Source organism: Cibotium barometz, chromosome 19 (assembly GCF_041138505.1).
Source record: "Cibotium barometz isolate CiBa-2024 chromosome 19, ASM4113850v1, whole genome shotgun sequence".
NCBI classification, from domain to species: domain Eukaryota; kingdom Viridiplantae; phylum Streptophyta; class Polypodiopsida; order Cyatheales; family Cibotiaceae; genus Cibotium; species Cibotium barometz.
Genome location: NC_141064.1, coordinates 39,795,588 through 39,867,676, shown reverse-complemented (window position 1 = coordinate 39,867,676; position 72,089 = coordinate 39,795,588). Strand labels below are relative to the sequence as shown.

The window sequence follows — 72,089 nt, the reverse complement described above, 5'->3', positions numbered from 1 at the left end:
TGGTGTTCTACCGCCGCATGGACGGTGGCGCGCTCTTCTTCAGCCATTTCCAAGGTCGGTTCTTCATTGATAATACAGGCGGTCCTAGTAGCAACTGCTCCTCCGCGGCCTCTGCCACGTCCACTGCCTCTTGCACCTTGGTGGATAGGGGCTCCAAGGCCTTGATTTCCTCTGCCACCTTGGGGAAATGATGTTGCTAGCTTGGGACAGTTGGCCCTAAAGTGTCCCGGCTCATTGCATTCAAAACACAGAGGGCCTTCTCTTGAAGAAGTAGCATATGAGTGGGGGACAAAAGAGTTGCTTTGCCACTCTTTATTGTAGTAGGGGAAATTCTGTTGGGGTTTCTTGTAGGGCTGATCTTTAGGATTTGCCTCAGGGTAAGATCTCTTTTGAGGCTTAGCTTTGTCAGTCCTCATTTCTTTCACAAGGGGCTTTGCTCATATGAGAGCATCCTGTAACGTGCTTGGCCTCATTGCTTCAAGGCAGGAATCTAAGGGTTCATTTAACCCTTGGAAAAAACGAGCCACTTGCTCTGCTGGGAAGTAGTCTCGTAACTGGGGCATACTTCTGAAGAGTGATAAATTTGGAATAGTAGTCCTCAAGAGTTAAGCTGCGCTGCCTAAGACAAAAAAACTCATTCATCTTTATGGATTCATGGGATGGGGGAAGATATCTTTCCTTCACGGCTTGCTTGATATCTTCCCCCATTTGAGAATGCTCGGTGACTCCCTTGTCACGGCACCACTATTTCCACCAGAGTTTAGCATCTCTAATGAGGCAAAACCATGCAAGCATAGACTAATTTGCTGCTCTAGTACCGACAGCAGAAAATAATCATCCATTACTTCAATCCAGACTTCAGCATCCTTCTCAATCTTTGAACCTTCTCCTTTAAAAAGGAGGGAGGTTGCATTTGCTTAAGTAGGAGCTTCTTCTCCTAGATATCAATGTAAAGCATATTGGGAAGTGGTGGCTGATCATCCTGGGTTGCCACCATTGTAAAAACAATTTTAAGATTACAAGATTCATACTTTCACAATGCTTAAGCTTAAGCTTTTTTTTTAGAGTAAAACAATTTTAAGATTACAAGATTCATACTTTCACAACGCTTAAGCTTTCTTTTTAGAGTAAAACATTGAAATCATTTTATTTCCAAATATTTTCAAGGATAAATTTTATTACAAAGATCTAAGACTAATATAATTAGTCTTATTTGTCATCAAGGGAAATTCCTAAGCTTGACTATGACATAAGTGTAGAGCGGTCCACATAGTTGAAGTATGGGGGTTCCGCTGTAGTTTCTAAGACTCAAAAAACTGATGGTAAGGGTGGTAGACTCTGGATCGGGGTAGGTCCCAACACAGCTAGTCTGTCGGCAGCTAGTCTGTCGACAGGTAAGATTTGCATCACTCGGTCATACACCCAGCGATCTTGAGGTATGCGAATCCCATCTATAGTCACAGAGGTGTCAGGCCTGGGAGTATCGACAAACCAAAATAAATGGACCATCTTCAACTTTTCAATCCAACGAATCCGCTTTAGGTCAGTGGTAAGGTTCCCAATTCGATCCGCTCTCGGATGAAGAAATATCTTGGCCCGCAACTCCAAAAATCTCTACCCCATCCTCTTTCGATACGAGAGAAATGGGGGAGGGACATAACTACAGTTTGACCCGATTTGGATAAGTTTTGGACCAGTTTGGCTCACTTTTTGATCCAGTTTGCAAGAGGAGAGATGAAATATCTCAAATTTTTTGAATTAAAAATGCAAGGTAATGATGTGAAATAGACGCCTCCTTCATGATCCCTCTCCCTCCTTACTGAGGTGTCAAAAATTTATTTTTTTACTAATAAACATCATTGTTTCACTAATAAACCCAGTACTTGGTCAACTCTTCATCTTATGTGAGCATTTACTCATGTTTGGGAGATTTTCTTATATTCTTTGCATATTTCTTATTGAAACACTTGGATTAATCCTATTGGCCCTTTAGAACCTTATTTGGACCTTAATCAAAAATTTCTAAAAATGTGGACCCTTAGGCTGTCTCTAATTCACATATTATTCAATTAATTTCTAATGTATCTGCACCATGGTGTCACGGAAGTTGAAATTTGAGGAGTGACTAGCAATCTCAAAGATGCATTGGAAAACTAGAAACTTCGAGTAGGCATCTGCCTCTTCCTACAATCATACCAACATCAATTCAACTTGTTTTTAGTATGGTGTTTTTATTAATTAACATTATGTTAGGTAAAACATACATTGCAAAATAGTCCTTAAATGGTAAGTCCTAGGAGCTAAGATCGACTCTAATACCAATTGTCAGGTTCCCCCCTTCCAAAATAGGGAAAACACTTAAGATAGTCCACTAAGTCTTAACTTGAAGAAAATTTCCTACTCATCGACACCTTGACTATGCAGAGATTCAAGGATACGATTCATAGGTAAGACCTAGTCCTATCCCGCAGGGGGAGCGTGATCTTCTAAAAATCAAATCACCCATAGGGTAATTGATCATAATTTGGGCAACTACTAGTCTTGATTCCTAGAGACAATGCTTTTTTCCTCATCCATGCAAGGCATAGCCCCGCTGGCCTAGTCTTCTAGAATAGAATTTCCTGAGACCCTATTTATCTAGTGTAGGGCTTTCACTTAATCTAATGGAAAGCTACCTGACTAATTGGGTCTACCCATTCGTAGGATGGTGCTGTCGGGGCATTCCATCCTCCCAGTTTCCACCCTACTCACACGTCAATTTTGTTTTCTAATTAATCCTATCACACTGTTTGACATAAATAAACATGTTCTTTAATTAAGACCTTTTTCACAAGGTTTGTTAAAACAACCTTTTTCCATAGTACAATAATGCCAAAGACAAGATTTATTTAAAAAAAAATTATACATGAATCAATTCCATACAAGCCAAACTGGCTCTCTTATTCTTTTTCTTTATAGTGCCGATGATCTAGAATTTGGCCTTCCAACCTCTACATGGTGTGCAAAACCCTACGGGACCATACACCTTGTCGTCGGCCGCCGCCGTTGGCGAGGACTCAAGCTGGCCTGTCGCCCTCTCAAGCTTCGTCGCTCGATTCCCCCACCCCTCAGAGGGATGTCTACGCACTAGGGTGGGCTTATTCACCGCACTAGCCTGGGCCCTCATAACTAGATAGCATCACAATCTCTCGCCTCAATTGGCGAACCTTATTCTCCCAATTGTATGAGGAATACCTTGGGCCAATCCCGGGCTTTGCTAACGATGCCGCCCGACTACACAAGCACGGAACAACGGAGTTAGCGTCAAAGCCAAAAAAAAAAACTTGCACTCTTTCTCTTAAAGATAACAATTTCAATACAAATCATTGAATACAGCATCACTTCAAATCATTGAATACAGCATCACTTCAAATCGTAGCTTCATACATTTTTTTCAAAGGAAAAGATACACATCTTCTTTCTTCATTTATTAACATTAATATTAAAGAAAAACTCTTTTTAAAAGATAACCAAGCTAACTTGGCCACCATTTCCTTGAGGAGCTTGTAAGGGGGGATTGTAGCCGCATTAGGAGTATCTTCTCCAATCTCATTTGCGTGCTCCTCCTCCTGAGGTAATATTTTAGCATTTCTAGGATGGGGCCATCTTGGACGTCACCTTGTAGAGCTCGCTGTTGCGATTGTAATGCTTCAGTCAGATCTTGATTCCGAGATCGTTTGCTCACTATATGAGCAAAAAACCACAACACACGAACCCTCTCTAAGGTAAAAAAACCTCTTGCTAAAGTCCATGCAAATGGGGGGGGATTTGTGAGATGTCCTTAAGGAGAAGGCAAAAACGTTTTGTTGAGGGGAGAGGGGTGCTGCTGTAAGTCCCTTAACATGGGGAGGCGGGGGGGGGAGGGGAGGAGTCCTATCTGAAAATTGGCAGATGGGGAGGCGGGGGGGGGGAGGGGAGGAGTCCTATCTGAAAATTGGCAGATGGGGAGGCGGGGGGGGGGGAGAGGAGGAGTCCTATCTGAAAATTGGCAGATGAGGGGGTGTTGAGAGGGGGCGGTAGCAAGGGACGGCTATAAATACTACAGCAAGTACGGTGTATAGGGAGAGAAGGGCGGTACAGACAGTGACACGACCTTATGCAGAGTATAAGCTACACAGGAATACGTACTGGCCATGGAGCACCCCGATGGTTTATGTAGCTGTGGAGAACGGGTGCGGGTGTTGCGCAAAGTATGGTGGAAAGGACGGTGTACCGTCTCAAAGGATGTGGATCAGTGGCCTACATGGGCCTGGGGGGAAAGGTACGGTGGCGCGGTTAACAGGGAAAGAAGTGGTACGCATGTACCTTATTTGGTTAGAGCCAGCATGGGTGTCCACGTAGCAGTGTATAGACCACACAGTGACCTTTGGTTCTTGTGCAGCCATTGTATGGGCACCGTGGTGACTGTGTACGGTCCTTTTTTGGGCAAAGGTCCCCAAATTTGGAGCATCGACCTCGATTTGCGTGTTGGACCGTCCAGGGGATGATTTTTTTTTTGTCCGGGATGTTCCCCTGGTCATTGGGGTGCATACCGTTTGTCAATCAGATGCCCGGTTGTGCATTTAATAAGGTTTAAAGGTCATCGTTTTTTAACTAAAAATAACCAAAATTCGCGTATAAGCTTAATCCGGTGTCCGTTTTGGATGCTGTAAAATCCTATATTGGGTAAAATCTCACGCAAATTCCAAATTTGGGCTTAGAATTTGAAGACCATAAAAACTCATAAATTCTTCTATTCATGGACATTTCTTTATTAATGAAGATGGGTATGTTACAGACGTAGGGCTAGTTCATGAGGAAACTAATCACATATTACATACTCAAGGGTAAATAATTAGTCCTTAAAAATATATCTTAAAATAGAGAAGACTCATCCCCTAGATCGATGCATTCTAGCTAAATCAATCTAACACATCTATCATCCATACTAGTTTGTTCAACATTTTTAAATGTTATAACAAGTTGTTGGTGGTAGTGAATATGAGAAGAACCACGACTATAAGCCTCTCTCAGAGCCTCATAACTCTTATGATTAGATTCATGTCATGGTAACCATGAACATTATTCCATAGAATCTTGGATAAGGTCTGCAAGACTAGATGGGACAGAAATAGCCTCCATGAAAATATATAATAATATTATATTAATATGATTATATATAAACACATTCACACACACATATGTACACGTACACATAATCCCACACGTGTGGAGGGTATATGTGTGTGTGTGTGTGTGAGAGAGAGAGTTTCTATGTGTTGGAGAGTGTGTGCAAGAAGGGAGAGGGAGTGTGTGTGTGTAAGAGAGAGAGAGAGAGAGAGAGAGAGAGACAGACAGAGACAGAGAAAAAGACTAAGAATTTCTATGTGTGAGAGTGTATGGGGAGAGAGAGTGTGCATTTGCATTAGTGCATGTATGCATGTACATGTGTGTGTGTGTGTGTGTGTGTGTGTGTGTGTGTGTGTGTGTGAGAGAGAGAGAGAGAGAGAGAGATTACATCTATTTATTTGAGAGTGAGCACACCTTACCACACATCCCCACCCATTAAATTTAATTTAATTGAAATTATATGTCTGTGCATGTGTATATAATTTTACATATACTTCTAAATACACATATATATGTATAGGTAAATGTATCTAAATATAATAAACATAATATTATATATAATATTTATTTACATGTGTGTGTGTGTGTGTGTGTGTGTGTGTGTGTGTATGTGTGTGTGTGTGTGTGAGAGAGAGAGAGAGAGAGAGAGAGAGAGAGCGTATGCATGCATGTGTGTAAGAGAGAGAGAGGAAGTTTCAATGTGCAGAAGATTGTGTGTGAGAAGAGAGAGGGAGTGTGTGTGTATGCATGCATGTGTGTAAGAGAGAGAGGGAGTTTCTATGTGTGGGAGAGTGTGAGAAGAGAGAGAGTGTGTGGGGGGAGAGGAAGTGTGTTTGCATTAGTGCATGTGTGTGTGTGTGTGTGTGTGTGAGAGAGAGAGAGAGAGAGAGAGAGAGAGACAAAGAGAGAGACAAAGGGTGCATGTGCATGTGTGTGTGTGTGTGTGTTGCTAGTTTAAAACATATAAAATATCCATAGATGAATAGACAAAACTATTTATGAAGCCATACCATCTTGATTTAAAGAAATGTTATACACGAAACAAGTTCAACTATGAGTCATGTACATTTTAGGGTCAGACAAGTTGCATCTAATGGAAACAAAATTAAAATAGCAAGGGAATCTTGTTTGAAATTAATCGCAAGAGAAGAGAAGGTAGGTCCTGTTACCTGCATCCATACAAACAGATGAAACAATTTGTTAGCATGAATGCGTATTACAAGTGTCACTAGACCTATCCACATGTTATAGATGTCACCATGTCTCCATAAGTTAAAAACAAAAAAGCCTAACAATCACCATTAAATTTATGTTGAAAGAACCTCCATTTTACAAGGTCATTAATATCTTACAAATCTTATGAATTTTTTATGATCCAACCTATGTATCAATCTTGAAATCTTGCTACAGACATAGAAGGAGGACCTGAATAGAACCAAATCAAATAGCTAAAAGGGGAGTGTACTTCCTCTCAGTAAGAGTAGACCAAGTGAGCTAAAGATAGCAAAGTATTCATTGCTATGTAACTAGCAATCCTACATACAATTTCTAAGGACAAACACCCCTAGAGCTAAACCTGTAGGTTTCAATAAGATGTTACTATTTGAAACAGACTCTCAAAACTCAATAAGACTGTAAAAACACTAGTGAGTGAAGATCAGAAGTATGTTAAGTCAGGTTTAAGTCAGATAGCATTAACTAAGAGTCCTTAGTGTCTGCCAGAGTCATGCGAGTATCAAAACCAGTCACCAGCAGGGTGTGGAAGAATAGAGTTAGTTTTTTTGGGTTGAGAGGAAGATATTTTGGGACTAGTTTGACAGTTAGAAGTCAGTCTAAGTCAATCAAACAATTTTGTGGGTGAAGGATATCTAACAGAGGTAGCTGGAAGATAGCTGATGTTAGCAATTACATTTGGGCAAAGGTTTTTATATGTACAAACCTTGGGAGATTTCATATGGTTAATAATATGTAAAGTAAATCAGCTGAACCAAATAGGACTCAGGCAGTCATCGTTGCTGAAGGTAAGTGAGGTAAGAGCTTGTAGTGTTCAATCTTTGTAGGATCTGAAGTGTTTGAAGGTATGTGAGTGTCAAAGGACACATAGGTAAGGAGATCTGAATCAACTTAGTTAGACCTGAGTTGAATAAGAGTCAGTAAAGGATAACTGACATATTCAGTAGGCTCCTAGAGCTATTTGACGATTAAAGATTGCTGGTTATGGAGGAAAATATGAGGGTCTAGAGAACAAGAATCTGACAGAGATCAATAGCAGTTAGCTGAATTAGATTACAGTTAGGTAGTGGTCAACTGAGAGTCATTTGGGGTCAGTTTAGGTCAACATGTTGTCAGAGAAGGTCAGCTGAGGAGATAGGGTTGAAGATTAGGTTGTTCAAAGTCATATCTGACCTAAGAAGACATTTTAGAGGATCGGCTGATTCAAGTTGAGGAGGGTAAGGTGTTGGACTGTATCATGCAGAGATTTAGGGGATAGTTATAAATCTAATGTGTCTGTTAGGCTGGGCAACTCATAACCATCTGTAACGTATCTTTAGTATGAGCTGTAGTCTAAACATAGTGGTGATCATGGCCAGAATGAACCCATGTGTATTCATAGTTCAAAGCAACACTCTTTCATTTTTCTCAAATACTTACCATGTAGAACAATTAAAACAAAGCATTGATCCAGCAATATTTAGAGCTAAACCACATAATGATTCCCATGAATATAGTTCCATAGATTAGTTTAATTACTTGCAAAATCCTAGCTTATTGAGGTATGAAAAAACAGTGTTTTTCTTAAGTACTTGTGTACCTGGGCAGAATGATTTCCTGTAGAGACAAGGGTGAGACATCATGTAATGCTCAATAAGAAGGCAGACATGCTAAGTGAGTTAAAGAAACCACCTCTATTCTAATATATGGGTCATGGCTGAGATAGAATGGAGGAGTCTTCCATCTTCATCATAACAGGAGGTGCCACAAGAACATTACTACCCACCACCACCATCCCTTATAGGGTAATGATGAACATTCATGTATAGAGGCATGGTAGTTGCAACAACCCATAGGTCCAATGTGAAAGAGTTGCAGAAGTAAAGAACCCAGTAAAGAAGGCTATCATGCAATTTGTGCCATTACACGTGTCATATGAGCACAAATGGAGTAAGTGTGTGTGTGTGTGTGTGTGTGTGTGTGAGAGAGAGAGAGAGAGAGAGAGAGAGAGAGAGAGACATTACATGTAAGATGCATTTATTTGAGAGTGAGCACAGCTTACCACGCATCTCCACCCATTAAAATTTAATCTAAATCAAAATTTAATTAATGAAAATTACGTGTGTGTATATATGAATTTATTTATATTTATGAATATATATGTATGTATGTATGTATGTATATGTATATGTGTCTAAATATTATAAAACATAATATTATATATACTATATATTTGCATGTGTGTGTGTGTGTCTATGAGAGAGAGAGAGAGAGAGAGAGAGAGAGTGTGTGTGTGTGTATGTGCATGTGTATAATGTAGAGAGAGAGAGAGAGAGAGAGAGTGTGTGTGTGTGTGTATGTGCATGTGTATAATGTATCTATCTATACTATTTATGTGTATAATGTAGAGAGAGAGAGAGAGAGAGAGTGTGTGTGTGTGTGTGTGTGTATGTGCATGTGTATAATGTATCTATCTATACTATTTATGTATGTGCATGTGTATAATGTAGAGAGAGAGAGAGAGAGAGTGTGTGTGTGTGTGTGTATGTGCATGTGTATAATGTATCTATCTATACTATTTATTATGCGTGTGTATAATGTATCTATCTATACTATCTATTATGCGTTTTTGGGAGGGGAGGGGACATGTGGTAGGGGTTGGGGAAAGAGAGAAGGGGGTGTGATGGGGGAGGATCCACATGTTGGGATAGAGGTGAGAGAGAGAGTGAGAGAGTGTGTATGTGCGTGTGTATAATATATCTATCTATACTATTTATTATGCAAAAGTTTTTGGGAGGGGAGGGGACATGTGGTAGGGGTTGGGGAAAGAGAGAAGGGGGTGTGATGGGGGAGGAGCCACATGTTGGGATAGAGAGAGAGAGAGAGAGAGAGAGAGAGAGAGAGAGAGAGAGAGAGAGAGAGAGAGAGAGAGAGAGGACTGGGGGGAGAGAGAAATAATATATTACAAAATATATAAGATACATAATAAATAAACATACAAATATATAAATATATATAATAATAATAATATGTTAACATATAATGAGTAAGGATATTAAATAATTATATATATGAAATCTATACTAATATATTATAATATAATGCTATTTATATATGTATATATATATATAATACATAAGTATAAATAAGAACATTAAAGACATATATATAGTAATTATATAATAATACATTATAAATATGATAATTTAATATCAATATACATAATAATATAATAAAATATATATAATTAATATATAAAATAGGAAAATTAAATAAATGTATAGTATATATGCAATAATATAATATAATAATGATATATAAATTCATATACATATAGTAAATATATAATAATATTATATTAATATGATTATATATAAACACATTCACACACACATATGTACACGTACACATAATCCCACACATGTGTGGAGGGTATGTGTGTGTGTGTGTGTGTGAGGGAAAGAGAGAGAGAGAGAGAGAGTTTCTGTGTGAGAGAGTGTGTTTGTAACAAGGTTGTGAGAAGAGAGAGAGAGAGAGAGAGAGAGAGAGAGAGAGTGCACGTGCACGTGTATGTGTATGTGTATGTGTGTAAGAGAGGATTGTGTTTGTGCGCATGGTAGAGACATCGAGAGAATGCATGTGAGAGAGACACACATAGTTATGCATCTATGTGAGGAGAGAGTCACGCATAGATGCATGCACACACATGCACACATGTATACACACACGTGTACACAAATACACACATGTATATACAAATAGACACAACATGCACACACACGTACATATGCATAGATGCATACACACATGCACATAATCGCACACTTACACATGCACATACATATGTATGCATATATGCATACAAGAAAAAACTTCATGCTATAGCAATGGGTGGGTCACCTACTTGTATTTCTTTAAGGAACCAAGCTTTCCTTCACGTACCCTAAGAAAAGCGGATGTCTATCTCTCCTCATCACCTTTTCCTCATGTCTAAATCAAGCTTTCCTCATGTATTTCTTTAAGGAACCAAGCTTTCCTTCATGTACCCTAAGAAAAGTGGATGTCTATCTCTCCTCATCATCTTTTCCTCATGTCTAAATCACATCTAGATATATATATCTTGCTTTTTACCACAAGTAACCAAAGTTATTTTCATTACTATGAATAGGTAATTGCAAGATTTTACCACAAGTAACCAAAGTTCTTTAAGAGATCTTGCAATTACCTATTCATAACACTACTATTCATTACTATGAATAGTAGTGTGATCACGCCATCACATCCCCTTCATATCTTAGAATACATCAATGTGGTAATATGGAGCTTTACAAACATCCCCCCTTTTAAACCCCCTTTAGATGGTGGTCCTCAAGCCATAGATAATTTCAATCCAATTACCCTTATTATGATCATCTTCTACTTCATGGAAAGCTCACCTTGCTAGATGAATGCCATTAATAAAGCCCATCTTCTTCTTTGTGGAAAGGTCATCTTGCTAGTGTTACATTTGTCCTTCTTCATGGAAAGTTCACCTTGCTAGTGTTGTATTCGGTTAGAAACATGGTTTGATACCACTTATGAGGCTCCAAATTACCATGTTCACATTTACAAATTATAACCAAGCACATGTATACATCACAATATAACCACCTCTTTGAAGCCTCATAATCTCATTACATCAAATCACACAAGAAGCAATCAATCCTCAAGTAATAATCCAGAATCCACAAGCCATATTACTCTGAAAAGTCAGTTGCAACTTGATTATTGTAGACAAAATAGTGTACATATGTCAGCTAGCACTCACAGGAAGCTCGATCCACCCAATCACCCTCGAGCAAATCTCACTCACATAATCTCCCCTCTGTAGAAATTGGATCACATTCACAATCACAATCTCCCCTCCGAATGAAATTACACATCCTGTAACTCAATCATGGATCCTATTCTCATTCACAATCATAGTCTCCCCTTCATAGAGGTTCAATAACTGTATAACTAAAGATAAAAATTTGTATCTTACTCTCATATCACAAGTTTATCTCAAGAAAGGTCTTAAAACTAGATCTCAAAATCATCATTGAGATTCATCGGCATTGTTAGCTCTTGTTGAGAAGTTTGATTCTCCTCTTCATTTCCAAGTCCATTTCATAAGAATGTTAATGGCATGACCTCCTCTTCACTTCCAAACCCATCTCGTAAGAGTTAGAGAATGTTTTGATGGCACAACCTCCTCTTCACTTGCAAATCCATCTCATAAGAGTTAGAGAATACTGATGGCATAATCAAATCTTCTCACTCCCTTCACATTTGTACTTTGGGTGAATCTTGTGCTTAGGTGTCCCATTCCATGTAAAGTGTAAGAACATATTATCTAGATTGTAGAAAATTATTATTGCACATCTTGTATCTAATCCAAAGTCTAGATTCAACAATATTTATCATCACATTCCCTTAATACATGTTATCCATCATTAAACTTCTCACTTATATCCAAACCATGATTAAGTGTAAGACATGTTTATATAAAAGAATAATATGCGCATACAATTTCATTCATGCACCCACATGTTTTAGATTTATACAATCTTCAGATTCACAATACTATGATGATTCCTGCTTTTTTACATCAAGCTTTTCTTATTACCCCGAATATCTCTCTCTGCACTCCTAACATAGTATAGTTTTCCCAAACATCAACTGAGTATGCATGGAAAGGGCTTACATCAAACTTTAAGATCACAAGATCCAAACTTGTATCCTAGGTGAACTTATTTTATAAATATTGCATACTTTGAGACAATATCTCTTACTCAGCCTTATGTAGTTGGTTGCTCTCATTATGAACTTCTATAGCTTTTGAGCCATAGGCTTTATTTCCTGCTGTAAGGCCAATTGGGCCACCTTCGTGGGCTTCAGAAGACTCGTATGACATTCGCCTTCTTATTGTCCACTTGAGCTTGTAGAAAAAAATGCCCAGCATGGCCTTCGGAACTGCTAGCTCTAATCGTCCTTTCAATATTTGTATTTGTAGGTAACATTGCGTTAGCCCATATGTGGATCAAACAATTAGTTCTCCCTCAATTCTATCTACATGCGCTTGTGATGCACCCATGGCTCTGCCGCATTCCTCCATGATCTCCTAAGCATTCATCATGGTTGGAAATTGGCCACATTGTATACACCACATCATGGATATTTCCTTTGGAATTATTAAGTGTATAAATATTTATAATCAAGAGAGAAAATTGTTCCATATGCAATCTCTCTTTTGAGGTGAACATCTTTGCTATATGTTAAGAGCTACCCACATCGAATAAATCTTTCATGTAGCACTCAATGATATTTCAATGGATAGATGGTATAAATCATTGCATGTTCAAGTACACATCCTTGAAAACGATGTAACACAATAGAAGCTTCACTCATGTCATCCAAATAGTGCACTTGTACCTTCCAATTGCATTTCTTAGAGCTCCTTAATCTCTTGATTGTTTGTTCCCTTATCAATCTCTACTAGTTGGGAACTCGTGCTTCGCACGTCTTTTGAGGCTTTCACTCTCCTGAAAACCTTGAGCCAAAGGGAGTTGGACATTCCATGCTACGATGACCATATCCTTGGCAGTTAAAGCATCTATTTCCTTTCAATCATTAATTCATCTCGTTGAGCTCTGGTCAAGGGTGGAACTTCTAAAGTTGAGTTCCATGGGATTGCTCTTTCTCCCTCTCTTAACACTCCCACGCCCTGGGACTGGTTGGAGTTAGATCCATGGTTTCTCTTTGGTGGAGGGGGGAGTCAGAATTTTGGTTTCTTTTGGAAGCAGAGCGTACAAACTTCTGCGGAGTTTGGACTATGAAGGCTTTGGCAAAATCTTCTACCCAAACCTTTCCAAACCTCCTCCTCTCCTTCCCAAACCTCCAAATTCTTGCCACGTGGTAGCTTTGTGAAACTCTTAAGATAATATAGAGATGGCACCTATAATCATAACTATCTTGGATGAAGCATGGTTTTTGCTTGAATGAACCTTTACTAGCCTTGTACTCAACCATTGTCTCCATCAACATGAGACTTGCCCATAATTCTTTTACTCATTATTTATAAACTTTTCTTGGTCATTATAAAAAAATAAAGCACTACGATCAACTTGTTTGGTTCTCTTACAAACACAAGCATTCATGAAATCTTGCTTAATGTCCATACACCATCTCGACTTGATTATGCCATGTGTGTCATGTACTCATCTATGATATCCGGTCTTGACATTATGACATGTTTTAATAATGCTCTCCCAATCCTCAATTCATGAATTTTTCAAGTTTTGGTGTGGTCTTTAAGGTAAAGGGACCCATTTACTCTATCTCTAAGCTAAGGTTTTCTTTCATCATGCTCCACTTCTTCAAATTAAGCATTTCTAGTGTCATGAGCTTTTAGAGTTTCCAATGTAATTAAGACATGCCCTTGAGTTGAAAATTTCATGGTCATAGCTTTTCCTATAAAAAAGAGAACTATGTAGGAGATACATGGAGAAATGGATCAAGTGAAGCAACAAAACTCTATTTAAAGCAAACTACGACATCATACAGTAAGACAATTGAATGTACACATATAGCAAATATATGGAATATGAGAATGAGAGAGAGAGAGAGAGCTTACCAATATGCCTTAAAAAGAATACTTAAATTCTCTTTGAATGATTCGCCTTCTCGATGAGGTGTTATGAAATTGAATGTGTGTTGCGTGTGAGTGCACACACGTGTTTTTCTGTTTGTGTGTGTGTGTGTGTGTGTGTGTTTGAGAGAGAGAGAGAGAGAGAGAGAGAGAGAGAGAGAGAGAGAGAGAGATCACACGAATAATTTAAAAAAAAAGACAAAATGTTATCTTTGTAGCCTCTTAGTTTACATGACTCCTAGTTTACTTTTAACCGAACTTTACATTTATCTCTCGTTTACTATTATCTTCTCATTTTACATATAGTGTTTTTGTTTTAGGCTACTTGCAACCCTAGTTTTTTGTCGATCCAACACCGCGAAAATGGCAGCCGTTAGTTGTCGATCCTAGTTTACTATCTTTCCCGTAAGATTCGATGCACCAAAAACGGTGGTGGATTGTGCTGCCATTGACCCCATTTGAGACCCCGTGCCATATAGTGTTAGCTGGGAAAATAAATTATGACCCCTTCAGTTTGTTAGCCGGTGTCTTGTCAGATGCAATGTTTTTCCAACGAGTAAAAAAAGGGACTATTGAAAAAATACATAGGTTATTTTTTCAATAGTCCCTTTTTTTTGCTCGTCTCAGAAAGACACTGCATCGAACATTGAAAAAAAACATGGGTTTTGCCAATGGAGACATAACCCAGTGGTAAGGTGTTGAAGTCCCGTGCACGAGGTGCTAGGTTCAAAACCTGCTGGCTGTTGCCTGGCGGCATGAAAAAGCACACACACACAAAAAGAAAAAAGAAAAATACGTAGGTTAAGTGGTTTTATAACTAAAATTTTCAAACTTTTCGAGGCTAAGCAAAATTAGAACCCGTTTTTCTCAATTTGAATTTGAACCGTGAAAATCTATACAAGATTAACCACAACCCCACCTTCCTCCACATGGGCAAAGGAGGTGGGGCTAATTCAAAATAACCACTCCTCCTGCAAGCGTGAGGAGGAGCCAAATCTCACATCTACCAATGCAATCTTGAATTTGAATCTTGAATTTGAATCTAAGAAGATCTCATCTCACATCTTTCAATGAAATTTTTGTATACATGCTTTCTCACATCTTTCAATGAAATTTTTGTATACATGCTTACATACCTATAGATACACACACTTATATATATTATGTATGTATGTGTATCTATAGGTATGTAAGCATGTATATATAAATAGATTTATATGTATGTCGACGCACACACATGTATGTTCATGCACACACACACACACACACACACACACAACACACAGACACCAGCACATGATACGTGCACACACGCATACAAACACATAACATATATATTATGTGTATGTGTAAGAGAGAGAATATACATACACACACACGTATATATATTATGTATGTATGTGTATCTATAGGTATGTAAGCATGTATATATAAATAGATTTATATTTATATCGACGCACACACATGTATGTTCATGCATACACACACATACACATAATACACAGACACAAGCACATGATACGTGCACATACGCATACAAACACACATACAGACACTCGCACACATGGACACACATGCAACATATAGAGATATGCACACTTGCACACATACTCAAGCTTGCACATACACACATGTGTATGCATGCACACAAGCACATAAATACACTCACATACACAAGTACATGTGCACACACATGGACATGCACACACTCACACACACACATATGCACCTACACATGCACACACATAGATGTACACACGAGTATATTCACATGCTCACACACACGTACATGCAGACACTCACTCTATGGATACACATATATAAAAACATACACACCATGTACACACACCATGTACACACACACACCATGTACACACATATATAAAAACATACACACCATGTACACACACACACACAACAAATACACACTAACACATACACACAATCAAGACACTTGCACAATACATGCACGCGTGAAGACATTACACAATCACACATACGTGTGTATGTGCACACACAATCACATACATATGTATGCAAAAGAGAAAACAAAAGACATTGTATATAAGATACACTTATTTAAGAGTGAACACACCTCATCATGCATCCCCACATGTTAAAATTTAATATTAATTAAAAATATATGTGTATATGTGTTTATTTATTTTATAAATGCACATGTATATATAGGTATACGTCTCTAAATATAATAAAACATAATATTATAGATAATATATATTTACATGTGGGTGTGTGTGTGTGTGTGTGTGTGTGTGAGAGAGAGAGAGAGAGAGAGAGAGAGAGAGTGTGCACATGTGCACATGAGAAAGAAGTGTGTTTGTGTGTGTGCATGAATGTGTGTGTGTGAGAGAGAGAGAGAGAGAGAGAGAGAGAGAGAGAGAGAGAGAGAGAGAGTTTCTATATGTGGGAGAGTGTGTGTGAGAAGAGAGATACGTGTGTGTGTGTGGAGGGGAAAGAGAGAGAGAGAGAGAGAAACACAGAGAGAGAGACAGAGACATAGAAGTCTATGTGTGAGAGTGTGTAGGGGGAAAGAGTGTGTGTTTGCATTAGTACATGTGCATGTGTGTACATGTGTGTGTGTGTAAGAGAGAGAGAGAGAGAGAGAGAGAGAGAGAGAGAGAGAGAGAGTTTCGACATTTGAGAGTGTGTGCATGTGTATGTGAGAGAAAGAGGGTGTGCATGTGCATGTGCATGTGAGAGAGAGAGAGAGAGAGATTACATGTAAGATGCATTTATTTGAGAGTGAGCACACCTCACCACTCATCCCTACCATTAAAATTTAATCTAAAATTTAATTAATTAAAATTATATATATGTGTGTAAATCTATTTAAGTGTGTGTGTGTGTGTGTGTGAGAGAGAGAGAGAGAGAGAGAGAGAGAGAGAGAGAGAGCTTGAGAATTTCTATGTAGGAGATAGTTTGTGTGGGAGGAGATAGTGTGTGTTTTCATTAGTGTACGTGTGTGAGAGTGTGTAGGGGGAAAGAGTGTGTGTTTGCATTAGTACATGTGCATGTGTGTACATGTGTGTGTATGTGTGTGTGTGTGGAGGGGGGAGAGAGAGAGAGAGAGAGAGAGAGAAACACGCAGAGACAGAGACATGGAAGTCTGTGTGTGAGAGTGTGTAGGGGGAAAGAGTGTGTTTGCATTAGTACATGTGCATGTGTGTAATTGTGTGTGCGTGTGTGTAAGAGAGAGAGAGAGAGAGAGAGAGAGAGAGAGAGAGAGAGAGTTTCAACATTTGAGAGTGTGTGCATGTGTATGTGAGAGAAAGAGGGTGTGCATGTGCATGCATGTGTGTGTGTGTGTGTGAGAGAGAGAGAGAGAGAGAGAGAGAGAGAGAGAGATTACATATAAGATGCATTTATTTGAGAGTGAGCACACCTCACTACTCATCCCTACCATTAAAATTTAATTAATTAAAATTATATATATGTGTATAAATCTATTTAAGTGTGTGTGTGTGTGTGAGAGAGAGAGAGAGAGGGAGAGAGAGAGAGAGTTTCTATGTGAGAGAGTGTGTGTGTGTGCATGAGAGAGAGAGAGAGGCTGAGAATTTCTATGTAGGAGATAGTTTGTGTGGGAGGAGACAGTGTGTGTTTTCATTAGTGTATGTGCAGTGTGTACATGTGTGTGTGTGCGTGTGTGTGTGTGACACAGAGAGAGAGAGAGAGAGAGAGAGAGAGAGAGAGAGAGAGAGAGAATTTCTACGTAGGAGATAGTTTGTGTGGGAGGAGAGTGTGTGCGTTTAGATTAGTGTATGTGCGGTGTGTACATGTGTGTGTGTGTGAGAGAGAGAGAGAGAGAGAGAGAGAGAGAGAGAGAGTATATGCATGCATGTGCTTACATCTACATCTATGTGTAGAATGTGCTTGCGAGAGAGTGAGATGGGGCAGACCCGGAGAGAGAGAGAGAGAGAGAGAGAGAGAGAGAGAGAGAGAGAGAGAGAGAGAGATGTAATGAGGGAGGGTGAAAAGAGAGAGAAAGAGAGTGTGAGAGAGAGAATAAAAGTAGCTTTTAATAAAATATAAATTAAATAGAAAACATATATGTATATGTGTGTATACATATGTGTGTGTGTGTGTTTATTTACATTTATATATACATACATACATACATATGTATGTATGTATATGTATATGTATATATATGTGTGTATACATATGTGTGTGTGTGTGTGTTTAGATGTGTGTATGATATATCTATCTATATATTTAAAAGTGACCACAACTTATCGCCCATCTCCGCACATTAAAATTTAATCAAAATTAATTAAATTATGTCAATGTTTGTATTTATATTTTTAAATACATGTATATATGTATAAGTATATGTGTCTATGTATAGGTTTATGTATCTAAAACATAATATTGTATATACTATATATTTACATGTGTATGTGTGCGTGTGAGAGAGAGAGAGAGAGAGAGTGTGTGTGTGTGAGAGAGAGAGAGAGAGAGAGCGCTTCTATGTGTGGGAGTGTAAGAAGAGAGAGAGAGAGTGTGTGCATGTGTGTGTGAGAGAGAGAGAGAGAGAGAGTAGGTGTGTGCATGTGAGAGAGAGAGAGAGAGTCTCAACATTTGAGAGTGTGTACGTGACAGAGAGAGGGAAAGGGTCATGTGCATGTGCATGTGTGTGTGAGAGAGAGAGATGGTTGTAGAGAGAGAATAGTTCTTTTCTGGAACCTTGGTCGGCGGGGGTGCAATACTAGTTACACTAAAGGACGGTTTTGATGTAGCACACTGATTGGATTCTGCGCGTCGACGTGTGCGCGCGTACGCGTTTCTGACGTCATCATCAGATATTCTCTTTGCCTCTCGGAGCAACACGCAAGAGCTAGAGAGTGGAGGATAAAGCTACAGCGGATCGAGAAGGCCGGAAGTTTCTAACGTTTGCAGAAAGTGTAGGGTTTGCAGTAGGGATTGCAGGTACAGAGTCTCTCCACAGGCGAAGATGAGCTCATCGAATCAGGCGCAGAAGGGGGACAACAGCGTTGCACCTCAGGAGCCTATAGTGTATCCGAGGGTGGACAGCGGCCGCGCGTACGAAACAGGGCGATGGGGCACCTACACCATGGGATCCCCATCCAAGCCTCAAGATCATCCTGAGAATCAGCAAGCGGCGACGTGGGAGCCCCTCCCCGGCCACATCCTTGAACAAGACGAGCAGATCAAGGCCTTCAACCAAACCCCTAGCTCCAGCACTACCGGCCATGAATACCCCCCCGCCACGGCAACAGCAAACCCTTACATAACCACTACCCCTGCCCCAGCCTTCGCCGGAAAAAGTAAGTGCCTTTGCATCCGCTTCAGTGATACCTGTTTTCGATGCTTTCTTTTTTCCTGCACATTATCTGGTATGCCTTCTGAATGGCAAGTATGCCTGTTTTGATGTTTTCTTTTGTCATGAACATGTGTGTACTTTCATTTTCCAATGTAACATTTTGGTCTCTCTAGTCATGATCTTGTGACCTAGGCCAGTTACAAATGTCTCCTCTGCCTGTCGCGTAGGCAAGAAGATTGCCCCAAGCATGGGTTAATGAGTGGCCACAATTAATGCCCTATGCCTTTCAAACACATTATATCCTCTTTTCCCCTCACGATTTTGTTGAGCTTTATATTCTACCCTCACCCCGATGTATCCCCACAATTCCACCTTCCTAAGGGTGTTGTGTAACTAGCCTCATGTCTAGACTCTTGGTGTATAGGCAAGATTTTGTTTGTTGAGTGTTATGTCTATTACAAAAGTTGTAGAGGTCCTTTCAACAAGGAGAGGGAAGGGGGAAGGGGAAGTCATGTGTTTTGCTTTTGTACATGTTGCTTTGTTCTCATGAGAAAGGGCTGATGCAAAGAACAGCAGATCCTTCCTTAGTATCAGAATAAGAAAGGTTGGCATTCGTCCAGCATAAGAAAGAGGATTCACTTTTGAATGCAATAGCAGCGAGAAACGTCTGAAACGAGCTTTGCATGTTTCTAAGAAAGGAGGTAAAATAAGGAACACCGGTATTTAAAAAAAAAAGGTTTTTTATAATTTTCAAGTAGGCTTTTAGCTTTAGACTCGAACATTTAAAGCACTTAACATTGTCATGATTTATAATGAAATCTTAGAGCAGTCAGCAGACATCATATTGTTAAGCAAATCCAAAATCATGATTTTCATTAAAGTTTAAAATCCAAAATGAACCACAATACATTGATGATCATACATAATAGAGTCATATAGACGAGGAAAGAAACTAGTCTACTAGCTAAGCAAGCTACAAAATACCAAAATCCCAAAAAGTGGATTGTAGAACAAATTACAATGATCAATCCAAAAAAAAGTATGAAGCTTGAGTCACGACTCTCAAGCTTCGCTAGGCTCCTCACTCCTCGGGCTCATCACTATCATCATCATCACTGGTACTACTCACTCCCATCATGTCCACATGGCAGATAAATTTTATTAAAAAAAAAACTTTTTTTGCAACAGGTGGGAATTTTTTCGAAAGTCTACGTTTTTTAATCATAGAAACGTTTCTTATTTTTAGAAATGTTATGTACGTTTCTAACTCAAAGAAACATGCTTCTTTCGTATGCAATTTTATTGATTGTGTCAATTATCTTGTAAAACATGGGAGACACCTTTGTGATCGCTTAGGAATTCTTAGCTGAATGATTTGGCCAACTTTAACATCCTAGAATTTTATAGATAGATATCTTAGGCCATTTAGAAAGGTAGGCACTTCAACCAACTTCTCAAAAAAAAAAAGAGTAGATCTTATGTAGTCACAGTTTGGGAGGTGGCATGGTCTTCCTGTGGAGGTATTACAACTTGTGGTTGCAAAGCGGGCACAGTACCAACAAGGGCTTGGGGGGATTAGAACTTGTGATCTGAATGAGTGCACAGAGAGCGGAAGCAAACAAGCACTAGAGTGTGCTGAGAGAGTGCAAGAGAGAGAGATATGAAGCAACTATGTTGAATATACTGAAGTGATACAGTCCCAAGCAAGAGACATGAAGAGTCTCATAAGTGAGGGAGCAAAAAGAAAGACTAGACTATAAGAAAAGTGGGAGGCCAGCCCACCTATTTATAGGTAAGAGGGGCTGGCCGACTGGACATGAGAACTTGGCCGACTCGACATGGGTCTGCTGGCCAATTGGGAAAAAGATACCCGACATGGGAAAAATCCCATAAAAATGTACAAAAATAGGGTGGCTAGCCCACAACCAAGGGCCATGAAATGGGACCAAAAGGGGACACCAAATATGAGTAGAAATTGAGTATGAATGAGCTAACACCCCCTCTCAGCACTAGATGCTGAACAGAGGTGTAACAGAAGCAGAGGGAGGAGGAGGCAGAGGAAGGAGAAGCTCACCATCCCCCCTGAAGATGTAGGAGTCTTGTTCTCACATCACGGCTCACAACAACTTTGCCGGCATGCTGATAATAAAGACGATATGCCTTGGACACAGTGTTGTATCCGAGAAAAGTCATGCGCTGAGACTTCAAGTCCAACTTGGAGTGATGCTCCTTAGGCACATGTACATACGCTAAACAACCAAATACCCGGAAATGAACAACAGAGGGATTCTCACAATGGAAAGACTCATATGGAGTTTTATCTAGAAGAGTAGCAGTGGGAGACCTATTCTGAATGTAGACCGCAGTAGATGAAACCGGCCTCTGATAGAAAACCAGAGTGCGGTAGACTAGCAGTCACCCGTCCACTTGTAGTCTAGATGTGAAAAGAACACAGATTGGAGCTAGAGCGCCCAAATCTGAAAACACAGCGACACCTGTTGGCCCCAAAGCTTGGCGCCCCTTGCGGTATTTCTTTATTCAATTATAATAAAATGAATGGCTGAGTACAACACAAAGATCAGCCAAGAGTTTACACCTGTAAGTCCAATCTGACGGCCCACAAATCCTTCTCAGCACAGAGGATCTATGCACACAGATCTGTGTCTTCAAACAACACACTGTGCCTCCCTCTGATCAGCCAAGATCACTAAGCAGGCCAGCCATGGGCATACATCTGGCATAACTCAAGTGCATGATACATCTTCTCGGCTCAAACATACATGTGCTGTCCAATCTCTGTCTCAACCCTTGTCAATCTGCCATACCCCTCCTCTCACAAGGGGCCAGATAACACATATCTGCAACAGACATCAAGCAGTAGAAAGAGAGATAGACGAACAGAAACAAGGCTTACCAAGTTCAGCTCGTGAAACAGTACTGGAGAAAGCAACAGCACCAATTTGTACTTGCAGGCACTTGTATCCACAACCCTGCTTCACACATGTGCTTGTACTTGCCTGTATCCTCCTCCTGATGTTCACTCTTATGCTGTCCTTGAAAGTACAGATCTGAAAATCAGCACTGTACCCGTCTGTACCACCTCGGGATACGTGCCAGGAGTTGAACTTGCACACACAGTCCACTGTCCACTCTTGTACCTGCCTGAATCTGAGTACACAGACCTGTCCAGCACCTGTTAACGCCGCCTACAGCAGTTGTACTTGCTGTACCTGACTGTCCGTACACTGTACGGCAGTCGTACAGTAAGGTACAGGCTGTGTACTTGCTGGTACAGCCTGTACAGGGCCTGTGCGCAGAGTATCCAGCAGAGATAACACAGTGCTTGCAGCAGGTTTCAGCAGCCGCCTGTACTTGCACTGTACGGACTGCACACGTGGGAAGTGCAACTGTTCATGCAGAAGAAAAACAGCAGCAGTACACAGAAAACAGCAGCCGCCTTCCTTCTCTTGTGCTTTTCCACGCTTGTGAATCCCTTTTGCTCCACGACTCCCCAAAAGTGAAGAGAGAGAGAGAGAGGGAAGAGAGAGAAACTCTCCAAAAGTGGCCCTCTTCCCAAAATTAATCCCTAGGGCCCCAAACTTTAATAAGTTCCCTAGGGCCACTAAGGCCTAGGGGCAAACTTTAATAAACATTAAAGTTTAATGTTTCTAGTTCCCCCCTTCACACCTAGGGATGTCCACACATCTTAAACTCTGTCCGGGCACCCCCCATGTGAATCATAAAATATTCTGACTCTGCAACCACCATGCCCACACTTGTACTGTTCCATTTTCACAGGGCCATGACATACCCCCCTCTTGAAAAATGGCAAGCGTCCTCGATTGCATTCTGGTGATGCATCAAAATATCCCAAGTGAAATATACAATATGGCAAGATCAGCGTCCCAATCTCTCTAAGCCGTACACATGTATCATCATTCACTGCAAACCAATGGCATAGTAATAGTCCAAGTTGTATACCACTGTGAACCATACATATCCACAAAAATCTCCATGTGACTAGTACATATATATCATAGAAGTCCCATAAACAGATGTACTGTCAGCCTCAGTACCTTCGGGTGAGATAAAATCTGCACCAAGCGACCTCTAGATGTCATCTGAGCCTATCTGTATCAAGGGAGTGGAGGTGCTACCCCCCCTCTTGAGCATCAGGTAATGCTCCAGACCCATACTCTGCTGAACCTGAATGAGCCACAATAAGAGTCGGCTCTAACTCAAAGGCATCGAGATAAAGCTGCAAAACCTGAGGTGAATCTGTTAAGTCACCTTCCTCCATCCACTTCGCATCCATCGGTGAATAGTTCTTGAACTTCACAAGATAGCGACGGGAAACTTTACCTCGTACCTTTCTTTCTTTATGTGCCAGTATCTGCTCTGGAATCAGAACCTCATTAAGTTCCTCAACTTCCGGCTGAGCCTCATCTGATACATCCTCAGGCACATCCCCACGGAAAGGTCTAAGAAGACTCACGTGAAAAGCATTGTGAATCCTCCAGTGATCTGGTAACTTCAAACGATAGGTTACCTCACCAATCTTTTCCAAAACCTGAAAAGGCCCATAATATCGCATGCTCAACTTAGGGAATAAGCGCTCTTTACCCTTCATCTTCTTGAGTCTAGCCTTTTCAAAGCGCAAAAGAACCCAATCACCCAATGCAAACTGTAAATCACGTCTGTGACGGTCTGCGGCTTTCTTTTGCTTCTGCTGAGTTTTCTGGAGGGCCAACTTAACTCTCCGATAAGCTTCATCCAAGCTCTCCACATACTGATCAGCCTCAAAGATCTTATCCTTTGTATGCAAAATGGGTGGTACTTTCTTCCCTCCTACAATCTCAAAAGGCGCCTTGCCTGTCGAGCTATGTACAGTGTTGTTATATACAAACTCCACCAAAGGAAGATACTTTTCCTATTGTTGCTTGTGCTCTGACACATAACACTTGAGAAGATCCAACACTGTAGAGTTAGCCTCTTCTGACTGACCATCTGTCTGTGGATGAAATGACGATGAAAACTTGAGAGCTGTACCCATGTTATCGAACAACCCTCTCCAAAACAAACTCGTCATCCGTGGATCACGGTCACTAATGATAGACGTAGGCAAGCCATGATACTTGAAGATGTTCGCCATGAACAACTTCACCATATGATCCACTTTAATTGTCTTCCTCACGGGAATGAAATGAGCCTGCTTACTGAACCTGCATATGATAGTCCAGATGCCATCATTTCCCGTTTGTGTCCGTGGAAGATCAAATACAAAATCCATGGCAATGCTCTCCCAAGGTCTATCCGGAATAGGTAAAGGCTGTAATAATCCTGGTGTCTTCTGACGGTCAAACTTTACCTTCTGACATACGATGCATTGCCTCACAAAGGCATCAACATCTCTTCTCAAGGTTGGCCAATAAAAGAAAGTCTCCACTGCTTTGACCGTGGCGTCAATACCTCTATGACCTGCATACGGTGGAGCATGACTTTCAATCATAACCTTGAGTCGCAATGGCCTGGTAACACATAGTCTGCCATGCATCAATAAAAACCCATCTCTGAGAGTGTAATGCTCATGCCGCTGACCCTCAGACATCTGATCATACAACCTTTCAAAATTCTCATCATGGGCATACTGCTCTTTCATTTCATCAAGCTCATGATGATAAGCAAGTGAAACTGCAGAGACCTGTGGCTTGCGTGACAAAGCATCTGCCACTACATTCTTTTGGCCTTCCACATGCACAATCTGGAAGTGAAACATTGACAAAAAGTTTGCCCAACGCATATGCTTCTCTGAAAGCTTAGTCTGCGTGAGGAAATATCGCAAGGTCTGATGATCTGTCTGCACAGTGAAATCAGCCCCAAGCAAGTAGTGTTTCCAAGTAGAAAGAGCGTGAATTACAGCCAACATCTCTTTCTCATACACCTGCAAATGCTTCTCAGCATCTTGCAAAACTCTACTCTCATAGGCTATAACATGTCCCTCTTGCATGAGAACTGCACCAATGCTACTTCCACATGCATCACACTGGACAACAAAAGCCTTTCGGAGGTCCGGTAACACCAATACTGGGTCCGAAGTAAGCTTTTCTTTGAGCTTTTTGAATGCTGTAATTTCCCGATCAGCCCATCTAAACGGAGTTGCTTTCTTCGTCAGAGCATGAAGAGGCGAAGCAATTTCAGCAAAGTGCCGTATGTAACGCCTGTAATAGGAACACAATCCTAGAAAGCTGCGTACATCATGCACGGTCCTCAAAGCTGGCCAATTAAGTATTGCTTCCACCTTTGCTGGATCCATACGGACTCCATGACCAGACACAATATGCCCCAAGAAATGTATCTCCTGCAAGAAAAACTCACTCTTCTTGCCATTAACCACCAATCTATGGTTTCTGAGTTTCTGTAAACACAATGGCCAAATGCCTTCTATGCTCTTTCTCAGTTCGTGAATGCACAATCATATCATCAAAGAATGTGCCCACAAACTCTCTATGAGGCCTGAAAATCCTGTCCATCATTCTGTTAAATGTGGCAGGCGCATTTGTCAAACCAAAGGGCATAACCAAGAACTCATACAACCCAAACGTGGTTCGGAATGCTGTCTTATGCACATCCTCGGGTCTAATGCGTATCTGATGATACCCGCTTTTCAAGTCAATACGACGAAAAACTGTGGAGCCCTGTAAGCGGTCCAAGATGTCATCGATCCTCGGTATGGGGAATCGATTCTTGATGGTATTCTTATTCAGCGCCCTGTAATCTATACACATGCGCCAAGAACCATCCTTCTTCTGCACTAAGAGCACAGGTGAGCAAAAGGGTGATGAGCTAGGCTGAATCAACCCCTTATTTAGAAGCTCCTGCACCTGACTCATAATCTCTTCCTGTTGGGCTGCACTAACACGGTACGACGGTCTATTCGGTGGAGTACTACCAGGAATCAGATCTATGGCATGATCTTCTGGCCTCTCAGGAGGTAATTCTCCTGGCAATGACTCGGAAAAACAGTCTTGAAACCCACTTAAGAAATCAGCCCTGTTCTTATCTAACATTGACAAATTAGACTTAGACTCATCATCTTGTGCATCCTTTACATAAATCAAGTACGCGGAAAGATGCTTTTTCATTACTGATGAAATCGCCGAAGCGGATACAATAGGAACAGATTTCCCTTTGAGTTTTACATCCAATACATGCTCTTTCCCTCTATGAGTCAGAGTAATTTTCCTATTGTAAGTATCCACCACCGCATGTACCCTGTGGCACCATGGCATCCCCAACAAAACATCACAGCCATCCAAAGGCATGATGAAGAACTCTTCGCTGTCCACATAACCCTGCAAATGAAGCCGAAGCTTCCCAATGATAGGAGTAACGGGTTCTGCATACCCTGGACAAGCCATATTAGCCTCATGTAACGGCCCCATCTCCTCTGCGCGAATCCCCAATCGGCCAACCAAATCTGGTGAAATGAAGTTGGCTCTAGCACCTGTGTCAAAGAAGATCAAAGCATTCTGATCTCTCACTTTGCCCCATGCCCTGCACAACTCTGTAGCTTCACCACCTAGCTGCTCCCCCACAAGATCAGGAACTAAGCCTGCAGAAGGCTTTGGTTTCTTTGGCTTGGGCTCTCCTTTATTGTCAGGATCCTTTTGGGACTTTCTTTTGGGACAATTGAATGACATATGCCCCTCTTCAGTACAGTAAAAACACTTTTGAGCATCTCTCAAAGCCTGTCTTTCCTCAGAAGTCCTCTTGGGCATTGGCAACTTCTTATACTTTGTCTCTGAAGACCCTTTAGCATCACGAGAAGCATGCCCAAATTTTTCAACTTTCTTGCTCAATTTCTTACTGCCTTTAAATCCAGATGAACCACCCGTGAGTAACGCATTAGCTGTCATAGCATTTTCAATCATCTGTGACATGTTCGTTACTCGTCTTTATACAATAATCTCGTACCTCCTTGGGCAGCCCACAACAATATTTCTCAACCTGCTCAGATAATGGCACTGCACGATAAGAAGTCACTGGGAGTAGAGCTTCCCAAAACTTCTTGTTATAATCCTCCAAACTATCACACTTTGAAGCATCCAGCTTGTGCCATGCGGTCATAACATCCACCTCAAATGTAGATGTGAGCCATACGGAAGAGAAAACCTGTTTGAATTGGACCCATGTGGTGGGTGCTATGCCCTGCAAAAGAAGAGTAGACCACCACTGCAAAGCATTGCCCTTGAGAAAAGTGGCAGCTTTCCTCACCTTAGAGGACTCTGTGTAATTCCCACCAGAAAAAGCAGCATCAAACTGCTGTAAAAAGGTAAGTGCCTTCAATTTATCCTTGGCCCCACTGAAAGTGTCAAACTTCACTGCAGCTCCCCCTTCCTTGTAATCCTTCGCCTTTCCCATAGGCGTTAGATTATCATATGGTAGTGGTTTCGCAAGATTGCTGCCCCCAACATTCATACCCATCATTGGGTCAACATTTCCCATTCCCATGCCAGGCATACCATACATTCCAGCCATGTTTCCAAACATTCCATTATGCATACTTGGCTGCATACTACCAAACATATTGCCTTGCATCCCAGGTTGCATGCCTGCAAACATATTTCCAGCCATACCGGACTGCATACCACCATACATATTCCCTTGCATGCCAGGCTGAAAATTGGCTTCAAAAGGCCCATACATACCCATGCCTCCCTGAGGATAACCCCCAGTCATGGATTGAACACCGAGCCACCACCAAAATAACCTGGATGCATGTTCTGCTGAGGAATAGGTGGCTGTCCATAGAAGGAACTCTGAGAGTTTGCACCATAAGCATGCTGCATATTCGGAAACTGGCCAAAAGATGGTTCCTGTGGGATGGCACCACTATGACCCTATGGAAGATTCTTCGAGCGAACCTCCTTCTTCTTTTCCTGGGGCTCTGTGCGAGATCTCATAAATTCAGCAAATCTCTCGCTCTGAGTGAGCTGCGTAAAAGTATCCATAACACTAGCCAAGCGATCTTTGAACCGAGCATCATCATCCTCTTTACCATGCACATCTTCTGGCTGTGTTACATCCTCATAAGGCTCAACATCTGCAGCCTGTTCTCCTGCAAAAATATCCTCGGATACATCTCTTTCAGGAGAAGTCTCTTGCTCTTCTTCTTCATGATAAAAGTACTCATCCTCTGTATCAGACATGTTTGCTGAATTTTCAGCGATGGCTTTCTTCAAAGCAACCACGAGCTCACCTCCTTCAGAAAGTTGATGATTGGTCCCGGGGACGGAACCTTGAAACCGGCCTCTGATAGAAAACCAGAGTGCGGTAGACTAGCAGTCACCCGTCCACTTGTAGTCTAGATGTGAAAAGAACACAGATTGGAGCTAGAGCGCCCAAATCTGAAAACACAGCGACACCTGTTGGCCCCAAAGCTTGGCGCTCTTTGCGGTATTTCTTTATTCAATTATAATAAAATGAATGGCTGAGTACAACACAAAGATCAGCCAAGAGTTTACACCTGTAAGTCCAATCTGACGGCCCACAAATCCTTCTCAGCACAGAGGATCTATGCACACAGATCTGTGTCTTCAAACAACACACTGTGCCTCCCTCTGATCAGCCAAGATCACTAAGCAGGCCAGCCATGGGCATACATCTGGCATAACTCAAGTGCATGATACATCTTCTCGGCTCAAACATACATGTGCTGTCCAATCTCTGTCTCAACCCTTGTCAATCTGCCATACCCCTCCTCTCACAAGGGGCCAGATAACACATATCTGCAACAGACATCAAGCAGTAGAAAGAGAGATAGATGAACAGAAACAAGGCTTACCAAGTTCAGCTCGTGAAACAGTACTGGAGAAAGCAACAGCACCAATTTGTACTTGCAGGCACTTGTATCCACAACCCTGCTTCACACATGTGCTTGTACTTGCCTGTATCCTCCTCCTGATGTTCACTCTTATGCTGTCCTTGAAAGTACAGATCTGAAAATCAGCACTGTACCCGTCTGTACCACCTCGGGATACGTGCCAGGAGTTGAACTTGCACACACAGTCCACTGTCCACTCTTGTACCTGCCTGAATCTGAGTACACAGACCTGTCCAGCACCTGTTAACGCCGCCTACAGCAGTTGTACTTGCTGTACCTGACTGTCCGTACACTGTACGGCAGTCGTACAGTAAGGTACAGGCTGTGTACTTGCTGGTACAGCCTGTACAGGGCCTGTGCGCAGAGTATCCAGCAGAGATAACACAGTGCTTGCAGCAGGTTTCAGCAGCCGCCTGTACTTGCACTGTACGGACTGCACACGTGGGAAGTGCAACTGTTCATGCAGAAGAAAAACAGCAGCAGTACACAGAAAACAGCAGCCGCCTTCCTTCTCTTGTGCTTTTCCACGCTTGTGAATCCCTTTTGCTCCACGACTCCCCAAAAGTGAAGAGAGAGAGAGGGAAGAGAGAGAAACTCTCCAAAAGTGGCCCTCTTCCCAAAATTAATCCCTAGGGCCCCAAACTTTAATAAGTTCCCTAGGGCCACTAAGGCCTAGGGGCAAACTTTAATAAACATTAAAGTTTAATGTTTCTAGTTCCCCCCCTTCACACCTAGGGATGTCCACACATCTTAAACTCTGTCCGGGCACCCCCCATGTGAATCATAAAATATTCTGACTCTGCAACCACCATGCCCACACTTGTACTGTTCCATTTTCACAGGGCCATGACAGTAGAAGCCGCCTCAGCCCAGAAACTTTGAGGAAATGAAGAATGCTCAAGCATAGCACGGGCCATCTCCATAGTGGTCATTTTCTTCCTCTCTGCAGCTCCATTCTATGATGGAGTATATGCTGTAGTAAGCTGTCTCCGAATGCCATGAGCCTTGCAATATTGCTGAAACTCCTTGGATGTAAACTCACCTCCTCTCTCTTGGTCCTGAGAGCCTTGACCAAGGAACCGGTCTCTTTTTTCTCCTCAACCCTCCAATCACAAAAGTGCTCCTCATCCTTGGACTTAAGAAAGAAGACCCAAGTATATCTAGAGAAGTCATCCGCCATCACGAGCATGTACAACGACTTACTCAAAGACGTGGTACTCGTAGGACCGCATAAGTTTGCATGAACAAGAGCAAGTGATGTCAAAGATCTGTGTCGCCTCCTTCGGAAAAGCGGCCTTGTAAACAAGAGGAACAAATAGAAGATGGAGCCTTGATGGTCGGTAAACCCTCAACCAACCCATCCTTAGAAGCTCGTTGTAGAAGCTGATAGCTCAAATGCCCAAACCGAGCATGCCAAAGAGCCGAAGAAGAACCAGAAGAAAGCAAAGAGGTCAACTTGTACAAACCACTATCTTGGACTCCCTGAGCCAAGATGCTACTAGTCTCCTTATCACGAATGGTAATCTCATAACGAGAGTAGATCACCTCTGCACCCTGAGCTGTAAGAGCACTCACTGACAAAAGGTTAAATGCCAAATCTGGAATGAACAGGATGAGGAGAAGAAACAAGAGACTGAAAATAAGCATCAAACCTCTCTGAAAGCTTGGAGAGAAGCCGGATAGCCATATCCTCTGTAGAGATATCCTTGCCACAAACAGCAAGCTTGTCCCGGAGATCTTTCATCTTCGAGATGAAAGCAGATAAAGATGGAAAGGCAGAAATTGACAAGTTCATAAGCTGCTTTTCCAAAGCCAAAATCCGTCCCAGAGACTTAATCTCATAAAGATCTGCAAATGCCTTCCAAAATTCATGTGCAGCGTTCGTTGTACGCACATGAGAGAGAACAGAATCCTGATAGTTCAACTTCAGAAAAGAGAAAACATGACGATCATTTGCTTGCCAAATATCAATCTGTGCCACGCAAGGCTGATTTCACCTTCACCTTCACCTTCCACAAAGTGTGGTTGGAGCCATCCAACTTTACAGGCTCAGAGAACATATGAAGTGTAGTTGGGGCAGCCATTACAAGAGCTTGGGCTCAATCTCAGAAAAATTCATAATCTCGGAAGGAGTGTCCACCACAGGTACCAGAAGCCACCAATCCTCAACTCAGAACACCAAAAAACTGCAAGAGCCACGTGTGGGGAAGAAAACGCAGCAAGATAGATGCTGCAGCCCTGAAAAGGAGCAGCCGACAGGTGAAGAAGGGAATCTCAGAGATCAAACCAGTGAGGGAAGACCTGATTCTGTAGTGGAGAGGCGCCGGAAGAAGCCAGCCGACCAGCAGCAGAACTGAGAAGAAAAGCAGATGTTAAGGTGCTGAAAACTGAGGCAGATTTGGGGCAGAAAGTTAACGCTGACTGGGGCAGTAGATTAACGCTGAACCAGGAGCGACGATACCATGATTGAGTGCACAGAGCGGAAGCAAACAAGCACTAGGGTGCTGAGAAAGAGTGCAAGAGAGAAAGAGAGAGAGATGAAGCAACTATGCTGAATATACTGAAGTGATACAGTCCCAAGCAAGAGGCATGAAGAGTCTCATAAGTGAGGGAGCAAAAAGAAAGGCTAGACTATAAGAAAAGTGGGAGGCCATCCCACCTATTTATAGGTAAGAGGGGCTGGCCGACTGGACATGGGTCTGCTGGCTGATTGGGAAAAAGGTACCCGACATGGGAAAAATCCCAGAAAAATGTACAAAAACAGGGTGGCCAACCCACAACCAAGGGCCATGAAAAGGGACCAAAAGGGGACACCAAATATGAGCAGAAACTGGGGATGAATGTGCTAACATGATCCCCCCCTCCCGGAGTCTCAAGCCCTTACTGTTGGGCTATGCATTGGTTACATTCAACCAACTTTTAATACCCCAAGTAATTTGTCTTTTTGGCTGCGTAGATCTGAGCTCTATCTTGAGCTGTGCAAAGGTTCTTTCAAGCGAATACCATTGCTTGTCCTGAAAGTCAAAGGCTTCTGTTCTGCAATCTTGACATTCGATGGAGCTCTAGGCTAATATCTATACATGAGCATAAATGAGCTCAGCTTGGTAGGTGTATGCTTTGGTGCTACTATACACAGATTTATAATTTTGCAATCTGTCTACCTCTGAGTGACATATGCAGGAAGCATATCTCTTAGTGTGACGAGTCGACAGATTCTTGATGTTGGGATGAAGTCATGTTTTGTATTGAATACCTTGCGCCAAAAGTGATGGGATCACATCAATAATATTATTTGTGGTAGAGTAAGTAATTTTCACAAACAATGGAGCTAGACATAATAGTCTTGGGTAGAAGAAACATGTGTGTATACATTAGCTAGCTTCAGAGCATTCTCATGCCGGTGGTTAACAAAGACGTGTCTTAGCTAGCTTCAGAGCATTCATTGTGGCACTGACCACTGTCAGCATAATTAGTGATACAAAGTATTATGCGGCCTGATTTCTTGTTTGACATCTATTCATAAAGTTTCTCTTGACATGTTGGTTTTTGACGCTGGTTCCAGGCCCTATGGATATCATATCTGACTACCTTGGCAAGTGGAGGCAAAAGTTTGAGGAAGTTGCAAAGAAAGCAGAAGAGGCTGCTGGAAATGTTTGGCAACATCGTAATAGCCTTGACTCTTTCTAGGTTCTTTCTAGTGTGATGCAGTTTTTATGAATAGCATGACACATTGCATTACTTTTTGGGAGAAAACTTGTAGCTATGTCAGATGCTATTTTTGTCTCTTTTGGCTATGGTGAGACCTTGCAGTTCATCGTTGATTTATTCTGTTTGGCGGTTAAAACTGGTCCAAATATGGCGGGAGAAAACTTGTAGTTATGTCAGATGCAATTTTTGTCTTTTTTGGCTGATGGTGAAACCTTGCAGTTCATCGTTGATTTATTCTGTTTGGCAGTTAAAACCGGTCCAAACATGGCGGACACAGCTTGGGGAAAGTTAAGCCAGGGAACAAAACTACTAACAGAAGGCGGCTTTGATAAAATTTTCAGACAGACATTTGACTCTCTTCCAGATGAGCAGCTGCGCAAGTCTTATGCTTGCTATCTCTCTACATCATCCGGCCCCGTTGCCGGTACACTGTACATATCTACGAAGAAGGTTGCGTTTTGCAGTGACCGGCCACTATCTTACCAACCTAGTCCTGAACAAACAGCTTGGAGTTACTATAAGGTAGGATACTTTTTTGTTTTCTTCATCTTTTGTGAAAAGGAAGGTTGCTTATTAATGAGATGTTTACATGCATTTTATATCACCATTAAAGTAATAAATAGTTCCTTAGGTAATCCAACTTTTTTACAAACATTTCAATCCAGAAAGCTACACAGGACTTATGATTGCTCTTTCCACATCATTTGGTGAAGTGGCTAGTACTAATAAAGTGATTAAATGAAAGTGTAAGGCTTGAGAGAGAGAGAAAGAAAGAAAGAAAGAAAGAAAGTATGTAAGGCTTGAGAGAGAGAGAGAGAGAGAGAGAGAGAGAGAGAGAGATTAAGCATCTACAAAAGACCCAATGGGCCCGTGAGACCAAAATGATTCAATAACGTCCATGGTATATCTCATCATGGAATCGAAAATAAAATAGAACAAATCAAAGCTCTCACTGGTGTGATAGCGCTCCCACAGCGCGGGTCTGGATCCTCACCTTCCATGACCACATATGGCATATTGACCCTAGCTGCGGCATATGATATTCCCTCTCGCTTCCTCTCTGACTTTTGGAAGTGGCTGTGGGACAGTCTCTGGCAGCTTGCACACAAGGGCCTCGTAGTAGGCACTTAGCCAGCCATAAGTGGATCGCCGGTGTCTGATAATGGCATTTTGTCCAGCCCTAAAAAGGGGATTTTATCTGGACTTTTCTGAATTTATTCGATTTTCCCTCTTTTTGGTGTCTTTGCTGCTGGCCGACAGCCTTTAGCCTGGCCGACCAGCAGTCCCACTGACTATATATAGCTTTGCTTCATCACTTCACCATTGTACCACTTCTTGACCATATCAGGTACCATCTGCTGCTGCTGTTGCCGCTGCCGGCGCATACACTATACCTGCTTTATCATCATCGCTTGGCAGCCCCAGCACGTCAGCGTTTACTACTGGCCACACCTTGGGACAGCAGCCCACTCTGCTACAAGCCACACCTTGGGACAGCCCAGCAGCTCTCTCTGCTACATAGAGCACTCCATCACTTCATATCTGCTCATGGGACAGCAGCCCTCTCTGCTACGGTAGATTATATCAGCGTTTTACATCTTGCTACACTTTGGGACGGCAGCCCTCTCTCTGCTTCGTCACACCATTGGGACGGCAGCCCACTCTCTGCTTATCTTCACCATCCACACCACTCGGGACGGCAGCCCTCTTTGCTCTTCACTGCCAGTAAGGTACGCAGCACCCTTGTTACCAGAGCCTGCACCCTTCAGGTATGCAGCACCCTTGTCACTAGAGCTTGCACCCTTCAGGTCTTGCAGCACCCTTGTCACCAGAGCTTGCACCACTACACCACTCGGGACGGTAGCCCTCTCTGCTCTTCATCTACCGCAGCACCCTTGTCGTCACCAGAGCCTGCAGCACCTCATCCCTTCCACTGCTTGCTACCACCTTGGGGTGCCTCTGCATCTACCGATGACACCGACCACCTCTCGAAGTGCTTTGCCTCATATTGACGCGAGCCTTCGTCACCGACCGTGCTTTAGCTCCGACATCGTCTTTGCTTCTGCGCACTGGTCTTCTTCTACTCAGAGTCACCTCACAGCAGAGGACCTCTTGTACATATGTTCACTCACCATTATATATAGACTCACTCACCTATTTCATGCTGTGTTGTTTTGCTCTGATCTCTCATATATTTGGTCCTTTCGTCCTTTTGCCCTCACAGCCGGTCTGAATTTCATGACGAGTGAGTGTCATTGTCTCTGGGATAGCCCAAAGGTGCAGCAGGTTTGGTGGTGGAGCCTCCACCTCTTTATAGCATATCTCAGGACTACTCGGGCCGTTACTTCGGAAGCCATCATGTGGGCCACGGAGGCAGGGCCAGCCCTCCTCTATGAGGCCTCTTGTATGAGGAGGATGGTGATGGCATTGTACTTCAGCTTACACATTTCAGGATCACAGCCATCATAGCTTCGATGGCTCCAGTGCCCTCTTGGACCCGATACCCACACCGACCAGAGGGGGGAAATTATCAACAACATTGCGGCATGGCGCATATGGCGTGCGCGTTGCAGCGGGGCTATGGGGGGCACTCTCAATCGTCCAGCAGAGTCCATTAGCTGTATTTGGACGGACATTATCCACACACTAACCACATGTAGCAGTGCTGTGGGCCTTCCTACGTACTTGGAGAGTGGCGTTGTATCACTTTGAAGTTGGCACAACAGGCTCCAGCCACCTAGTGTGACCCCCCCCCCCCCCCCCCCACACACACACACACACACAAAAAAAAGGAAAAAAAAAAGAAAAAAAGAAAAAAAGAAAAAAAGAGGAAGATTATGTAGTCTCCCTCCGAGAGTGACCTGCCATGGAGGGAGCACCCCTTCTTTTTTGAGCATGTTCTCCTATATGGAGGGTTGTAGTCCCCCATGGGCGGACATCTGTTTTTAACTAATAGAAGGATTAAAAAATCATGACTGTGGAAGCTACTAATGTATGTATCTTTATGCTTACCAAAGTATGACTATATGCAATGATGTGTCAAATCATAAACTAAGATCTACCTGTGCAAGACTGCAAATTGCTGATGAGATGCCTTTGTTGCTGTGTAAGATTTTTGCCTACAAGCCCTATCTTCCACTTTTGTGATTGACCCTTGACGTGCCTATTAAAAGGTAACATTAGGGTTGGTCGAATGGCCTCTGCTGGTCCTGTGTAAGACTCTTGCCTACAAACAGGCCCTATCTCCCACTTTTGTGATTGAACCTTGGCGTGCCTATTTAAAGGTAACAATAGGGTTGGTTGAATGGCCTCTGCTGGTTGGCGAGTTGGACACATCCAGCACTAGCATAACAATGCAAAAAGACTGTCTACATGTGGCCTGATCTTGGGTGCTTGTCTGCCCATTGTCTGGCTGCCCTAACAGTGCTCATTTGGTGCACACCCCCCCTAGAACTTGCCCTTTAGGCACGTGCAGAAAATTGCATGTTTATGTGCCAACCTACCTGTGGATGCACTTTAGAGTCATAAGGCATCCTTCTTATCTTATAAGACAGGTCTGTTGTCCCGTTTTGTAAGGCAGCCGATACATGTGCAAAGTGCTCATCCAAATGGTTTGAATTTCGCATTTTTAAAAGTCTTGATTATATGCAACTGAGATGATAGCCACCATAGTTGGTTTGAAACGTGTGTCAAATGAGGTGAGATGTATGGCATGACCCATACCTTAGAAACCTTGCATTTTTTCAGCCACACACACATGCATACACACGTACATGCATATATATTATACACATACATACATATACATATGCATACATATAGGCATGCACACACACACACACACACACACACACACACGCATACATGCATGTATGTATGTATGCATGCTAGCAGGCTACAAGCAAGGAAGAAGCCCGTGCACTGTGTGCCTAGTCGGGCCAAGTCATAAGCATCTGACACACCCGTGTCAGATGCTTATGAAGGGTTGTGTCATATGCTTATGACCTGGCCCGACTAAGCACACTGTACACAGAGCATGGGCTTCTTGAAGGAGATAGCACAGGCGGAAGCATAAACAGTAAACATATGAGAGAGTGCAAAGGAGATTCAGAGAGTTGGACAAGATCACCTTTTATAATAGTAGTAAAGCTTTACAATGGCAATGGCTAGCAAGTGAGTGTTGAACAATGTGCAAGGGAAGTGGATGAATGAGTGAATAATGGGAAACTCCTTATATAGTGGAGTAGGGAACTGGGCTGACTGCCTCTAGGGCTGGCAGACTGGCCTTGGACAAATAAATAGGAGAAAATCCAATAAAAGACTAGATAAATGGTAAAGCCCCAAAACACAGAGATGCACAAATTTGAACACACGGTGTGCAAGAGTCGGTAGAAGATAAGTCGATGAAGATGCAACCATGGACTCTCTAGCACCGCGAATATTGGAATCACCTTGGAGAGAGCATACACCAACTTGTTACCTCGAAACAAAATGCCATCACGAACAGGAAGGAACTTTGCTTGGCCACGAAATTCCTACACAAGTGTGTAGTGAACTCCAAGAATAGATGATGAGTTGTTGGACACACCGCGCCCATAATCCCCAAAAGTGGACGGGAACACATCATGTCCCAAAAGCCTCGAACAATGAACTTGGAACAGATCCAGTTCATAATCTCTGCTGTACCAAAGATAACCATGTCTTGCCTGATGTCTAATGCTTATGCACTAGTAAGTGGAGCTGTAATCAACTCCTTCTCCCGCCCACAAGCCTCTTTTGGCTGGAAGCACATGGGGGGAAACTGCATGCGTACTAGAGAAGTACACCATCTGGGTTCTCTTGAGCCGGAAGCGCCCTGGGAGCCCTGGAAGTGGTACTAGAATCTGTATCACTATCCTGTTTCGTGTCTTTGCCTCTTCTCTGAGATGAAGCCTTGCCCTTGGTCTTGTCCTTCTTCTTGGACAAACAATCTTTGGACAGATGGTCTCTTTTTCCACAAGTAAAGCAGCGACTCCTCTGACCTTTCTTTTGAATTGTTGGCTCTGACACCTTCAACTTGTCCTGTGAGATGAGAACGGACGACTCTTCCAAAAGTAGGGAGCTAAGATCGTCAAAATCCAACTGAGTGGATGTGACTTGGCACCGCAAAGATTGAGAAATCACATCATAGTCCGGAGGAAGCTTGGTGAGGATAAGAGCAGCCAGCTGAGAAGAGGACAAAGCAGCACCCATAGCTAGTCACTAATCATGGATAACCTTGGCCTTCATGAGAAAAGAGTGCATGGAATGGTTTTCAGGAAATAACAAGCCGTAGAGCTGCCCTTGCAAGGTAATTGTCCTCATCGATGAATCTCGAGCAAAGAGATGACCATACCTGATGAGCACTGGGGTGAGAGTTTGCACTGCCGGTGAGACCTCCTCGGTGATGGTCCGCACAAGCACAGAATGCGCCTTCAAGTGCCGATTCTCCTAGTCTTGTAATTCCATAGCAAATTCATCCTCCTGATCTTGAGTCCACCGCCTAGAGTTTTGAGGACGATCGGGCTTCCTTTCAGTGCCCTGAACAATGTTCCACAAACCCTTGTGGATGAACCAGATCCGCATCTAAAGCTATTAGAAGTCATCTCCTGTCTAGATTTATACACCAGGGCCTTTGTTGTGGGTGTGCCCGCTCTTATGAGGTGTTTTATCATTTTTTCCCACTCTCCGCATTTTTCCCTTATTTTTTCCCATTTTTTGTGGCTTGGGAGGCAGCCCATTTGCTGGCCGACTGCTGAACTGGTCCACGACCTCATGCCAGAGCTGGCCGATTGCGCTGCTGATGATCTGGCCGATTGGAGTTGATGCTGGTCGTGGAGTTCTCAGGGCCAGTCGGCTGCCTACAGCCGGCCGATTGCACATGTGGGGGCATATAAATAGGTCCCCAGTCCCCATACCACACTTGTATCATACCCGGGATTTTCTTGTGTATATTAGAGCATAGTTACACGCCTACATCTCTCTCTCTCTCGTGCTGTTTTTTTGCCTGCGTTTTTGCTCTCGTGTTCCCAGATCTGGTCATCATCTTCGCTGCGTATTCTGACATGGTATCAGAGCCCTTGTGAGCAAGAGGGGGACTGTTTTGTGGCTGATTGGTGGACTGTTTTGGGCTGATTGGGAAGAGGAGAAGCAAGAGGAAGGCGGGCTGATTTGCTGGACAGCCACTTGCAGGTTCTAGTTCTTCTTTGTTCCCACCCACCCACCCTTTTCAGAGTACATCCCCACAATGGCAGATCTGTTTGAGATGGCCAAGAGGCATGTGAAGATCTCGACACTCCCCACGTTCCCAGTGGACCGTCAGTTGGACGGGAACAACTACGGCATATGGAAGGTTATGATGGAATCTGTTCTGGAGTCTTACGACCTCGCTGATTTCGTCGTTGTTGGGGTTCCACGGCCGGAAGTTGAGGAAGGGGAGTTACCGTCGATTCGAAAGGACCGGGAGGCTCAGACACACGTGGGATCGTGTCAACGCCAGGGTCCGTTCGTTTATCTTTCTCAATTGCACAACACAGGTAATCAACCATGTAAAGCATATGACGCTGGCCAGAGGTATATGGCAGCATTTAGCCTCACTTTACAACAGGGTATCGCCCATGAAGAGGATTTCCTTGGAAGTACAGATGCGGGTTATGAACCCTGCAAAGTCGTCGACGATGCGGGAGCATATTAACAAGCTGCAGGCTCTTCAGTAGGAAGTTCTTCAGGCTGGGAAGGAGATATCGTCAGAGGACATGGCCATAACATTGCTGTCACACTTGTCCTCTTCGTACTCAGCATTTTACTCGTTGATGATTACCAGTGGCAGGCTCAGCATCATCACGTGGGAGGAGCTTGTGCCCATGGTCCTGGACCAAGAGGAACGTTTCACGAATCCTCCTCAGGCTGGAGGTTCGGAGGCCTTAACTGGCCAACGGTCGAAAGGCCGTAACACGGGCAAAGGGAAGGCTTCGTCGGAGAAGTCTTCTGAGAAGAAGTCCGTTACTGACCGCGAGAAACTAAAGGCAGAGAGGACCTGTAATGATTGTGGCGAGAAAGGCCACTACTGGAGGGAGTGTCCCAAGCAGAAGACCGAGAAGGATGAAGATTCCTCAGCAGCAATCATGAAGACTCCGGCTTTTGTGCACCTGGAGGTGGTGGACACCGATGTTTCATTTTCTTCAGGCAGAGAGGAGATTGGAGGACTCTCCGCAACGGATACTCGGGAGTGGATTCTCGATAGTGGTGCTTCCAGGCACATGACTCCTTCCCATTCCGGTTTACAGGCTCTCTGCAGGCTTTCTGGTCATATTCTTACTGGTGATACATCCACTATCCCAGTTCATAGTGAGGGCAGGATGGAGATCATTCCCGATGGCAGAGGGGGGAAGCATTCCTCCCAAGTGTTGTATGTTCCGGCACTTGGTTTTCATCTGTTGTTGTCAGTGCATCAGGTTTGCAAGACTGGCATATGGGTGGAGTTTGATGAGCATTTTGTTGCTCTCCGGGACAAAGCAACAGGCCAGTTAGTTTGGGAAGGCGGAGTGGAGAATGGAGTTTACAGGCTTTCAGCACTCTCTCTCCCAGGTCCTCAGGTTTGTGATGAGTGGCAGTCTGGTAATGGCCACTTAAGTGTGGATACGCTGCAGGTGCGGGCTTTCCGAGACCAGGTGGTGGATAGCTTGCCAGTAGATGGCAGCAGTTGGCAGGAACTTTCCAGTACTGATGTTGGTGGTTCTTGTGTTTGTCAGTCAAGGGAAACTGAACAGGTCACTTATGCTCTGATGTCTCGAAGTGTTCGGGACATAGAACCTCCAGTAGATGAGGATATTCTTTTCACAGGGACCTTTCGGAAAGCCAGGCAGGTGGCAGGTGATTACTTGCAGAAGGAGGTGGTTTCTCCAAGCTTTGTGGTTCCGGATTCAGAGGGGGTGGTTGACAGGTTTCATCAGGTTTCCAGGACTTGTTTGTGCACCATAACAGGTGTTGATCCTTGTGAGCAGTGTGATGTCTCTGTGACTCAGAAGCTGTATGGTTCATTGATCTTGTTGATGGTCACCAGATTGGACGGGAGCTTCCTGGTGAGGCAGTTGAGCTCATGGTTGCTGATGACTCTTTGGGAGGCAGGATTGCGTTTCTTGTGGTTTCTGCGGCATGCGAAGGATCATGGACTCTTGTACACAGGAGGGGGATTGTTGGATGGAGTCCGACTCCACGGTTGGAGTGACTCAGTTTGGGGAGGAGATCCTGACACGAGGAGCTCTACTTCAGGACCAGGAGCAGGTTGTTGGAGCAGTTGGAAACAGTCATCTTTTGCCTTGTCGACAACAAAGGCAGAGTACCGGGCTGTTTGTGAGGTGGTGAGGTTGCAGAGGTTGCATTGCAGGATTGGGCTTCCACTGGAGGAACCCATGGTCATCTAGAGGCACTTTGTTCGTGAACAGATCGTTGCTGGTGACATCCTGCTAGAATTCTGTTCGATGGAGGATAGTACGGTGGACCTCTTCACGAAGTCGCTCTCTCAGGATTTGCTCAGGCGGCACCCCAGCTCCCTGTGGTTGGTTTCACAGCCAGGAGCTGAGAGGGGGTGTTAGAAGTCATCTCCTGTCTAGACTTATACACCAAGGCCTTTGTTGTGGGTGTGCCCGCCCTTATGAGGTGTTTTATCATTTTTCCCCACTCTCCGCATTTTTCCCTTATTTTTCCCATTTTTTGTGGCTTGGGAGGCAGCCCATTTGCTGGCCGACTGCTGAACTGGTCCACGACCTGATGATCTGGCCGACTGGAGTTGATGTTGGTCGTGGAGTTCTCAGGGCCAGTCGGCTGCCTACAGCAGGCCGACTGCACATGTGGGGGCATATAAATAGGCCCCCAGCCCCCATACCACACTTGTATCATACCCGGGATTTTCTTGTGTATATCAGAGCAGAGTTACACGCCTACATCTCTCTCTCTCTGTCTTGTGCTGTTTTTCTGCCTGCGTTTTTGCTCGTGTTCCCAGATCTGGTCATCATCTCCGCTGCGTATTCTAACAGAAGCTTCCAATGAGCATAGTTGGGTCCTTTCAACTTGTCATCCTTGTTCGTAAGGGGGGGAGCCATATCCACAGCAACAAAGAACAAATCTCAGCTCTCAAACACTTCCCTCAAGTGCTTTTCAACGAAGCGAGGCACCAGGAACAATCAGCCCCCTCTCAAACCTGAGAGAAAGAGGCTGGACAGCAGGAAAACAGTCCAAGATTCACCGGGAACCTCCTACCGGAAGGGCAGGGACTCGTGGAGGAAGAAGACAATGTAGGGCCACTTGCGTGGCAGCACCAAGTGCAAAGAACTTGCCAAAAACAGATGCTGGTGCAGAAAACACAGCCACAACTCCACCTTTTGCCTCGGTAGAAGAAAACGCAGCCGAGTAAATTGGCCAGCTTGCCTCTGTAGGAAAAAACGCAGCCACCAAAACTGGCCGACAGCAAACAGCAAGCTGGCTGGACCTGAAAACGCAGCACAGCTGGGAAACGCAGCCACTTGTCACTAAAGCCCCAAAACACAGAGATGAACAAATTCTAACACTTCTTCCTTGCTTGTCACAGCTTGCTAGTGCCCTAATTCTAACCTAAGATTGCTGCCTAATCAAGGATTAGCTATGAGATTAGCGGCTAGCCATGTCCACGTGTGTGACATGACATTGAGCATGGGCTTCTTCCTTACTTGTCACAGCTTGCTACTGCGCTAATTCTAACACAAGGCTGCTGCCTATCAGGGATTAGCTATGAGATTAGCCATGTTCACGTGTGTGCATGTGACAAGCAGTCAACAGTCGACAGGAGTTGGCCAGTAGTGTCAACAGCAGCCGCGTGGTCGGAAGTAGTTGGCAGGTCAGGAATTTCCACGAGGCAGTCTGGCTGGACAGGTGCAGTTGGCCAGGTGTGGGCAGCAGTCATGTACCTCTTCAGTAGGCCGACAATCCTTTATATTGGCTGACTTGGTCTCTTGAGTACTATACAAACATCTCATATCAACCAACTTAGGGATTGTAGTCCTGCAAAGCGATTCTCTAATGGAGCTGGTCTAGGGTTGATCTGAGGGTGATCTTCAGCAGTGTGGGTTGAGATTAAAGGTCTACATTTTCATATCATTTTGTACTTGGAGAGCACCGTTGTATCTCATTTCCTTGCACATAAATATACAATGGTTTAGGTAGTTGTGTGTTGTGCATGTGTCTATCTATTCCGTTGCTCTGTCTTCTCTAATATTTACTTGCACATTAGACATAAGTCTTCCACAATGTGTGTGTGTGTATACATTTGTACAGGCGTACTATTTGCCCTTTGGGGATCAAAACTTTCGAAATTCGTTCGAAACTCATACAATCATGGTAGCCACATGCAACCTTCTTGACAATGCATTTGTCACTACATTCCTCTTTTGCAAGCTCTTGAAATGAAACATAGAGAGGAAATTCGTCCATCTCATATAGTTTAGTTTGCGTGAGAAAATGCCTTAGAATTTAATGGTGTGCTTTGATCGTAAATTTAGCCCCAGAAGGTAGTGTTTCAATATGTAAGGGAAGCTAATAACTCTCTCTCATATACCTTAATGACAATTCTAGGGCTTGCAATCTTTGTTTCTCGTATGCCACTGCATGATTATCTTGATCTAAGGTATGTTCTATGGAATGATCGCATGATTATCTTGATCTAAGGCATGTCCTATGGAATGACCACATCACAATTCACATTCAACCACAAATGGATTTTGCAAGTTTGGAATAATGAGCACTTGTCTAGAGTTTGATAACCATTCCCTTGGCACACCTCAATGAGGAAACCCTATTGACCCATCGATTGTTCACAATCTAGATGACAGGTTATTTGCGAATTGTTTGCTTGATGGGTGGGACTCACATACCAGATCATCTCATGGAACAGGTGTTGCATGGTGCAATCTAAATCATAGCAACAAGAAATGGACGTTTCCTAGCCATAGAAACTTTGTTTCTTTTCTGTTCGTTTTCGTTTCCCTATTTCCTTTTCCTAATCTAACTTGATGTTTTCATGATTTTTCCCTAGTAAGTTTGATTTTCCCTAATTTCTTGTGTTATCTCTATTAGATTATGATCTATCCCAAGTTTCTCCTCTCTCGACTTTTTTCATAGTTTCTAGTTACATCTACTATATAATGTTAAAAGACACGTTTCCTAGTTTCAAGATGTTTCCATTGCATGCAAGCATGATCTAAACACTCGCACGATTTTCTCCATGATCTTCCTTTGGTTTCGAAGTAGCCTCCTCTTCATCACCTGCTGACTTCTCTTAGCAGTCATCTCCTGTTTGTACATTATCTCAGAGAGGGCCTTTGTTGTGGGTGTGCCTGCCTTGTACCTTTTCTCATTTTTCTCCATCTCCCCGTCTTTTTTTCCTATTTTCTGTGGTCGTGGGGCAGTAGATGCTGGCCGACTATGCTCAGTTCTGGCCGACTAGATTTTATCTGGTTGACTCCCATTTTTTTGGTTGTGAGCAGTTGGGAGTGCTGTCGGCTTGTTTTGGGCTGGTTGACTATCAGTCCTGGACCATATATATAGTGGGGCTGCCCCCCACACTCCATTGCATTGGGTATTGTGTACGAGATCTTGTATGTAGTGCAGAGTTCACACAGCTTCACTCTCTCTCTTCTGCGTTTTCTCTTCCACACAATTCAGGGTTTTCTAGGCTGGTGGATCTCTTGCGTTTGCTCATCTTCATGTTGGTGTCTTGCTATGTTGTGCTCTCAGCAATTTGTCTCATATCCGTTGCGTATTCCGACATGGTATCAGAGCCCCATGTGGCTTGAAGGTTGGAGACATTGGAGAGCTTGCAGGATTGTTTCTTGAAGACCTTGGAGCTTACGGGAGATTTGAAGAGCTTGTGGGACTATTGCCATCACCGTTGGACAACCACCTTGCATATTCGTTGCAGCCTCTTCTTCATTTTTTTCTCACCCACCCTCCCTTCACAAGACCAAAGTAACCCCCTCGATGGCAAACTTGCTTGAGATGGCTGAGAAGCACGTGAAGATTCCTACTCTCCCCACGTTTCCCGTGGATCGACAGCTGGACAGGACCAACTATGGCATATGGAAGGTAATGATGGACTCTGTATTGGAGTCTTGTGACTTGGCAGATTTCATTTTTGTTGGTGTTCCACGGTTGGAGTTGGAAGACGGGGAAGTGTTACCCTCTACTCGGAAAGAATGGGAGGCTTAGGCACAGTTGTGGGATCGTGTCAATGTCCGTGTGCGTTCTTTCATCTTCCTTAATTGCACACCCCAAGTGATTAATCATATAAAGCATATGACGCTGGCCAGAGTGATTTGGCAGCATTTGGCTTCTTTGTATAACAAGGTATCACCCATGAAGCGGATCTCCTTGGAAGTTCAGATGCGGGTGATGGATCTTGAAAAGTCTTCGACGATGCGGGAGCACATCAACAATTTGCAGGCTCTTCAGCAGGAGGTTCTTCAGGCTTGGAAGGAGATATCTTCAGAGAACATGGCCATCACTTTGCTGTCTCATCTGCCCTCTCAGTACTCAGCATTTTACTTCTCTTTGATCACCAGTGGCAAGCTCAGCACCATCACATGGGAGGAGCTTGTGCCTATGGTCTTGGACCAGGAAGAGCGTTTTATGAACTCTCCACAGGGCGGAGGTTCTAAGGCCTTGACTGGCCAATGGTCGCAAGGCCACAGTAAGGGCAAAGGGAAGTCTTTCGAGCAAGAGCCGGACGCGGATCGTGACGACTTGAAGGCAAAGAGGACCTGTAACAATTGTGGCGAGAAAGGCCATTATTGAAGAAAATGTCCTAAGCGGAACATCGAGAAGGGTGAAGATTGTTGGGTGTTGGACTCACACACTCACACACACAAACCTGCACATTAGGGTTAGGTGCAGGGTAGAGAAGCTCACACAAAGAAATGAGAGAGAGAGAGAGAGAGAGCCAAAAGTGTGGTATCCACAAAATGCAAGTCAACCCTTGCATGTGTGCCACATCCATATAATATAGAACTACAAAATATTATATGTGTCCTTTCACACTTGATGTCCAAGGGAAAAAACCACATGGGAAAAAGTGCCCTTGGTTAAGCCCTGTTCACACATAGCACTACTATAAGTGAGCATATGCCTACAAATCCCCCCTGTAGTGGAAGTGTGAACCTGTACAAGGGTAGCAGATCACTCTCTGTATGAGAGTAAGCCCAAAGCTTTGCGGAAAGCTTCAAACTTTTCTCGAGGTAAAGCCTTTGTGAATAGATCTGCAACATTATCCTGTGTAGGGCAATAAGATAAACTGATCTCCTTGCATGTAGCCTCTCTCTGACATAGTGATAATGAATCTCTATGTGCTTGGTACGTGCATGAAATACTGGATTTCGTGCCACGGCCATAGCACTCTGGCTATCAGTGAGAATGGTGGTGGGTGTCTGTTGACACTCACGAAGATCAGCCAATAGTCTCCTCAACCATACACAATCTACTGTAGCTGTAAAGACTGCCCTGTACTCAGCCTCACAAGTAGATGTAGCAACAGTGGGTTGCTTTTTACTCAACCAAGATATGCATGAGCTGCCAAGAAAAAAACAATTCCCACTGGTGGATTGCCTGGTATCATAATCACCAGCCCAATCTGAATCACTGTATGCATAAAGCTGCAAGCTGCCCCCCCTGGGATAGAACAAACCAAGATCCAGGGTACCCTTAAGATATCGAAAAATGCGTTTGACTGCTTGCCAATGCTTTGTGCCTGGGCTGTGCATGAATTTGCTCAACAAAGACACTCCAAAAGATATGTCTGGCCTCGTGTTACACAAGTAAATGAGGCATCCCACTGCCTGGCTATAAAGACCGGCCTCAAAAGGCTCTCCAATATCATGCATAGTAAGCCGTACACCTGGTTCTACCGGAGTAGAAATGGGCTTACATTCATCCATGTGAAACCTTTTTAGCAAACTTTTTATGTACTTAGTTTGCTGCATAACAATGCCATCATCTGTATGCATAAACTGTATGCCGAGATAGTAGTGTAAAGGCCCCAAATCTGACATATCAAATTCAGCTTTCAAATCAGCTTTGAAATCTGAAATTTGTGCTTTGCTTGTACCTGTAATGAGCATGTCATCTACATACAAGATGACTATGAGAATATCGGCATTGGTTTTCTTCACATATAATGTGCTTTCAGCTGGACTATTCTCATAACCTTGGCTGGTTAGATGAGCATGTATCTTATCATACCAAGCTCTTGGAGCTTGCTTTAACCCATACAATGCTTTGTGCAACCTGCATACTTTATGTTCCTCACCAGGAACTACAAAACCAATGGGTTGATTTACATATACTTCCTCCTGTAAATCCCCATTTAAGAATGCAGTTTTGATATCCAATTGATGCACTTTCCATCCTTTATGGGCAGCCAATGCAATCACAGATCTTATTGTGGTCATTCTCGAAGTAGGAGCAAAAGTCTCTTCATAATCTATTCTCTTTTTCTGGGAGTAGCCTTTAGCCACAAGTCTTGCTTTGTACTTGTTAATAGTACCATCAGACTTTCTTTTGACTTTGTACACCCACTTTGTGCCAATTACATGCTTGCCTTTAGGCAATTCCACAAGATCCCATGTATTATTCTTTATGATAGAAGAAATTTCAGCTTGCATAGCTTGCATAGCTTGCAACCAATGCTCATTCTCATGTGCTTCTTTATAAGAAGAAGGCTCTTCTGAATCAAAGAGACCACCCATTGCGAATGCAGACTCCCCACGATGTACATTCAAGGCATGGCTGGAACTAGCCCTTGTTCTACCTGTGAGTGGAGCTGCAAGTTTGCTTTCTTGCAAAGTTTTCAGCAACCATCTTGGCACTGACTTGGCTGTGTCTATGGTTGTTTGCTCTTCCCTGACAAGATCTTTCACTTCTTCCACAGAAGGGGGCTGAATGGCTGGCTGTTCCACATGTTCTACATGTGGATTTTCTTGTGTAGGGGCTGGCTGATCTGAATCCCCCCTAATTGCAATGGGTAAAAGTCCATCAAACATGTCCTGTATGCCTGTATCATTGCTTTTATACAAGGTGACCATGGGCTGTTCTGAATTTTCAGCAAATACCACATCTCTACTCACAAAAATCCTTCGTGTAGTTGGATTATAAAGACGGTATCCTTTGCTTTCATTGCTGTAGCCCACAAAAATGCATTTAATTGCTTTGTCATCAAGCTTTGTTCGGAGTTGTTCTGGCACGTGTGCATATGCCAAACACCCAAATGTACGCATATAATCCACTGTTGGCTTTCGGCTATACCAAGCCTCAAATGGTGTTATGGTTTTCAAAGCTTTTGTTGGACACCTGTTCAACACATGAGTTGCACACATTATAGCTTCCATCCAAAATTTGTGAGGTAACTTTTGTGCTTTCACCATGCATCTTGCCATCTCCATGAGAGATCTATTTTTCCTTTCAGCTACACCATTCTGCTGCGGTGTATAAGGCACAGTACATTGGTGTTTGATGCCCTTTTGAAGCATATAATCCTTGAATGCATTTGACATGTATTCTCCACCTCTATCTGAGCGGAGTGTTTGGACTTTACATGCACACATATTTTCAGCCATTGCTACAAAGTGTCGAAAGCATGTAAACACATCTTCTTTTGCTTTCAAAGGGTAAGCCCAAGCAAACCTGGAGTAGTCATCAATGAATGTGACGAAGTAAAGATGCCCCCCTATGGATGGTGTCCGCATTGGACCACATACATCACTATGTATGAGCTGTAATTTACTTTCAGCTCTAACAGCTCCATCTTTGGGGAATGGTTTCCGATGCATCTTTCCCAAAATACACCCCTCACATACATGTCTTGGCGGAGACTCAAGAGGCGGCATATTATCAACCATATGATGCTTCTGCAAAAGCATCAAACTCTGAAAATTTACATGCCCAAAACGAGCATGCCATAGCTCTGCATCATGCATAGCAGGAGTGTGGGCAGCCACTGTATTTGCATCATAAGTGCGCTTGTCATAGCTGTCCAGCTTATACAAGCCTTTGTATCGTGTTCCAGAAGTGACTATTTCATAACCCTTTGATGGGTCTTTTACCAAACACTTCCCATCTTCAAATTCAACCTTTAAACCTTGGTCGTTTATGGCTGAGACGGAGAGCAGATTTTTCTTTATTCCTGGAACATACAATACATTTCTCATACATATATTGGCACCATTGGCTGCAATAAGTATGACATTACCAATTCCCTTTATTGGATATGTGGTATGATCTACACATGATACAGTGCGGCCATTTGAAGCATAAACCAAGTGCTGAAATACATCTTTGCATGAAGTGATGTGGCTCGAAGCACCACTATCAAAATACCATGATGCATTCTGTTTGTCAGATGCAATGCAAGACATATCAGTGTCTGAAGCACCTGGTGTGTCACTAGTGCATGTGACCAAAAAAGTGTACTCTTCCTGGATTACGTTAGCTGAGTGCTGTGCTTTGTCATCCGAAGAGTCTGCTACTGCATTGCCTGCTTCTTTCTTTTTCTCTTTTGCAATCCTTTTCCTACATTCACTGATGTAGTGTCCAGGCTTATGGCAGTAGTGACATTTGCCCTTCTTTTTGGGCTTGTTTGCATCCCCTTTGTCAGACTTTTCACCACTAGAAGAGGGCTGTCCATGACCAGCCTTGCTAGACGGTTGTCCCCCATGCTTAAAGCTCTTTGCTTTACCCTTATCCTTGGCTGTAAATGCCTTTTCTCCACCACGGTTGCTCGATATGTTTGCTCTTGTTTGCTCTTCCTGCAAGAGTAAACCCACGAGCTCTTCAAAAGTGACGGGATCACCACCTCCTCTCATCGAGAGGTTGAGAGAGGTGTGAAAGCCCAAGTAGGAAGGCGGTAAAGAATGAAGAGTGTTGGTGACCATCTGTCTGTCTGGGATAACCTCATCAATGTTGAGCAATTGTTCCTGCAAATCTTTCACTTTGGTGAGATGATCTGCCATAGAGTCACCCTCATCCATTGAAAGAAGATCCAATTGCCTCTTCAAATAGGCAACTCTTGCCTCGTTGCGTACCTGATACATTGCTTCCAATGTGTCCCATGCAAGCTTCGATGTCTTGCATGAACGAATGTGCGGAATAATAGTCCGTTTCATTGAAAGGGCTATCAATGACATGGCCTGTGCATCTCTAGAGTCCCATCTCTTCTGCTCTTGTGTGGGAGCAGGATCTACATCAGGAGCTCTTTGAGCACCTCCCCTTTGAGGCGTGGCTGGCTGAATGGTATGTGGGCGTGTGTCATCACCACACACGATGCCCCAAAGCCCTTTGGCTACCAGTAAATTACGGATCATAAAACTCCAGAGAGAGTAGTTAGATCCATCCAGCTTGTCCTCTTGGGTGAGCACACCAAATACATCTGTAGCATTCTGTGCCATGTCAATAAAGTATAACTGCAAGCAAACCAAGCACCAATGTGCGCTGCCAGGCAACTAAATGTCCTGTGCAAATGTATGCCTGCAAACCAAAGCAAGTGTAAACCTGCACCAAATTGTCCAATTACACAGTGTGTATACATACGTGACAAATCGCAGCTGTAATGTCCAATTACATGCTCCAATCAGAAAATCCCCAATTTTTATGCACTCCAATCGCTTCAGTGTGCATCTAATTGGCCAATTTTCACAAAAGCTCCAAATTTCTGCAAATGTAAGAGCTCCAATTTGCCAATTTTGACCTCAATTTTGAAAACCCCCAAATTTCTGCAAATAAGAGGTTCAATTTGCTGATTTTGACCTCAATTTCAAAAATCCCCAAATTTCATCTGCAATTTTCTTTTCAATCTGACTTGCATAGTATTCATTGTCTGCAAAATCGGCATATGACCTGCCCTGCAAAATGGCTGCAGATTTTGTATTTGACCTAGAAATTTTTACAGAAAAATACCTTCAGGCAAGGTGTTGTTGCAGGTGGCTAGTCGTTGCAGGTGGAGACGTTGGAGGGAGTCAAACCAATGTGTTGTACGTTGTAGAGGACTGATGAGAGCAAACGTCGGACCAACCAGAGCGGGCGTGTGCTGGGTAGTCGAGCAGGCGGAATGTTGGGGAGCTGAGACTGGAGCTAACGGAGCCAATAGGAAAGACGGAGCGGCAGCCGTAGGCTAGCTGCACGTGTAGCTGCACCTGGGCCCGGCTGCAGCGAAAAACAGAAACAAAGGCAGCCGTTGTGTCATAGTCGTGCTGGGCAGGCGTCGGGTGAGTCGTCAGACGGAGGCGGGCAAGCAGTGGAGCCGGAGTTGCTTGCGATGAGCTAGGCGAAGGCGGCGAACAAAAGACCACGAGGCAGTCGTGGGTAGCGCTGGGAGCGAACAGAGGGCGCCTGGAGTCGGGCAGGGTGTGCCGGCAGGCTTGGACCAGTGCGGGCGCCTGGAGTCGACGATGGAGTAGACGGGCGCTGAAACGGAGTCGGCCTAGACGGAGACGTCGGACGGAAGCAGACGGCGACTGGAACGGAGTCGGCCTAGACGGAGACGTCGGACGGAACAGAATGTCAGGTTGGGACGGAGCGGACGGGGGCTGGGCGGCGACAGAAGCGGGCGCCGGCTGGAGTTGGCAGAACCGCCCGGGAGCTGGGCGGAGGTGGTGGGCTCCCCACTAGTGCCGCCCGTCTCTGGCGGCTGGACGGTGGAGCAACTGGACGGAACCGGCGACGGACGTCCGTCGACGGAAAAACACAGTGTCGACGGAAATTCGCAGTCGACGGAATTTTGCAGTAATTTTTTCAGCAGCAGATTTCCAAGGCCAGCTCCCAGCTCCCAGCTCTGATACCAAATGTTGGGTGTTGGACTCACACACTCACACACACAAACCTGCACATTAGGGTTAGGTGCAGGGTAGAGAAGCTCACACAAAGAAATGAGAGAGAGAGAGAGAGAGAGCCAAAAGTGTGGTATCCACAAAATGCAAGTCAACCCTTGCATGTGTGCCACATCCATATAATATAGAACTACAAAATATTATATGTCCTTTCACACTTGATGTCCAAGGGGAAAAACCACATGGGAAAAAGTGCCCTTGGTTAAGCCCTGTTCACACATAGCACTACTATAAGTGAGCATATGCCTACAAAGATTCCTCAGTAGTAACTATGAAGACTCCGGCTTTTGTGCACTTGGAGATTATGGACATCGGCGTTTTATCTTCTTCAAGCAGGGAGGCGGTTGGACTCACCGCTAGGGACACTCGGGACTGGATTCTAGACAGTGGTGCTTCTAGGCACACGACTCCTTTCCGAGAGTTATTACAAGATCTTCGGAGGCATGCAGGTCACATCTTGATTGGTGACGAGTCAACTATTCACAGTGAGGGAAAGTTAGAGATCTTTCCCGATGGTAGAGGGGGGAAGCATTCCTCCTAGGTCCTTTTTGTGCCATCTCTTGGTTTTCATCTGTTGTCAGTGCATGAGGTTCGCAAGATTGGTGTACGGGTGGAGTTTGAGGAGCATTTTGTTGCTCTCTGGGACAAAGCGATAGGCCAGGTTGTATGGGAAGGTGGAGTGGAGAATGGGATTTATAAACTCTCAGCGCTCTCTCTTACAAGCTCTCAGTTGGGTGATGTGTGGCAGTTTCATCATGACCACTTGAATGTGTGATACGCTGTAGCAGGCTTTCCGAGATCAGATGGTGGATGGCTTGCCGGATGTTGGCAACAGTAGGCAAGAGCATTCAGTTCTTGCGTTCGTCAGTTAGAGGAGCCTTTATAGGTGAACTATGCTTTGATGTCTCGTATCAGTCAGGACAAAGAGCCTCTTGCAGCTGAGGAAGCTCTTCCAAGGGGACTTGTAGTAGGAAAGCCAAGCAAGTGGTAGATGGTGACTTGCAGGTGGAGGTGGATGTTGAGCAGCCTCCAAGCTTTGAGGTTCCGGGTTCAGGGGGTGGTTTATAAGTTCTGGAAGGCCTTGTGTGGTCTTCAGCAAGTTCCTAGGACTTGGCATACCAAAGTTACAGTTGATGATCCTTGTGAGCGGGTTGATGCCTCTTTGTTTCGGAAGCGGTTTGGTTCATTGATTTGGTTGCTGAACACTAGATTGGACTTGAGCTTCCTGGTGGGGTTGTTGAGCTCATTTCTGCAAATGCCTTTGAAGACTCATTGGGACGCAGGATTGCGGATCTTGCGGTTTCTGTAGTGTACAAAGGATCTTGGACTCTACTATAATACTAGAGGGGGAACGACAGATGGAGTCAGACTCCACGGTTGGAGTGACTTAGATTGGGGAGGAGATCCAGACACGAGGAGATTTACATCAGGCTATAGTTTTACCCTTGGGTCAGGAGCTATTTCATGGAGTAGCAAGCATAGCCGTTGAGTACTTTAGGTACGGTTCGGTATGGTACATGTACGGTACGAGTACGCAAAGTATGCATCAAGATAAGTACTTTAAGTACGTTCACGTTTTTTACTATATATATATATATATATATATATATATATATATATATATATATATATATATATATGTATGTATGTATGTATGTATGTATGTATGTATGTATGTATGTACACACACACACACACACACACACACACACACACACACACGTATGTATGTATGTATGTATGCACACACACACACACGTGTGTGTGTGTGTGTGTGTGTGAAATAAGAAATATCTAGCATCCATACAAAAATAGCATGAAAGACGATAGTAATACTGAAATGAAAACTAATCTATTAACTACTGAGCAATGACCATTGACTAAAATAATTTAAAAACGGGCCAAATAAGTGTTGTACATTGAACCTCATATTTGGTACGAAGACTTTATCCGTATGAGGTACTGTACGTATGTAGTGGTCCGAAAAGTACTGAAAGTACACATCAGATGAGTAGGGGTACGGAATGCAACTATGGTAGCAAGAGGCAGCCAACTATTGCTTTGTCGTCTACAGAGGCAGAGTACCGGGCTGCTTGTGGTGCTGCTTGCGAGGTGGTGCGGTTGCAGAGGTTACTTGGCGAGATCGGGTTTCCACATGTGGAACCCACGGTCATTAAGAGTCACTTTGTTCGTGAGAGGTTTTTGCTAATGACATCTTGCTAGAGTTTTGTTCGACGGAGGACAATGCAGCGGACCTCTTCACGAAGTCTCTACCTCAGGCTATGCTCCGGCAGCACTCCAGCTCACTGGGGTTGGCTCCACATCCAGGAATTGAGAGGGGGTGTTAGCAGTCATCTCTTGTCTGTACATTATCTCAGAGAGGGCCTTTGTTGTGGGTGTGCCCCGCCCTGTACTTTTTCTCATTTTTCCCCCTCTCCCTATATTTTTTCCCTGTTTTTTGTGGTCGTGGGGTTTCCAGGCTGGTGGATCTCTTGCATTTGCTCATCTTCATGTTGGTGTCTTGTTACGTTGTGCTCTCAGCAGTTTTTCTCATATCCGCTGCGTATTGCGACGACTTCATGTTTGTTGGACAATTTCTAGCAATGTGATTGGTGGGGTGTCACTCGAAGGATTGCCTGGCTAGCTGCTTATCTTGGAACTATTCCTGAGGATGGAGACAATGAAGCATATTTGATGACAATTTACAATGTTTTGATTGCAAAACCTCAAGTTATGCACACAATTTGAGGTCTTTTTAGAGATAATTTTGGGGAGTTTCCCAATGCGGTGCAACTATTTTGCTTCTCCCATCTCTATTGTGTGTCCAAATTAACCTTCCCTTCTAAAAAGTCAACTCTGAAGTGTTGTGTTTTGCTGCACATGGTTTTCCATTTCGTTCTGCTCTTGCAAGGCCGATTACTTAAAGTCAGCAGAATCAGACCATGTTGTGGACAAAATAGGGTGTTGAGGGGTGAGCCCCCCATAACATGCAAAACTAACACAAGTGTGAATGCAACCTCTTTGGTAGGCTTTTGAGGGGAGTGGTTAGCTCACTCTTCTCTCCCCTACCCAAGCAAGGCCACGAGTTTGATACCCTGACACCGCTTGTAATTAGAAAAGTTTGAATGCACCTATAGTCACAAGAAACGTTTCGAGGTTTTGAAGTTTTTTTTTCCCGAAAGTGTGCATCCCTCACTAAAAAACCTGCAGGTTAAAAAAAAAACAATTTAAAATGAAAACAATATATATATGTGTGTGTGTGTGTGTGTGTGGGGAGAGAGAGAGAGAGAGAGAGAGAGAGGGAGAGCTTTCAGAAACCACTAGAATACGGTGCCTTCTAGGTATTATCATTTTTGTAATGGCGAGATATTGTAGAATTTGGGATTGTAATTATGGGATAAAGGAGATCAAGAAGATAGGGAATTGGGATTAGGAAGAAAAAGAGATGGTAGAAGAAGAGGTGAAAAGAAAAGAAGAAAAGGAGGAGAAGACTAAGACTAAGGGGAAAAAAAGAGGAAGTGGTTTTGAAATGATGAGGAAGTGGTTTTGAAACGATGAAAGACATTTTTTGTGTGATTATCTGTGCACCCAACACAAGTTAAAACCCAAACTAACACACGTCACAAGTTGGTCTACTTTTTACCAAGCATGTCAAGAAGTACACTGCGTACGGTACTTCGATAGTACAAGTTTGGGAATGTGGATCAGGGATAAATAGCTTTTGTGTTTGTGGACAAAATAGGGTATTGAGGGTTGAGCCCCCATAACATGCAATCACCCACCAAACTAATGCAAGTGTGAATGCAACCTTGTTGGCATCCTCTTGTGGGGAGTGGTTAGCTTTCTCCTCTCCCCCCTACCCAAGCAAGGCCATGAGTTTGATACCTTGACACCTTTTGTAATTAGAAAAGTGTGAATGCACCCAACACAAGTTAAACCCAAACTAACACACGTCACAAGTTGGTCTACTCATTAAGGTCTATACATATTCACCAAGCATGTCAAGAAGTACTGCGTATTGTACGCCTGAAAATGGATAAATAGCTTTTTTTTTTTCCCCATGTCACATTTGCACACATGCATACATGCTTATATGTACAATACTACTATGGAGGTAATTTTGAGAGATGTAACCTGAGATCTCGAGGCCTGGGTACCTCATATGCCCTCACAATGAAGCATGTAATGAGGAATCCTATTGTCTTCCAACTGCTGAAATCGGCTGCAATAGGAAGCCATGAGCTAAATCTTATTACTCCTGTCTGTGCTGAATATGCTACTTCCTTCTCACCTTTGACTATTGAGAGAGAAGAGAGAGAAGAAAGAAAAGTATATTCAGACCAGTCACAAGAATTGTTAAGTTTCTTTGAGGTTCTCGGGGTGGTGTTGCGAAACATGGTATCCCTCAGCTGCTTTAAAGGTTAATATTTTCATAAAATTCAATTTTTTTGAGGAGCTTATAGAAGCGACTGGAAACCTAAGTGTAATGATGAAGAAAAATTGAGGCAAAGTTTGGAAATTTGGCAAAGTATGTGGACTCTGTGGAGAGAGAGAGAGAGAGAGAGAGAGAGAGAGAGAATCGATGCATACTCATTTTCTTCAGGTAGTGGTGCCATTGGATAAGTTACTCTCTGTGGATGCTTCCTCAAATCCCAATAATCCTGCTGAGAAGTATATCCAAGTTCTGACTGTTGACAACCACGAATTCTGGTTCATGGGATTTGTGAATTATGACAAGGCAGTGAGAAACTTGCAGGAAGCCCAAGTCCATGGCAGCTGAAGCAGCTACACTTCTTTTCCTGATGATTGAAGTCAGTCTGTGTAGTACTGGCAAATAGGTTGAGTATGTTTGATGTGCATAAATACTACAGCAAAGAGATTGAGCTTTTTTTAAAAGCTATGTAAGGTGGCCATGTGTAGAGTGTTTCCATTTGTACAAGAACACGGATTTTATCGGTACCTTGTGTTCCCTATAATATGAATTTGCTTTGTGTGTGTTTTTTGGGTGAAAAAGCATTTGGTTTGGCCTTGTAAATTTTGTCAAGTAGCTGGGTGCCAGCATACTGCACCGACAATATGTTCAGGGTTTAGGGTTTAGGGAGTCATGAGGTATGATCTTGGAGGAATTTCTTTCATCAGTTAACCCTTAAAGTGATGCCAAATATAACTCCCTCCCTATATCGAGGGAGTTACACTTGATATCACTTTTAAAAATAAAGAATTTATTGAGGCTTAATATCAAAAGATTAATCCTTAAACTAGTACTAGGGATACGCCCCTCTCAAAATTGAGCAAATAACAGAAAAAATAATCCTATGAGAAGAGGTCCACTTAAACAAAAAGGCTCGATTTTGCAATTTTGTCCCTGATAACCTGTAGAAACACTACGTTTCAAGCATTTTGAGTACCCCATGACCATATTTTGTCCCCGATTGCTTCTCTTTAGAATCAATATCTATGCTTTAACTTGTAAATTGAACGTAAAAATTTATAGATATGCATTATGAAATTTCCCTCTTTTTAGAGTTTTTTTCTCTAGTAGATAATATTAATGCCCATAAACTTAAAAAATGATATATTTTCTTAATATTTACTTTGATGTTTGAGCATAAATTTATGATTGTAAATATTAAAATGTTTATATATATATATATATATATATATATATAATTTTCTCTTTGTTGGGTACAATGATCTATTTTCTATGTTGTTAAAACTTAAAGAGGGAATCAAATAAATTAATTGATTTTAAGGGAATTGGCAACTCACAACCCATTCTCACGGTATATAGATAGCACCCTTAGAGTCCACTATTGGTAATTCTCACCAATTACAATTTGATTCATTCGTATAATGACTACATATGTTAATAATACCTCAAGGTAATATACACGTCTCCTTTTTTGAGGGAAGTATAGCTCTATATTGTAGTATAAAGCTATAATGATTACATAATGACAGTACCTCAAGGTTATGCATGTCTTCTTTTTTTGACAGAAGTAAAGCTTTAGATTTAAAATTTTACATTATAATGACTACATAACGATACCTCACGGTTACGCACATCTCTTTTTTGAGAGATATAAAGCTTTATATTTTAATGTAGAAATCTTATTATAGCAAATTCTTGCTAGGGATTAAGGATACATGATATTTTAATATAGATGTCTCATTATAATAGTCTTTTCTTTGATAAGAATAAAGGATATTGTATACAATTATCAAGGGTATAAAAATGAGCTAGATACTATAGTTTTTAGTAAAATCAAGTCTGAAATTGCATATTATTGCTCAAAGGTCAAAATAACCACAACCTATCAAGGTGTAGTTTCACATATATATGTATGTGTACACACACACACACACACACACACACACACACACACACACACATATATATATATATATACACGTATATGTATATGTATATACATATGCACGCACACACACACACACACACATATACATACATACATACATACATACATACATACATACATATATATATATATATATATATATATATATATATATAGGGTACAAGCTCTTGCATATCCCATCTTCTTGTTGAAATAAAGAAGAAACATATAATGCTCTATCTACATCCTTTTTACTTTGTTAAATATCGATGTATGATAGAACTCAAGAAATTATGTTGTATAGAGCTATAAAATACAACTAATTTTATGTTTTATCCCAACATAAAAAATGATTATACTTCAATGATTGTAGAATATTATTGAAATCTATCAAACTAGTTTTTGGATTCTTTTAAAATTGAGACTTACTTCATTGCTCTCCACCATGAATTTAAAGGGTGATTTAAATCTTGAACAAACAATTTATTCAATTTTTAACCTAATCTAAAAAACTCAAAGGAATTTTTTTTTCTTATCCCATGAATTTGTTTTTTTTTTCACACGTTAACCTACTCTTTAAAATTTTGAGTAGGCCTTTTCTACTTGTCCCATGAGTTTAGTTCCTTCACACTTCGATAAACAATTTCTTCACACTTGAACTTGATTATAACTTAATCTTTGAAATTTTGAGGATGCTTTTTGACTTGTCTTATAATTTGAGTAGTTGATTTCAAAATTGAACTCATTTGAGGCTAAGTGAAACTAATGTTTTTATGAGTCCCTACCACCAATCAAGGTGATAATTAAAAATAATTTAATTTTGATTGTTTACTCTTAATTGTTTATGTTTTTAAAAATATTAAAGTAAAGAAGTTTGATAAAATATATTTCTTATAACTATTTTAATCACATAAAAGTCCTAATTTTTAAATTTAATAAATGTTTTTTGATTGGTGAAACCTTACTCTTTATATCTAGCGAAATTGAAGACCTTCCCTTGTCCAAATGATGATAAATTAAGCCTACTCCTATTTTGAATTGAAAATGCCATACAATGAACATAAGAATGCAAGAAAAACAATAAAAAACTAAGAGTAAATGTGTTTTTTTAATAAATTTTGCTTAAAACAAACACAAACAACATAAAATTATAAAAATTGGCAACAAGCATCAAGATTTCCTTATGGCATTGACCATTGTACTTGCTTGCCTCACATGTATCACCTTTGTATGGATTACAACACCAGAAACACTAACACATACACACAAATTCACAAAAGGTCACTCAGAACCAAACTATCAACCATGAGTTTCACAACTGTAGGCCATTGAAATGTCGACAAATCAAAGGCATAACACAAATGAGCATAAGCATGGGACTATTCTCTAATAGCAAGACCAAAAATGTATCGTTGTTGACAATGTAACAAGGGTTGTTAGAAGACTTAACACCAATTGCTCAGCCTCCTAGTGTCTGCAGCTTGCACTCCACATTGTTGTCCTCCATTCACTCCTTTGTTGTTATGCCATAGTGGTCGTTTCAATCCATTGGGCATGTAGTAATTCTTGGATATAGAGCTATGTCGGCATCTCCAATTGCACAACACGGTAGCCTCACCTAGTCTTACAGTAGAGAAGAGATAGAGACACAATCTATCACAATAGCATGCAAGAAATCCCTCTCTTAACCACACTTTAGCACATACAAGAGAGTCACAAGACAAGAGAGAAAGAGAGTACACTTAATTTTAGATAATGAGATTGTTCCCTTTCTCATGAGAAAAAGTATCTTATATACATGTGGCTCCTCAAGACTACGTGTCTAGGGTGTGTGGGGTCCAAAATTGCTATGTACAACGCTTTTTTGGCTTATAGATCTATTCATTCTACCCAAGATCTTCATTATCTCTTGACATTAAGTACTTAGGGCAAAGAATTACAAAATTGATGTGCTGCCGCACCTATAAAAATATGGCATGCGATAAAGGTGTTGGTCATGTCAAGCATGGTAGTTAACAAGGCATTGTCCAGCCCAACACAATAGTGTGACTAACCACATGGTTAGTGACCACAAAACCTTAAGGAAGACATTGTGTGTCCACAATGATTTGGTTAACAAGTGGCATTGATAGTAGATGAATAGTAAGCTTATCTTGACAAAAAATATTCATGGTGTCAATTACCAATTAACTTAACATTAGAAGATTCAAAATGTGAAAATATTCATGGTGTCAATTACCAATTAACTTAACATTAGAAGATTCAAAATGTGAAAATCTATTTTAGTGTTACTTACTAGTATAAGACTATGAATGGGGTAGCTTTTCTCGATTGTATAATTAATTATCTTTTCTTATTTTTAAAGAATTTGAACCAAATTTTTATAAAACCCAAACTTGTGATATTATAAATTGATTTTTCCAAATGTAGAAGTTTTGTATTGGTGCTATAATTCATTAGCCAAGTATATAGGATGGTGCCTTTGTAAGATGTCATCATTGTTGATTGTCTTGTATACAGAAGCTAAAGGAAATCTCCTTACAAATATGCATGTTAGCATGTGGAATATATCACAATTAACATATTATAGAATTATTGTTTACATTCACACTTAAATGTACTGTTCAAGATTTGTTAGCCACACAAGAGTCTTGGTGGATATGCATGTAAACCCTCGAGGGGGGGGGGGGGGGGGAGGGGGGGGGGGGTAATATTTAAATCTGTAAGATACACGTTCCCAATTTAGCAAGTTGTTGAAGCCTCTAAGCCAAGCGGCTAAGTTGAGCTTGAGCTTCTATTCCATCTCTATTGCGTGGAGCCCCCGTCTTACGCCAGGGGGGACGTTGGCAATGCCGTCACCCTTGGCTGCCACGTGGAATTGATCCCTCGTGTGAATCCCATATGCGCAACACTAGCTTGTGAAAATGTATGGGTGAGTGGATGCCATCCACCTTGTTCCTAGCCTGCACCTTGTTGCTAGTAGGTCCTATTGCTTGAGTCTTCATCATTTCTCACACTTGCATCATTAAGCTCAGGTGGTGAAGATGATGTCAATTCGGTGAAGATGATGTCAATTCCAAAGAGGTGTGGATGGTTGATGAACTTGTGTGCAAAATTTAGTGGTATGAAAGAGACCAATCCACTTATTGGAGATAGATTTTGAAGTAGGAAGCTTGCCAAGGCTGCATGTGTTGGTGGTGTAGAAAGTCTTGATGTGAGGCCACACCTCTGGGATTGTAAGTGGTTTAGACCAGTAAAGAGAGAAAATTGGTAGAAGGTGTTGAGATATCGAGCCCAACTAGATATCTCAACTAGTTAAGATATCGAGCTATGAATGACATGCCAGGATGACACCTCCACACATAGCATGGTTGGTGAGATTATGGTTGATATGTCGCTAGTGGTTATAGGATGTATGATAACCACTTTGGTTACTAGAGTTATGGCATAGTTATAGTGCCAGCTCATATATGTTCGGATCTTTATGTTATGATTGTAGATAAGTAACTTTATGTTATGGTTATAGATAAGTAAGAAGAAAGAAAAAAATTCATCCATCCATCTCTCTTATGTGCTTGTGTATTCTTGTGTATATGTGAAGACGTTTGCTTGCAAGGAGCTTAAGCTCACCCTCTCCCCCGCATTCTTCTCATAGTATCTGAGCGATGGTATCAAAGTTTTGGTTCGCGTAACGAGCTCAAGAGAAAAGGAAAGGAAGCGGTACATGGGTAAGGATAACTCCATCTCTTTGCCTTTGATTTTTAGGTAGTTGCTAGTCAAGGATAGTGATAGTGGTCACAACAAGAGGGGACATTGTTATCACTAGTCTTGTAATTGAGGGGACATTGTTATCACAAGAGGGGACATTGTTATCACTAGTCTTGCAATTGAGCCACAAAAGTGGCTTGAAGTGGCTCAATGGATCTCCATAATTTGGGGTATCTAAACCAGTGAAATGGTGAAAAAAAAAGTATATCCTCAAAGTAGACAACACATGATTGCATGTGGTCGAAAAATTTTGATTTCAGAAAAGTTATTGTATATAAAAATGGGAGCTTGCTGAATTGAGGCAAAATTTTGAAAAGTGGTGGGAGACTCCAACTTGGATTTTGTCCTGAAGTGATAGAGGAAACGTGGCCCAATGAAAACATATGTCTCTGCCAGTTCTTCAATGTCGAGAACCTCACCATCCACGATCAGCGATCCCAACCTCAATCAAATTCACAAGCGACATTGATTGGGAAGGTAGGATATTTTTCTTCTCTATTTTTAATCTTACAATGCGCATATAGTTTTCAATTTTCTATATAAAAAAAAGACTCTCGTTGGTTTCTTGTGTATGGGATCTTGATCATATGATTATTATTTTTTGCTAATCAAAAGAAACTGTGCTATAGTCTCCATACCATGCTACATACTAGCAATGTAGGATGCTAGATAGCCATGCTACATACTATAAGATGTTAATGTGTAGTGCTTTGAAAAGTGTAAGGTAGCCATGTTCACTTATCGCAACCAAGGCTCACCCTTTAGCGGAGGTTTGACAGAAACTCAGTACGAAGGGCTTTGTATGAATATATGCTCTTATGTGTGTGTGTGGAGTGCGTGTGTGAGAGCATATCTTGATACAGAGTTCTACACCCATTATTGGGCACTGATGATGTTAGTGGGGATGTCGTAGTATCTAGTCCATACTATGCATAATGCAGTTGATAGTTATATAGTCTTGTGGGTTGACTACCATGAGTATATAACATGCATGTTCCCAAAAGGTGAATTTAGGGGCATGTTCTTGCATTCATCTAGGTATATATATATATATATATGGCTTTTATTGAGAGTTTTGGTAGTCTTTGACATTTTAAAAAGCCCTATTTCTTGATAAAAGTTTGTGTATAATTTGGTTGTCACACAGGCGGTAGGATACTCTTTGAGTCACAAGCTGTAAGGGTTCTATTCAATATGCTTAGGCAGTTCTCTCTGTGTGTGTGTGTGTGTGTGTGTGTGTGTGTGTGTATTACACTTGTTTTCCAATTTCATTATGTTGAGATGATATTGTTGTGGTAGTGGCTATATGAAGTCAATATATGGTAATTTGATGAAGGTGTATGTGAGTCTAATGAATCATTCATAATATGGAAGTGGTTATGGATAGTGTCCATATGTGAGTTTGGTATGGTTTATATGATGTGGTAATGATTGTATTTGAAATGTGACTATTACATAAGCGTGTGCTTGAAAGCCGACATACCAAATAGAGCACACTATTTCATATGATCGTTATGTAGTGGGTGCTCATGGTTCTTCGGATAGATAGTGGGGAAAGGTCTTGTGCCACCCCTTGCTTTGTGCTCATGGTAGTTACCCACTATCAAATGCTCATGGTAGTTACCCATGTCAAGAGGAGACAAGACAGGTCATAGTCTGCCCAAGAACCAATTTATATTTTTGGTACATGATAAGATGGCAAATATGCTAACCAGAAGATAAATGTTAAACTTGGAGATGTAGGTTAAAAAATTTGAATTAACACGCAATACGTTTCCATGTAGGTTATGGAGGATGGAAACTTGTCTCGTTCAGAAGTTGAAGTACACATATAGGGAGAGAACTAAAAATTCCACTATCTTGGAGGGGTAAACGTTGGGCAATATAAAAATTTAGAAAGGAGTGGAAAAATAGTTTTTGCATGGGAAAAATTGTTGAATATGTTGCGCAAAAAGAAATTTGGCATGCAATCTTTGATGGTGATCTGGTTGCATATGATTTGAGTTTGGATGATGTATTGCAATTTTTAATGGTGGTGAAAGTATGCATGCTGTAAATAATCAGTTGGAATTTGATGATGATTTGCCATTATCATGGTTTAGAATTGCTAAGTCACGCAAATGTTTAGAGAAAGAGAAGCAAGTGCAAGATGTGAGGAAATGCTAAGCACTACTATTGAAAATGTGGATCAAGAGGATATGCTTATGCATGTGAGTGTGTCACCTTTAATAAATAGAAGAAAGGAAAATGAAAATGTGCACATAGGGGAAGTAAGGGAAAATGAAGTTATAAAACAAGTGAATATTCAAGTAACACCCTAGAATGATGCAATTGTCCAAGGGGAGACATCCTCAAGAAAAAGAGGAAGACCAAGAAAGCAAGTTATAACACCATTGAATATTCAAGTAACACCCTAGACTGATGCAATTGTCCAAGGGGAGATGTCCTCAAGAAAAAGAGGAAGACCAAGAAAGCCAATTACTCAAATAATTGTTCTTGCTCCTCTTGAAATGACCAAAGGTGATTTAGACATGGAGTTTGAGCAAATCAACGATGATGTAATAGCATCAAAGCAAGTACATGTGCAAGAATTTGAAGATAGACCATTTGAGCATATAGAGTGGGAAAGTGGAGAAGGTCTGCTATGTGAGCTTCTAAAAACCTTCATCCCAATGTTGTTTTGTGAAGAGGAGCAAAAGCCTCCCATCACAAAGAAATATGACTCCAATGCAGATATTTCTCTCCTTATTCCCTTTAGAGCTTGTAGGCTCTATAATCAAGGAAACAAATAGGTATGCCCATGAGGTGAGATATCTAGTGGGGGAGAAGCACTCCACCATGCGAGCATGGGAAGATATTGACAGACGTACATTCTTCCATTTCCTACATGGTCCATGCTGCCACTCTACAAAGGTGTCCCAATACTGACGCATATTGGAAAGGAGAAAGAAAGGGATCTCTCCAATTCCTAGACTTTGGGCGGAAGATGAGTCTTACAAGATTCCAACAGATTAAAAGATTTTAACATCTTAAAAAAACAATGCACAAAGGCTGATAGACAAGAGGACAAGGGAATATAGATGTTGGCAGTTTTTGGAGATGGAGGAGGTCTTGAACAAGACATTTAAGAAATGCTATCAAGTAGGAAAGAATGTAACCATTGAACGAAAGAATGGTACCCACACGTAACAAAAGAAATCCAATTAGAGTGAAACCCCACAAATTTGTTATTGAGCTCTATAATCTTTGTGATTCTAAAAGTGCTTACAACTATCATTTCCATGTCTATGATAAGCTATCACGCAAAAATGGTTTGGATTTCTCAATGGTTACCCAACTTGTGGACTCTCCTGTCAAAAGGACACCATGTTTATTTTGATAGAGGGTTCACCTCATTCAACCTTGTGCAATGGTTTACAAACAATGGATTTGGAGGGATAGGCACAATGGTAGTTTCCAAGAATTCAAGAGTGTGGCCCAAGAATTATATATGGTCTCAAGGCTCGTCGAAATATGCCTTTTATAGAAAGGTTGGCACATTAGCTTGTTGTTGGCAGGATGCAAAACCAATGTTTGTCACAAGTAATGTATGGGGAATAAGAAATGTAACTTGTGGGCGTCAAGTTGGAATTGCACAAGAAATTGTTCGTTGTCCAAAATCAATCCAAAATTATAATGCGCATAAGACAGGATTTGACACATTTGATCAAATGCGTCTTGATGTATCGTATTCATTGGAAGAGAGCATGTCATGCTACAAATGGTGGCATTAAGCCTTCTAGGGATTTCTTGATGCAATGTTTAAAAATGCATACATCATATTTAGACATTGGTATGGAAAGGCTTTGCATCATGAGTTTCTTGTAAACTTACAAAACGCGAGAGCTTGGTTGATAGTGTATTTGGCACACAACATGTTCCTAGAGCAATAAACGGTAATGCCAATGGTGTTGGCAATTTCAAAATCATGTGCTAAAGAGTGAAGGGAGAAATAACAAACAATGTGTGGTATGTGCTAAAAGATGGATGGAAGAAAAGAAGGCCCATAGTGCTCTTGTAATGGGTGAGAAGAAGTGGAATACCAAACACACTAAATGGAAATGCGCAGAATGTAACAAGCATATGTGTCCACATGAATGCTTTGTGCTCTTCCACAGGGAGCTCATGTAGAGCATTTAGTAATTTCACTTCACTCCTTGGCTAGCTCTCTACTCTCATACTATTCAACGTTTTTTTCTATACAAATATATGTTTTATCGTTTAACATAATTTCATTTCTTGCTTGTGAATGTTAGTAATTGAGATTCATTCCCAACCCTTTTCATTGTATGTAATTTAGTTGTGCTTTTTTTGACCCCCACATTCTTACAATCTTGTTTATGTTACTTTTTCACAGGCTTACTTTGTTGTAGAATCTTGTACTCCACCAGAGCCTACTTGCAGATTTTGCATCTTATTATCAGATTTTTTGTACTCTCAATTTTTTCTAGTAGGATATAGATTGTATTTCATTAATTGTATGCATCAAGAACTCATTTGAGACCTTTATATTATCCCATCTATTTAATGTATGCATCTTTTAAATTTTGTAGTCAGCTATTTCTTTTGGTCAAAGATGCCATTATTATAGTTTAATATAGTCCCAGTCGGATGATGTGGTTAGTTGGTCATTTTGGACTAACTTGGCGACATGATCGACCTCCCACAACCATGCCAAGCCTAGGTACTATATATAGACTAATTTTTGGTAGCTTTGTTGATCATCGAATTATTTGTGTTCAAGCACTCTTCTAAGCAAGACATCCTCCATCTAGAGTTTGTCTAGATTGCCATCAAGGCTCCTTACCTATCGAAGCACATGGGTGGGTGGACGTGATCAATTTGTAATTAAGTTTTTGTAAGCAATAATATTATTTACTTCTTTATGTACTTTAGTGCTTTATATTAGGTTGATTCATCTTTTGCTATTGTGTATTCTTACAACCACAACAAGAAGCATCCTTCAAGATGCAAAGATTAAAACCTTTGGGCTGATCTTCCACCACTCACTCATGGTGATGGATTTCAAGAGAGGAGGGTCATACAGTGATCCTTGGAAGGCCTTACATGCTAGATGACACAAGGATGGTTCACAATTGGGAAACCAATCACATTTACACTTTGATCCTTAGGAGGCCTTACACGTGAGATAATGCAAGACTGCTTCTTCACGATTGAAAAACTAATTACATTTACATATGCAAGGTGACTAGTACTTGAAGATAGACTTCTTCCTCACGATTGGAAAACTAATTACATTTACATATACAAGGTGACTAGTACTTGAAGATAGACTTAAAAATAGGGAAGACACACCCTTGATGGGTAAAAGAATTCTTACAAATGACACCATCTAGACCGATTTAGTAATAATGTCTATAGATGTTGCAATAAGTTATTTATGGACAATGAGGATGAGAACCTGGACTACGAGCGGCTCCTAGAGCTTGACAACTCTGAGGTCTAGATTCATGTCCTAGAAACCATGGACTTTATCTAGTGATAAAATAGATTATGTCACAAAATGGGCCAAAGCAAGAGCTTCAAGAAAAGCGGACATTGTGGCTATAACTAAATTTATTTATGAGAATATCATTACCCGCTTTGGTTGTCCTTTTGATGAGCGCTGGTGAGTGACCAAGGGAAACACTTTATAAATGATGTAATCCAACATCCCAGCACAATGTTCATGATCTCAGTCCAAACCAAACTACTGCAAGCAAATGGTCAAGCTGAAGAGCACCAACAAAGTTCTCATTTCCATATTAACAAAATTTGTTGAAGCTCAACGTAACTATTGGGAATTCAAGCTCATAGCATCTTTATGGGCTTATCAAACCTCTTTTACAAAGTTACAATTGGTTGCACATAATTTAAGATGATACATATATGGGGTTGAGGCGGTAATGCCCTGGGAATTCATGATACCCAGCTTAAGGGTAGCAGTGTGACTGAGAGGCTTGAGGGTAACATGTTGGCCGACGATCAGTTATTCATTATTGAACAACTACAGTTCCACCATATTAGGGAGTTTGGGGACAATTCCAATTCCCATCTTGCACGAAAAAATAAATGGGGACACGGTGAACCCTTTTAAGCTTTTGTAAAAATCAGCTCATCTGACATATCATTGGAAAGATCTTGAAGAGTAGGTTCTAAATCCATATTCTCTGACAAATTTAGATTTGGCATGCCAAAGATACATTACAAAGTATATTGAAAAGAAAATTCTGGAAGTAATGGGATTTTCCCAAACTCCTTAATATGGTATTAAAAAGAAAGATGAATTATTGTATAGAACATGTTAACACAAAAGGATCGAAGAAAAAATTGGTTTAATAATAATCTCAAGGATAAGGAAATCAATGAGGGATACCTTATCCTCATGTACAGAGTCCACCTGCAAAACAAAAAAAAAGAAACTAAAGTATACCATAAAATGACCATTTCAAGTCTTCAAAATAACACCTCAAGGTATCATGCATGTTGAAAGCCTTGAGACGGGGTTGAAACCATTGGCTTCCTTAATGGTTGTTCAAAAAGTATTATGGTCCTCTTACTAAGAAAGCCTTGCAGATTGCAAATGATAAGAAGGTAGCCAAGGAGAAAGTGGAACTAAAGAAAGCTCAAGCTCGACAAGAGGTTAAAAAAAGGCAAATCCAACAGCAGCACAATGATGAGAAGCTACCCTTGGATCTACAGAAGTCTTTGTGGGGGAAGTTGAAGGAGACATAGAGGAGCACATAGCACCTCTAAGAACATCCATTCAATTTCCTAGCCCTTATGGTAAAGTGCTCTACAATACTCTCACTCTTGTCGACATTTGCAACAATGAGGAGAAAGCTTCAACATCCACAAAATCTAAGGAAACCCCCTCCACTTTATTGTCAAGAACTCTTGATTCTTTTACCTCTACGTGGCAAACACCTCCATGTAAGAAGGACAAATAGATACGACGAGCTAAAAAATGGCAACCCAAATCTTCCTTAAAGTTGGTTTCTAAGATTTTCCATCTGTACCACCTTAATCGACCCATGAAATCCAAATTATAGGTTACCCCAAAGTGGATACCTAAATACTTATTGAAATCTCAAGGCTAATATGAGGGTAACCATTGTATTTGGATACCAAAACCTAAATGTATACCGCTAGCCTCACTACCCCACCGCTTACGAATTCCCAAGTCTCCTCAGCGATGGACAAAAGCTTCAGTAGCTCAAATTCCAAAAAAGGGAAGACTATTGTAAGGGAACCATCACCACCAACACACCCAAACAAGTCTGGATGCCAAAGAGAAACCCTATCACACAAGACAAGGTGATTAATGGTGAAGCTTCTACATCACAAAATGTTACAAAAACATTGTTGGCTATCTAAACCCCAATCCCATTGATCTCCCTAGAGCAACCCACTATGTAAGCACAAATTTCCTTGTCACAAGTGTAAACTCCATTGCTCATCTTATAAGGAAGGACCCATAAGCTCCATCTGGTCTTTTATGAAAGCCCTTACCGCCCTTAAAGCTAGAGATTGATATGCCACACCACAACAAGTAACAAAGGGCATTCCTAGCAAACACAAGCACTGATGAAGCACAATTGGAAAGGATGGTTATCGAAAACCTACAATGCCTTCCACGAGGTCAAGGTATGATAGGAAGCAGGAAGGGGAGACTTATGCTAATATCATTACTTTTACTCCCACATTTTCTCCCCGATAAATTTCATGTCCATATCAAGAGGGAGCTTATTAAGAAAAACTAACCCACAATAATATAGCTTGCACCACCATGTATAGCAATACAACACCTATACATATGAAAAATTTGACTAACATTTAAAAAAAAAAAGATGATGAGAAAGAGAACATATCAAAATAAGAGAATGAAAGTATGACTTTGGTGTTACTACAGGCCGTGAGTATGGAACTTTCTTGGATTAATATGAGTGACCCTATCCTGGACCTACCAGATTGTCTGGATTGGTACTATCAAGGGTAGCTAAGTATTCCTCCTTTCCAAACCCTTTTACGATATTTTTATGTGCCACTACTGGAGTGATGTTGTGGAGCCACATTTGTGGACCTATTCTACCTATAGTTTCATTCCCTTGCACCATGTCGTAGCTATGAGTGTCACATGTCCACATCATCCTACTTATGGTGGTATTGTAGAACTTATTTTAGGCATAATGGGATAGGACTCTTGCAGTCCACGGTAGGAGAGACCCACAAACAACGACATGATGACATGAGTGTACTTTACCCAATGGGAGGACCCTATCAAGTAGAGCAGGGGAGGAGAGCAAGAGCTTATGCACTTACACCATCATTCTATGAAATAATGTTACTGACTTTTTATCCCTTCTGGAGCATGGTGGGTCATTTCCTAGGTAACTTAACTAACTTGCCTATAGTACCCATGCCATATCACAATGAGGATGCACTCAGACCGTTTCCTCGTACACTAGAGGAGGCATTTATATTGGAATTAAACTCTGTGAGCATGACAAGCTTAGTGACACTGGATCTGACCAAGCATATGAGTTATGGTTGATGATGACAACCTATTGCGATGATTTTAAAGATTTGTTTTTAGGTTCACAAGAAGCAACAATGGAAGTTAAGTATAATTCTACAGACCGACTTCCCAACCATACAACTAACTAGGTGTATTCTAAACCCATCCTCAAATACTCCTATTATTTTCAATTTCAATATTATTTATAATTTTCCATTCAATGTTTGTTTGAGTGCTTGCTTGCATCATTCTGTGACTGGTCTATCACTTTTCTAGTTATTACTTGGATAAACATTAAGGATTTGGTCCTAGTTCAATCCTTACTTAGATCGACTTTAAAGTATGCCAAAGGTGTATGCCAAATACTCCACCTTCCTTAGTGTGCCATCTTTAGTCAGAGTAGAGCTTTCTAAGTGAGTTGTGAAAGTGAAAGTCATTTAAACAAAAAACTAAAAAACAAGCCAAAAACTAAAAAAGAAAAGAAAAAGCAAAGTCCAAGAAGATAACCATCACCATGTGCGATCGAGGTCAAACTTTTGGCTCTTAGTGATCAAGCCTGGATCGTAGCCTTAATCTTGTGGCTAAAAACCTACCAATAAAGGGATTAAAAAAATCGATGTAGATGTACTTAGCGGTTCTTAGATACTCTTGTATAAGGTCTTTGGGCCATTGCTTGGGTCTTTGGTAGAGTGGTGCCCTACTTTTACATTTTTATCTTCTTATTAAATTTTAAAAAAATCAAAGGCAAAAGATTATAAATAATCACTTTAGCGCTTTCATTTATGAGGCTAGATAGTAGCTAGAGATGGTTTCACCAAAGTAATAGCATGCCTTGGGTCATAACCCAAGGCATGCTCTTTGCTTCATCTTAGTTTAGATTGAATTTGGACTAACCTTAATATTACCCTTGTCTTAACTAGAAAAATTTGACCAGTCACAATAATTGTTAAGGCTCACCCTAACCCTCCTTGAAACACATCCAAAAAAAGATTACCTAGCGAACCGCAACTGTCGTGAGGATCTTTCCAATGGCCGAGCTCGTAACCCTCAAGGTCTCCAAGCTCTACAACTCCTTGAGAATCAATTCCATCGCGTCTCCACGAGCGTTGTCACACCGCTGCGTTGCAGTACGGGTCCTTGTCCCTCCTCTCACCTCACTTCACTCACACATACTCACTAGCATGCATTAGGGAGAGATACTAGCAAGAGGATTAGCAAGAGCAAGACTCAATTGAACAATGGGAGAGTATATTGTATTATGAGAGAAATTCACTTATATACATGACCATAAGTGTTCACACTCACTTAAATTGTGGCCGACCGGGCACTTTAGGCTCATAGAGGCCTAATGCTATTACAATCACTACTCTCATAATATATCCATGAAGTACATCACTTAGGACTTCATCCTAACTTGCTACCACATGTGGCCGGCCGGGCACTTTAGGCTTATAAGAGACTTAATGCTATTATAATGACTACTCTCATAATATATCCATGAAGTACATCACTTATGACTTTATCCTAACTTGCTACCACACACTCTTGAAGGAGGGATTACCATAA

General features: G+C 41.9%; 1 protein-coding gene across 1 annotated transcript; it reads left to right on the top strand.

The window, feature by feature from the left end:
- The first annotated feature begins 18,743 nt into the window (after window positions 1-18,743).
- LOC147628577 (GEM-like protein 1) lies at window positions 18,744-56,838 on the top strand. Its single transcript, XM_086813778.1, has 4 exons — window positions 18,744-19,335; window positions 32,777-32,878; window positions 33,170-33,444; window positions 56,443-56,838. Exons 1-4 carry the CDS (start codon window positions 19,002-19,004, stop codon window positions 56,617-56,619), a joined length of 888 nt encoding a protein of 295 aa, XP_086669904.1. The 5' UTR covers window positions 18,744-19,001; the 3' UTR covers window positions 56,620-56,838.
- The last annotated feature ends 15,251 nt before the right edge of the window (window positions 56,839-72,089 follow it).

Excerpts from the sequence above, each read along its gene's own strand:
- LOC147628577 (XM_086813778.1), top strand. The coding sequence starts at position 19,002 with ATGAGCTCATCGAATCAGGCGCAGAAGGGGGACAACAGCGTTGCACCT. Across the intron at positions 19,336-32,776 it reads CCCAGCCTTCGCCGGAAAAA|GCCCTATGGATATCATATCT; the intron begins GTAAGTGCCTTT and ends CGCTGGTTCCAG. Across the intron at positions 32,879-33,169 it reads TGGAAATGTTTGGCAACATC|TTAAAACCGGTCCAAACATG; the intron begins GTAATAGCCTTG and ends TCTGTTTGGCAG.